The sequence below is a fragment of the Toxotes jaculatrix genome, chromosome 4 (assembly GCF_017976425.1).
Source record: "Toxotes jaculatrix isolate fToxJac2 chromosome 4, fToxJac2.pri, whole genome shotgun sequence".
NCBI classification, from domain to species: domain Eukaryota; kingdom Metazoa; phylum Chordata; class Actinopteri; family Toxotidae; genus Toxotes; species Toxotes jaculatrix.
Genome location: NC_054397.1, coordinates 15,797,310 through 15,858,257, shown reverse-complemented (window position 1 = coordinate 15,858,257; position 60,948 = coordinate 15,797,310). Strand labels below are relative to the sequence as shown.

The window sequence follows — 60,948 nt, the reverse complement described above, 5'->3', positions numbered from 1 at the left end:
TGAGCTGAAAAGTGGATGTGAACAAGGAAGGATGTGCGCACACTCACATACACAAATAAATGTGCATGTCTGCACATTTATACACACACACACGCACACTCCCTGTCTTTTTTCTTTGCACCTACATTAATACACACACAGCTAAGTAGTTCTCACCTTTGATGGCTAATATGATGTCAAACCACTTCTTATTTCAAGTCTCAGTTGTCCTTTGGGGTGTATAGATTTTCATCTCCATCTCTCATAATTTATGTGAGGCTACATGAAAGAGATTTAAGCTGCAAGTAATGTACTGTAGATATTTTGCATGATGCAATAAGTTACTGAAGTAATAATTCAAGTCAGCAGATTTGATTAACTCTGAGAGCAAATGTTGACTTGCAACACAGTTTATTTAGGTGGAATGAATGAGCAGCAAATTCCTTCAGTTTAGTAGTCTGTGATCTACTGTGAACTACATATCCCTTAAGGCTCCTCTGAAGGCATTCCCCTCTGCTCTCACCTCTCTTAACCCTGAGTATGGAACATCTGCTTTCTCCATTCAGTTGGAGCTTGCTGTTTTAATAGCTCTGGGCATCTTGCCTTGAAAAGAAGAAAAAAAAAACACTTTTGGCCGGGGCCCCTGTCTTTCTCATTAGGAGTCTCTACCAGTAACGTATAGCAACCCAGAGCTTTCCTGAGAGAGTTCTCACTGGTCAGTCTTCCCCTTTGTAGACCGCAGCCTTGACCTGTTCCCACCGCACAGTGTGTGAGTGTGTCTGTCTGTGCATGGAGCGGTCATTTCCATGAGAAAGGAGTGGAGAGAATGGACAGGGGCCGCATTTTCTTTCTCTGAGACGGCTGCAGACGCGGTTCAGGGCACAAGGGCGACCTCATCCATCATGTTGTGAATAGCCTGGAATTATCGCCCAGTGTTTCTGGACATCATGTGATCAAGAGATTCTTGACAAAGGTCATCTTGGGTAGAGAAACTTGGGGTGAGCCCTTTAAGAGACATTTGAGTCTGCTAAATAAAGTTCATGATGCAAGTTCCAAATTGCTTAGAGACTTTTATGAGTCTTCTCTATTTCTGCATCCTTTTGCACTATTTTGGTCATGAGTCACATGAAGCATGGTATTATATTTGTGTAATAGATTATGTAACAATTTCACTAAAATCGTGTGGAATTTACTAAAAGACAGTATTGAAAAGTTACTAAGAACATTTATTTGAGTACAGTTTGAGATACTTGTACTTTGAGATAATTGTATTTCCATTTTCAGCTATTTTAAACCTCTCCATTATTATTATATTTTCACTTTAAAGTGACTCAACAACATTTAAACAGATATACCCAACAAAATACCCAACGTCTAAAACTTTAAAATGCTGCTTACATCTTGATATGTCAGTAATGATAATAAAACAGTCTGAAAGTTGCACATGAGTTTTATTTGGTATTTACAAACTTTCTCTGTCATCTTCAAACATATTGATCTGCAACACTAAATTTAATTTTATGAGTGGTTCATATTTTGCTGTCTTATATCATCCCACCAACATCTATAACAGAGTCACATTTGTTTCTTTTTATAAGCGCACAGTCTTTGCTGCATGCTTCAGCAATTACCTTAGAAATATGAGCTGCCTGTCTTGTCCACCCTCAGTGGCCGTGGGGAGGTTTGGGCAGCGGGGGAGGGCCGCGGGCGGAGTTAGCGTCTGGTGTTTTGGTTGGTCGGGAGTGACGTATCTGGAGCCACTTCCTGGTCTGTCTGCTCTCTGGGAGGAGGAGAGGGAGACTGCGGTGTTGTTAGTTTGAACAAAATGGCTGCGAGACCACTGTCAACGAGAGCTCACTGAACGCCTACCATGACTGTCCGCTCCGCTGTCTGGATCCACACAGAATGTATTTCCCCGGAGTCGTTTCTCACTTTGCATTCGCGGTAGTCAGCCCGTCGCTAGTCGTTCAGCTGGCGACCTAAACGAAAAGAAAAGAAAAAAAAAACAAAACATTTCTTTTGCACTTTAAAACAAGTTGGCTGGCTGGCTGACGGCCGTCGGCTTGCTCTAAGACGCGAGAACTCATTGGCGATTTTTAACGAAAGCTGCCTGATTTCTCCGGTTTGCAAAACGCCGCAACGGTCGACGACTTACGACGCCAACCAGCTAACGTTAGCTTACACAATTTAGCTGCTTTTAAAAGTCATTTTATTCGTGTTCGTTTTTCATTTTCTTTTTTCTTTTTTTTTTTTTGTTTTTTGTTTTTGTTGTTAGTGGTGCTCCGTTCCCCTCCCCGCCCCCCTTTATATCGTGACGTTTTAACTAACTGTTTTTATGCGACTGTAATTTCACGGCATATTTTTCTTTTTCTCATTTTTCTTTTTTGCTCAAAGCATAAATTGCCGTACTTGATGTGTATAACGTTATATCTGGCTGAGTAGCCGTTGTTTACCTCGGTATCTTGTCACCAAGCTGCTTCAGCAGCAGTCGGCTTATCTGCAAAGTCTGACTTTAATTGCGACTGAATCTCTGCTCCATCTCTTTACGGGTAACTTTAGAAAAGACATCGAAGAATGCTTTTCTGCATTTTTTTTTCTGCCATGCACCGACTCTTCACTGAAAGCTGCCAAAGCTGTGGTTAACGCAAGGTAAGTTTCCAATGAATAGATTTTGAAAATCATGCGATTAATAGATGAATGTCATTGCTGATCAGTGTTTGGAGATATCAGAATCGCAGCGGTCAGAAGATGGCTTTAATGTCAAATAAATAAGTATAATAATTAACTATGTAGATTCATTATTTTCAAAACATTGACTCTCGTTCTTGTGATGCACCTCAATTCAGCCGTTACTTAACTACGGCGTTAATACTCCAGCAAGCAAGTGCCACATCATTAAAACACTGATTAACAATTATTTATGCCTTTCTGATGCGCCAGTTTAGCGATTTCTTCACATTTTACATGCTGTATATCCCCATAAATAAAACTGGATTATTATATTAGTATGAAACACATCAGGATTCTTAGCGTAGGTTTTTTGAAGGGGTCCCCTGCAACATTGAGAAGTGTTTTATGTGATCTTGGATTGATGAGAAAACCCTACAGGAACCATACACACAGAGGTATTTTACCCTGTTTTGCTTTTGGATGGTCATTATGAGGCCGACTAACTTTAGTATGTCTTTATTTACGGGGTGCTTGATGTAAAAATGTTGGAAACTTTTGTGTTATATCATAGCTCTTTCATGATTGGCTGAGTGGACTGGGACACACTATGTACATGTGAGCGTGTAATGTGATGATTTCTTTAAGTGACTGCAGGCACTGTCTTGCCTTTTTCAATGTCTGTGTAGTCATTAGTAGGTAATGGCGTGCTAATCGTATTTGTTTTTGATCGCACGGTGCTGTTTGTAGGTTGAAAGCCAACAGATTAGAACTATATGACAGCAGGGCGATATACTTTACTGAAATGTTTTTGTCTTGTGTCTGCGCATTTAAGTTGCAGATTTTCTTTGCCAGTGTGACAGAGGGACAGTCTCATCCTGTAGCTGTATCACATTATGTATCTTGCACACTATTATACATTCCACTACACTAAGTCCAAGTACATTATTAAACATAGCTGTCCTGTCTCTTTTCCCTCCTCTCTTCCATCCCCGGGGGATTCTGATTGAACTGTCGCCTTCCATTGCATCCCCCCTTCCTGCATCCTGTCCCCAGGCACTGGAGTATAGCTTTTAATATCTCGTCCACGTGTCTTAATTGAAGTACATAATTTCCCGTTCAATTTCAAACCCCCTTTTCCTTTCCCCCCTCTGACGTCTCTGTCACCACTGTCTTATCTCTATCGTCACACACCAGTGAGGTGATGAAATGAAAAATGCGCGTGAGCTGCAGTGGCACACACGTACATTTATTTGTGTGTATGGTCCGTACACATTTGCATCTATGTCTGTGCCATGTCTTGGAATGTAAATGTGTTACTGCAAATGTGGTGTGTTTGTGTCTTGAATTGGCCAGCAAAGACACACGTGGAATGTCTCTGCATTTTTGCCATGGAAGTGTGTGACCATTTCTGTCAAGCTCCAAGCCCTGGCAGCTGGTTAATGCCCTGCAGTTGTTAATCAGGTTGTGAGCTGCCTCCTGCGTACCCCAGACACCCAGCTGACTCACAGACACACACAGCCCTGTTTTTACCCAGGACCAAGGGTCCTCCCTTCTGTACACATGCTCATCTTTCCAAAAGGCTGACGAACACGCAGCAAGAGAGTGGCTGTGAAAAGATGTTGCAGGGGGCCTCTGGTATATATGTAAAACAAGTGAATAGGGAAAAAAGAAAGACCTAAAGCCTGGTAAGAGAAGGAGGGAGTGTGGTAGTTCTCTAAAATACTGCAGATACAACAGCTTTAGCACCATAGCTACCACTACAGCCACAGCAGGTGGCTCATTTGGGGGGCACAAGAACACATTTTGGGTATGAATGGGCATTAGGTCACCAGCACAGGGGTTACTCCAAGACAAGACATTTTAAGGTGCCATGAACATGTCAGCCATGCTTCTCCTTCTGAACCCTCTTAAAAATCTTTAGTCCACAGAGGTGTATGAAAGGCTAGACTTTGTTATTTTTGGTTCTAAGGGATTGCATAAATGATTCAATAGAACATGGACAGCGTTGATAGTTTCTGAAGAACCTGAATCGCTTATCAACCAATGTCAGCGTCTGAAAATGTAGACACAGAAAATGCAGAACACACCAAATTATATCAATCTGGAGCTGTATAACTGTTTTTTCCCAATGCAAAAAGACAGAAAATGAGAAATTCGATTTCTCACTGGGGTTGAGACTGAGCAAATTATATTACTACTTCTGCCATTTTGGCGGCACACTAGCAGGAAACCCATAACCCGTGTTGGCTCTGGATCCAACCAGGCTGTAGGCTGTTGGCATCTAGACATTGTTTTGATTAGAGTGTATTGTAAGAAAGCCATGAGGACAAGCCCTGGCAGTAATTCCATATGCAGCCCCTTATCACTGAAGGGGTAGGATCATTTGTTTAAAAGGAAACCCAAAGCTTGCTTCCCCTTGTCCGACTCTTTAAAGACAGAACATGAACACTAGCCCAGTCCTCAGGTTGCTGTCATTAGCCTGGTTTACACTAAAAGGCCTGATGTAACTGGAAAGGGCCTGCTTGTCCAATGCCACAGTGAGGCCCATACACCAATTTGGTTCTTCTGTTTTGAATCTTTGTTTCTACCCCTTGTCAGACATTTTGTGTTGACCGTGGTAAATCCCACTTAGTAGTGCTTTGGAAAAGTGGCTTGTGTTGTCTATCCCTTTTCCCCGTCATTGACCTTAGCCCAGGCCTGACTGTGGTAGTTACTGAGCCTGTGATTATGAGGCTTTTCAAACAACTGGCACAGCCCTGATAGATAACGCACTTAACACCACCACAGGGTGCTGCTCCAGTAAAGGGGGGGGGGGGGGGGGGTGGCTGACAGTAGAATCAGCTGGATTCAGTGGGACGCTGCCAAAAGCCATTACCCTCTTCCTCAGCTCTGTGGATGGCTATTTTCAAGTTGAAGGGGCAGGATAAAGACTTGCCTGGCAGTTGTGTTTGGTGTGGCCATTGTACTATATGAGGAGTGTTTGTTTATGTGTGTGCAAATCAGAGAGGGGGTGGGGTGTATGTTGACTGTGGCGTTGGCAATAGTAACGATAGGTAGCCAGGGACCCAGAAGTATCCTTAGTCGAAAACAAACATTATTAATCTGTCATTAATAATTTCCTAGTTCCCAGCATGACTTTGACATTGACTGGTTTTCTGCGTTTTTATTCTTATTTGCTCTATGTCACTGTTTGCTATGTATTAGATTGGTTCAGTCTCTCATTTTCTTTCCTGTGCAGTAATCTCTCTGGAAAAACCTGTGTTGCTGTTGATTTGACTGGCTCTGTGCGGTTTATCCAGCCTGGGTTTGTATGGTCTAGACAAGGGTTTGCCAAAGCTCTGCCACTGATCTGCTTTGGTATGAGACATGATCTCATGTTATGATATCTTCTAGTACTCAGATTCTTTTCTTTCAGTGCTCTCAGCCCTAAATTGGATACTTCCCGATTGTGTAAGTAAGAGTGTTAGCTACATTTGCTTTTTAAATGGTGAAATAATACATAGTTTATTAGAGGGGGTTTAAAGTATAGTTTCAGGATCATGTTAAGGGCAGCTATCAGATATTTGCTTCTGACCAGTAGTCTCCTGTATAAAGATAAACACAGGTTAAACTTTTCTGTTCATTGTTGTGTCACACACCGGGCTTTTGCATGAAAGAGGGAGAGGAGAGTTATAACTGAAGAGTCCTATGGGCATTGGAGAGGTTGGGTATCTGTGTAACCCCCCTCCTGCTTGTCCAACTTGTGTGCCAATGGAGGGGGCAGGGGCTTAGGGGCCCCACCAAGGGTAAACCAGGCCGTGATGGAAGCGGGGGGGATGGGGGAAGCGAAGCTGAATCCATCGAGCTGCTGCCTGTGAGTCTTGGCAGGGGTCCAGGGGAATGTTCAGTGTGCCGAGGTTTGGTGGGGGCCTTCTTCCCTCCCTCTGTTCCATGTCGGCTAATTGGAGAGACGTGGAGAGAAGGAGAGGGGCATCACATGGAAGCTGACAGAGAATTTGCAGGACGTCCAGCCTACAATGTTCCCTTTTTTCCTGCCCCAAACCAACATTAGACAGCCTTACTCATTATGTAACAGGACTTAGGCCCTACAGCACTTTCAGAGCCCTCAGTTAAGGCTGTGTAAATAGCACTAGCATACGCTGCCTGCCCCTATGTTGGGGCCATGGCTTAAACTAGCAAGCTCAGGTCATTTGTTTGCTGTCTGGACTGTTTTATCACTTTAATGTCAACTGGAGCACAGTCAATGAAGTTCAAGTATTTGCCTTTACTGTGTGTTCTGTTTGTCAGTGCATATTTGTAAGAACTTTGATTAAACAGAGCTGCTGGAAATAATCAGCAAAATTGTGATATTTGAACTGTGACTCAGTTAAATCACAAAACAGAATTTTGTCTTAGCAGATAAAGTTTTAACAACAGAGTTTGGTGTAACCTAATCCTAACATTAATTAAGGCACTGAGTATCTGATGACACTAAATAATTTGGGCAAGTTAGCTAGTAGTCCAACACATCATGTTGTGTCTTTTTTACACTGAAATAGTTGTTGAAATTTAGAGTAGTTGTACTATTCTCAGTGTCTTAAGAACTGTCATGATTTGTAATGCATGTCTGCAAGATGTAGCTGAAGTTATTAAGAGTGTAGAACTGAGGATAATAGATGCTCATTCTCAGTTGTCAATAGTCCAGTAAGACAAATAAAACTAGCCAGTTTTTTATTCCATGCAGAGGCTCGTCTACCTTTATGCTTTACTCTCACTCTTAAAGCTGAGCCGTTGTTAGTGTTTCTACATCTTCTCCATCATCCCTACAGCTTTACAGAGGGGACTGTCACTCACATTGCTCTCTCTGCTTTTCTTGTCTGTCTCTCTGTCCTCCTTACATCAGAGCAGGCTTTGTTCACACAATTAAGCACAGCACTCATTTTCTATCTCTCTTTCAGGGTCTGTATTATTGCTTACACTGTTGTCAGCCAGTGAATTGTTGACTGACACTTTGTGTGTATGTGTGTGTGTGTTTAGATACGGGGGAGGCTGTGTCAAAGTAACCTTCAGTGTAGTATAGCCCAGTCGATTAGCTCATTTGTCTAAGCGTGCTTTGTGTGTGTCCTTTGATTTAGTCTGGCTCTTCTGATTTTGACAGTTTGATGGTGCCACTGAAGGCAGGGTGTGCAGCATTTGAAACAGAAGTTAAAGACCACTCTCAGACCCTGCTTGTGTCTTGCTCCTAAACATCTGTTAAGGGATGCACAAAACACAGCAGTTGCACTCTGCTCTGATCCCCGTTTACCTGTTTCCTGAACTGTTTGCTTTACCCCTTTCCTGAATTTAAAATCTTTATCGGCAACTAACAAGATTCCAGCATTGCCGTTAACTAAGATGCTTCTAAGATTTAAAAGATTATGGTTTGAAACAATAGACACTGTTGTCAGGTGATTAGCCTGCAACCTAAGTAAAAATAGTGTTTGACTATTATTGCCTAATGAGACATGGGCAAAGAAATCTTGGGTCAAGTCCACTAGTTTCTACCACACAATAACTTTTTACATTGTCATACTGAGAACATGGCTACTTACCAAAGAAAATAGAAGACGAGAACTGAACTTTTCTTTTGGCTAATATGGCGTTGTTTATTTATTTATTTTTTTACCAATCAGTATAGTCATATTGTTACTATAGTAATTTGCAACCTAATATGTTATAACGTTGATTTATCAAAATGTGACTGGTTGCCTAGAACTATGGTTGACATGTCCCAAAAGAGGTTTAACTGCTGGCAGCCAGCCAATGGATTGCAGCGTACACTGAGAGGTACTCGGGTTTTGGTCTTTAGTGAAAAGATTGAGGAACTCCTTTGTAAGGTTAATCATGAGAGCTCAGCCATTGTGTGGTTGCTTTTAGCACTTAGGAACTATCCAGACCTTTTAGACAGACATTCACCTTAAAGCCTCTGAGCTGGCATTCAAGCATACAGATTGAAACAACTTTGCAAAATATTCACAACATCCACAACCACATATTCTCATTAACACAAAACAGTCATAAGCAACGACAAACACATACACCAGCACACTCTGCTTGACAGCTTCTTCTTGAATTCAATAAGCTTTAGCTATGGTGCTGGCAGGGAGCAGGCCTGCTTGGTCTCGTGCATTGTGCTGTTTTCCTTTTTAATGAGCTGCCACCGTGTTAAAGTTTCATATCGACTTGGCAGAGGAAGCAGCCAAGACACTGAGAGCTAATTTTCTGGAGGCAAACCTCAAAGCTGTTATTTATAGCACAGCTCTGACTTTCTCACTATCTGATTCTTTGACTTTTTTCTCCATCTTGCACCCCCCTCTTCATCGCCGCTCTCCACCCACCCGTTCGCGCCCTCAGCCAGTCCCTTGTCTACAGATTCCACGAACCAAGAATATTTCTGCCACAGTTCATTGAACAAGTCCAGTCTAGTAGCAATAAAGTGTCTTGTATATTTTCACAAGCCACTCTCTCCACCTGCTGAAAGCAAAGCTGGTATGCACAGAATGCTTACAAACCAAGCAGCCTGTGAGACTGTTAGTGTGACTGAGGGAAGGGAACACACACCAACAACAACATTGTTATTGCTGCTTCTCAACTGTGGAATTTACAGACTTGTTTTCCCCAAGCCATTCGGGTTGAGTAAACACAAATGCACACCCACACACGCTTGTGGAAAGTAGTTGAGGTCTGTAGCAGGTATTGAGGAATTATTCCCCAGGGTTGTCCTTGATAATGTTCCATGTAATAAGGCTCAGGAGAGTCCTGTGGCTTCTCTAATGCCACAGGAATGGGTGGCTGGCTGAATGGTAATAGTGGTGGGGAGTGGATTTGCCACACTCGGCAGCTACAACCCGACCATATTACTTCTTTTGCTGAGAGGGGGAAATCGCTTCTCTTTTTCTTCTTCCTGTTTTGTGATTGGTGTTGTGTCTGCAGTTGTTCCGACAGCCATTCAGAAGACGTGAAGCTACATGTTTTCCTTGCAGCTCTTTCCCTTTTCTAGTTCTCATTCAGTGCCTCTCCTCCTTTGTCTTGCTCAGTCTTCACACAAGTGAAGCAGCATCTTTTTACTCCCCTTTTTATTATCTTCTATCAACCTTGCATGGTTTTCCCCCTCTCCCCTTGTTCTTCTCCCTGCGTCTCTAGATACTAGCGATCAAGGTGCGTGGATATTTCAGTGCCTCCCACCCCCTTCCTCCACATCTCTCCTTGTCTGCCAGCCTCAATAGTGTTTCGTTCGTTTTTTTCCAAACTCCATATCTCCAGTGAGAATTCTTTCTGTCTTTTCAGCATAGACTTTCTCTCTGTGCCCTGTCTGGTTCTCCGGCGGCTGTCGTTCTTAATTGGTGTTGCTCTGCGTCTGCTTTCTACCCCCCCCCTACCCCCCACCCCCCATCTCTCCTCCTCCTCCTCCCGCCTTCCTCTCCGCTGCATCCCTGGCAGAAAAAGACAGGCTTCAGACAGGCTGCCTCCCGCCTGTGTACATCAAGCCTCCCTGTGTGTTTTTTATGCAACTGGGCTTGTGTGTGCTGTGAGTTTCTAGCCTCTTCATTCCTGTACAGTGTGTTCCAGTTGTCATGCCTCCTTCTCTGTAGCTTAGCCCTATAGTCCCATGGCATAGGGACATGGGGACCTTCTATTGCAGCACAGGAAGAGAGGATCCTGCCTCGCCATGTAATTTATTCACAATGTCCCAACGGCCCCAGTTTGCTGAGACCTGGTATTTTTTCTGTTCTAGTCTGTATTGTGAAGAAAAGCCATTTAGTCAATGCAAGAGCACTGGTTGGGTCAGGGTTTAAGATAGAGAAAGAAGGTAAAAGTCAGTCCTTTAAATGTAGTAATTCCTGTAGAGTTGCTTTGATAACATGATGAGATGGTAGTAATTTTGGCCTTGAAGACAGTTTGTGGGCCTATACTAGCATCAGATTGCTGCTAGAAATTTATGTTGTTGTTTCTTAAACTGAGAAAAAAATATAAAAACACATTTGACTCCCGGATGTATTGGTGAACAGCTTTCAAGATAACAAGATGCAACATGTAAATAAAATGTGAATATAATAATTTTGCACTTACTGGAGAGATTTTTTTTCTATTTATTGGTGCTAGCCTTTGCTCTTGGTTTCAGTCCCTGTGCTGAGCTTGGCTAAAGGGGTGTTTTTGCGATGATATTTATCTTCTCAGCTAACTTATGGTTAGACAGCAAATTATCACATTGTCCAGAATTGGTGTTTTTTTTTTTGTTTTTTAACTTGTGTTGTTTTTAAATTTGAATTATTTATTATTTATTATTTTTTAGCAGTAGGGTAATATGTGGTTGCAGAGGTAGCCATAGGCAAGAGTTAAGTAATTACAGCACTTACTAGTTAGTGGTACTTACTGGCTATGTTATGATCTAAGGCCCTGTAATGTGAGAGAAGATTGAATGACACACTGTGGCCTTGTAGATCACTAACCTCAAAACGTGACATATTTTGCCTAATTGCAGTGTCATATTGCCAGCAAGGGTAAACCTGATGCAAGAAGGCAGCATAGAGACACCCCGGGGTCACTACTGAAGAAGTGCTAGTGTCAGCAGTACTGAAGGAGTGAGAGAGAGAGGGAGAGAGATGGGGAGAGGCAGGTAAGGATATATGTGGGGGCAACAGAGGACGGGAGGGAAGCTAACTTTAGCATTGACTTCGTCAGCTCAAAAGACAACTGTCCACACTCTCACATTTCACATAGCAACTGTTTTTCTAACAGGCCAACATTATAGTAAATGACGATAAAAACCATTTAACAGTAAACCATCCACAGTGAACTGACATGTAGGAAATTACATAGATAATAAATACATATTGCCCCACAGGTGAGGCATTTGTTGTATTTGTACTCCCCAGCTCCATTTTCCCAACCCTTATTTCCTGTTTTTTCTGTGACAGCAGCAGTAGTTACCAGATATGGCAGCTCCACTATCGTTGAGGGGGTAAAAGGTGAGATTTCCAGGATGACACGGTCAGCTGCGGTGGAGAGGTGCTGTCGCTAGCAACTGATGGGGAAGGAAAATTCTAGCACACAGTTAAAAGACAGCTGTTACCCTTTCACATCCCATATCCTTTTCTCTGCTCATCTGTGTCATTGTTTCCGCATTGCAAATGCTTTTCATCATCTAGTTGATTGCAGCCTAGGAATTTGATAATAGGAAGTGTTTTATTGAAGGTATAAGTTCACAGCAGTTAAAGAAGATAATGACAGAGGAATAAACAACTGCCCATACTACACATACATACATGCAATTATCTGTACGCACACACCCCCATCCGCACATAATTTGAGGTCCTATATATTACCTGAGGGCTGCCTTCCCCTAGCTGCTGAGATAGCACAATGACACACAGAGACTCCTCAGTATGAAAAATAGGACTGTGTGTGTGTGTGTGTGTTTGTAAATGTAAGAGAGAAAGGGAGAGCACGGGGGAGCAATGAAAGGAGGAACTTGGAATGAGGAAGTCAAAATACAGACGGAGGAGAAAAAGATAATTTAGGGCTATCACCTTCCATTTTAACCAGCTGCCACAGCCACTAGTCTGGCAGTCATCCCCAGAATTTGGCTCTAAACTCACTACTCAATGTCTCTTTTCTTCCATCTGTCTCTCTGTCCACCTTTATGTTTCTCTAACTCTTGTCTGCTTACTCTCTTTCTTCCTTTCCCTTACTGCTATAGAGACATTACCCCACCATCAGACAGTCTCTGTGAGGCCTCTCCTGTCTGTTTGACTGACAGCTCCCTCCCCCTGCCAGTGGGCAGCACAGTGGGAGGCAGGCCTTTCATTAATCTTCCGTTATGAACGTTATGATTCATTCATACATTCAGATTCTAATTCATATCCAGGCCTTTTGCAGACACATTTTGTATTTGGTTTATTTCTCAGGGGCAGCATACATGATCAACATCAGGACTTGAACTAATGATTATTTTCATTATTGATTAATATGTCATTTATTTTCTTCTCAATTAATCAAATAAAAGTTTGTTGTTTGTCAGAAATGACTGAAAAGCATCATTCCTTTTCTCAAAACCCAAGGTGCTTCCTTTGTCTGATCAGTAGTGCAAAAATTCAACAGTATTTGATTGACAGTACTATAAAGCAGAAAAAAACAGCAAAGAGTCACTAGAACAGCAAATGTTTGATATTTTTGCTTGATAACCACAATTAATCAATTAATGACAATCAATTATCAGAATTGGTTTTGATTACATTTCTGTCAATTAACAGGATTAAAAGATAAAAATACCTTTAATACAAAGTATTGAAAACCTACAGAAGGCACATTGTTCACCTAGACCATCATTTAGCTATTAGGAAGCTAGAATTCAATCCAAGGAATTTGTCTCAAGTATAACTCACTCCAATGAATGGGTATGAGGTCTCTAGTATTTGCTGACGTGGCTGCAGTAGAAAATTGACTTAAAGTACTTTTTTGCACTATAATGATGATGATTTTTGTGAGAGGACATGCTGTCGAGTTGGCAGTGAATTCAACATGTCGCCTGAGCAGTCAGGGCAGTCTTTGAGAGAAAGTCGTGTCCCTCTAGTTCACGAGGATGAAGCACAATGGCTTATTGTACAAGGCAGGCGTGTGCGTGCTTGTGTGTGTATATAAATGCAGTCTTGGCAGAATTGCCAGCAAATAGAAATAGGCCATTTTTTTAGACTGACTTGAAGATGATTGATTTTATTTGCACATCTTAGAGAGTGGTATCATTGATTTGATATGACACAGTGCTGTATTTTAGATTAGTGTCGATTGCACTTAGTGAAGACTAAACACACACACACATTCAGTCCCTATGGCCCAGCTCATGCCTCTAATAGTTTCCAGGAGCTGTCACTGAGGCTGAGCCAAAGGAAATACAGGCTGAAATGAAGCACTTAGTTTCCCTGGGCCCCGGGCTAGATATCTAGCTAGTTTGACTCACACCCACTGAAAACAGATCTTTGTGAAAAGGCTTTGTGTCTTTTTCTATCAGTCTGTTGGCCTTTACGTTGTCTTCCTTTCAGTCCTTTTAATCCCTTGCCTTTTTATTTCCATGCCATTTCCTGCTGACTTTAAACCAGTCCCATTGACACTGGCCTTCACTCTTACTGTTCACTCTCTCTCTCTGTCTTTATCTGTCTCTCTAACTCACGTGTGCCTTTTTTTTCCTTTTTGTTTTTCTCTTTCATTTTTTGTACCCTTCTAGTTCCCTCTTTCCATCTTCTCCTTTTCAGTTTTTGACCATGAGGGAAAGTGTTCTTCTGAAGTGCCTGCCATGATTTTCACATGTAGTAATGATTGTGGATGGAAAAGTTTTTCCAGACACTGAGTGCACTTTGGCTCTGACTCATTCATGGATCAAAAGGAGGGGGTTGAAAGTGTATATGCACTCTGGTTGTGTGTTTACGAACATAATTCTGCATGTTTCTGTGGTATTTGAATATCTCATTGTGACTGTGCCTGAATGCCATAAATGTGTAAAGTGTGTGATGCACATGGGTCGACAACGTTCTAACAATGCAACTGTGAAGGATGCTACGCTCTTGAGCTGAATCCTAGCCCTTCTCCATGATGTTTCACTCATTACTCTTTCCCTTTTTTTGTTGGGCAGCTGAGAGAAGCTAGCAACAGAAGAAAGAGAACCATTTGATGGAAGAAAAGAAAAAGAAAAAACAAGAAGAAAAGACCAAGAAGGACGTTGCTCAGAAAAAGGTGAATGTGAAAATCACGCACGTTCAAAACACTCACTTAATAAAACTGCATGTAGCTTTTGAGTCAACTAGCAGGTACTGAAGTTGGAAATGCATGTACGTTGTTTATACAGTTCTTTTTTAAAACCTTCACTTTTTTCTAATCATCTTTTTTTAATAAAATCAGTAGCTTTGGCTGATTTGTTAAAACTTAGCCTGCAAGTTTCCAGTAAACAAACACCCACTGACTTCTTCTGTTCAGTGCTGGCTGCTATTCAAAAAAAAAAAAAAAAATCACGGATGGCTTGAAAAGATTGGATCGCTGTACTTGTTAACATTCCTGTTGAATAAGGCCCTAGGTTTTGTCCTAGCACTTTTAATTTATTTGCAATTTTGAATGAATTCCTAAGTGTATTTCTCTCTTTCACCCTCTGCAGGCTGCTGATCAGAAACCCAAAGGTGAGCGTCATGATTGAGCATCCTACACCCTCTCATCTACCTCATTTTCTAAAACTACATTTGAACCACTGATATACATTAGTCAGCTCTGATTAACACCCACTGACCTGTAAAGGTATACACACTCATGTTATTCATGCATTATACACACATAGCATTTAGCGTTCCTGTACACAGATGGACACATACACAGTTTGCACATGCATGCACAATTGTGCCGTTTGACTCTCTGTTTCTCAGGCACACACACAGAAGAGCAAATACAGTGGAGTCTAATGCAGAGTGATGCGGAGTGACGCCCAGTGCGCCCGCAGCACCAGGCAGTGAAGCGTGAGGGCACTCAGACAGCACACTGATTGTGGTGTTGTAGGGGGATGGGAGGTTGGAGGAGGGGGGGAGGAATGGGGGGGAGGAATTGGGGGGGGGGGGGGGGGTGGGGTAAAAGGAGGGCACGGAGCTGAAATGCAGAGAGTGGGGCTGAAAAAAGTGTGTCCTCACGTGCCCTTGATGCTCTATTAAGAGGCTAAAATAGATTTTCTGTGTGTATTGCTAGAAAGTTGGTTTTATTTTTATAGTGAAGTGTTCGTGAAATGCAGAGTTGTGCTTCCGTTGTCATCTGTGACAGACCTGTGCTTTAGATTTATTTGATTTGTGAACTGTTGAGTCAAGAGAGGTATAAACATCTGTTTGGTCATTTGATTTGTCTACTTTTGGTTTATGAACATATTTAGACCCTAGAGTTGCAGGATTTAATGGGTTAACATTTGCACCGAAAGTAATATATGCTCAGATCTACAGTAATACAGCTGTATTTGTGCATGGACTCACCAATTTCTGTCTGTGTTAAGGGTTTTTTCCTACTTCAAAATAAGGAGAAGACTGGATGCCAACTATTTTTTAACCCTTTTTTTTTTTTTTTTTAAATATAATTAAATGACAGTGTGGGCAAGTGGGCCATGTCCTACGCTCTGTCACTTTGCTTTTTCCTCTTTGTTCTGTTTCGTCTTCTTTCAGACCTGAATTTTCCTGGCCAGTGCTATTTATCGTGCAGAGCATCCCAGTTTGTTGTCTTTTCACTTAGCACCACTCTGAAGTGATTCCCTGCATTTACAGTTGGAGATGAAGCAGTTAATGTAAAATTATTGAAATTGGTCTTGTTGTTGCATGATCAGGCATGGGGGAAGATGGCACGGAATTCAAGCAGAGTGGCTGGCTTTAAATCTTCTTGGTTTGTCTGTTAGCACACGTGTCAATCCTCCCCCACTTTGAGCAGCAGCTTGGCCATCTGGGTGTAGCTGTTGGGCTTTAACAAAGGTTACCACAGCTTGCCTTGAACTCTGACCAGCCTATTTAATTACTCTCCCTGTGTTTCACTGCCCTGTCCTAGAGCTTGGCCCTATTAACCAGGTTTCAAAGCGAACTGAAGCCTGAAGCTTCTGATTTGAATAAACATCTAATGCCGCTTTCCTTGGACGTGGTGAAGAAATGGAAATACTTTTTTCCAGAGGAAACATTTCAGACTTTTCCATTTATTTATTATTTATTAGAATTAAATCCAAATGTGTTATGTTATAGTATCTGTATAGTATAAACAAAGGGTGCTTTAGCATTAGAGAACATTTGAAGAGAACAAACAGATTTTATAGTGTGCAGCGATGATACTGTTATATACACAGGGCAGATTTTGTTTTTCGGGGACATCCTGCTTCACACTCACATAATTTACATTCACACCTGGAAGCTGCTTTTTCTTTAACAACCTTAGTTGCATCTGTTAGCCTCTGAAGAGCTTTACTTTAGCACCTTTAAATTCCTTTCTTAATGGTATATTAGTGGTGATAATGAGGCAGAAATTATTGTTGTTCTTTATTTGTCTACCTAGATTTGTTGGCTGAGAAATGGGTGGTTAGTTTTTTGTTACATACAGAAGATTGGCATGATGGACTGGACCAGGAGCTAGGAAAGCTTTATGGTTGATGTCAGGTGGTGCCAATCCACACGGATTCTGCAGGCAACAATAAATGTCACATACTCTGAGCTGGGGCCTGTGTATGCAGCTCTGTTTCTTTCTGTGTGTCTTTGTATTTTTTTTTTTATCACTTTTTAACACTCACTACAGTGCGGCCTCAGTTTTAGGACTGTGACACTTTTTTGTTGTTTTGGCTCTGTACTGTAGCATGTTGGGTTCGAAATGAAACTATGAATTTAAAGCTGTGACCTTCAGCTTTAATCACAGCTTTTTATATTAATAAATGAACAATGTCACTGGACGAGTTACACACTTCAGCAGACACTTCACATCTTATTTTGGTAACACTCTGACAGGCGGGTGCTGCAGACATCTTCTCCATATGGGCCTGTTATTTGGATTTAGGTTGGGTGACTGACTTGACTTGTCAAGAACATTTGCTTATTATCTAAGCAAACACACATATAAAGCTATATATAAAGGTCAAATTCACATGCTCATTGTTTTATTTCAAATCCATTGTGTCACATTAGAGCCAAAACAATGGCACGCATATCACAGCCCTAATATTTTCTGACTGCACTGTGTGTACGTGGGCTGCACCAAGTGCTACTGGCAGGAGCAGCAAAGGAAATGCAAGGAGTCTGTGAGGGAATATTGTAAACTCTACATGGAAGAGAGGCCCATAGACAGGGTCACAGCTAAGAAGGAAAGGGAGGGAAGGAAACAAGAGGAAGAAAGAGGACGTGTAACAGTGCGTTCTGGGGCCAGATAAAAAATGAAGGAACGAAAGTGAGAAAAGAAAGTAATGAAGCATTGAACACTTTAGACGAGTGCCAAAAATGACCATCGGGAGTCAATGACAGTGCTAATATAGAAGAGGACTAATGACATGGACATTTATTTTATGGTATGTTTAATGAGAGATAGAGAGAGAAAGGGACATAGAATGAGGAACTGATTGTGTATATGTAGTGGGTACTCATGCAGACAGAAAGATAAAGAAAGTAGGGGGAAAGAGGGCTTGTTTGAAGCCTAATCGTTCTTCGAGCCACCAGGACTTCTGTGTGTTTGCTCATAGCCTCCCATCTGCAATATCTTTTATAAGGAAGGTGGCATGAACTGGAATGAGCTGAGTTTTCATGCGTGACACTAAATAATAGAGGTGTGAGTATATGCAGAAAGGGAGAAAATCAGTATGCGGTAGTGATTTGTGTCTTTCCATCCATATCAGTGAATTCTGCCTTCCTTATACACTCAGAAATTCATAGACACATACACACCACCTCCCCCCATCCTCGTCGTCTTTTTCTGCTTTCCTCTCTGCAGGCCTCCTTGGTCCCAGGCATTTCAATTTGTTTGCGGTAATCGATCTCGGCCTGGCGCGTTCATATGTATGAAAATGAGATAAAGCTTCGGCGCAGTGGAATTAACTTCTCTGCCCCCCATTAGGCATGGAGCTTCACCGAACGCAGGGTTCCAGGAGGCAGTGTCCCACTGCCCCAGCCCACCTCCCCCACACACACAGGCTGGACCTCTGATGCAGGGCCCTCCCCCCTGGTCCCCATTACCTCAGAGGGATGCTGATTATTCACCCCCAACACACATGCAGCTTCATCACAATCTCTGCCACCACTGCAATCATAATCAGTCAGTTTGACTGCTACACATAGATGCCATCCTTGGCAAAAACATGCACATGCCAAGACACACACACACGCACACACACACAAACAAAGAGGAGTGCATCTTGTTCCTAGATGCCTACAGTCATATTAAAAGATTCGTACACTCCTACTTACAGTGACCTGGAGCCTTTCAATCTGTTCTCAGTGACTGAATCAAATGCTTATACTGTGGAGTTGAGAAACAACCAAGCAATAATATGCTGGACATGGTGTCTCTTAGCAGGCATATATAACCACACATGCAAATATTATTGAAGTTATGAGAAAACATGGCCAAAGCAAGAAGTTACACAAATGTAAATCATTAAACAGGTGGCTACACGCAGGCACAGAAAGCAACAGTAATACCACAATGCATCATTCCCACACCCCGGTAATCAGAAAATCTGCAATTTCCATTTCTGCTGCACATGCAGTTTTCACTGCTGAAAGGTTAGAGAACAAATGTAACGCCTGTCACTGCCTTGTCCCTCACTTTGCTCCCTACACACACTGTTTCTTCCGCCTGTTTCATTTCACCCTCAATATGCTCAGCCCCAGCGACTGCGTCTGAGGAGAAATATATTTACACGGTGTCACCATGGTGATAACAGCATTATATTTTTCAAAGTGGCGAGATACGCACACAAGCACAAGTGTGTCGTATAATTTTGTATTGGATTAATTTGCAATTTCACATGTTATTAATTGCGTCAACACTTTTGAAAGGGAATTTCATGAATCGCAATCTAATTAGAGGCTAATTTACTGTAGTATCCGGGCTGCTTTTCTCTTCTGTTAACCACATTTACAAACACTCAATGAATTAATAGTGAATAGCTTGTGAGTTACGTCCTGTGGATTTATGACTGCCAAGCATAATTGTTTTTCCTCTACCCCCTGTGTGCTCACTCCGCATGCATGTCAAGTGCTGGAGGAGAGTGAGGGATGGAGGCAGAGACCGGGGGCAGAAAGAGAAAGGAAAGAAGGGGGGCGCACAAACTTAAACAATGCTTTTCTCCCTGTTATATGATCACTCACAAGCTGCTGACAAGAGAGGGTGTTTGGTGCCTCTTGTCCCTCCCCCATCATCTCCTCCTCCCCCGCCAGTCAGCTGCTTCATGTCAAATATGAGGCAAACCTTGAGGCACATTGGGGGACCAAACATGTGCATTCAGCTTATTTGATTTTTTTGATTCTCAATATATCGGCCAGTTTAAAGGCTAATTGTATGAAATTCGAGTCATCATAGGCCAAATGGGCTCTTATGTCTCTCTCTCGAGAGCCTCCTCTCTTCTGTTGGATGAGTGGTATAACATGTTTATGCAGGTGCATGTTTGAAGTCTGCGAGAATAGTTTGCAGTCTTGTCTGACTGGTCATAAGACAGCCATGAAGAGAAGCCTGAAACCAGAAGAGGTTCTTGCTGTAGTCTTGCAGTCCTCTAAGGAGAGTGAGCAATATGTTACTGAGGAGGATGTTACCAAGGAGGATGTTACCAGCAGTGAGGATTCATCTGAGAGCCAGGAGGGATCAGGAGAGGAATTCCTGCCAGGCACAGAGGGGCCCTGCAACTTGGAGGAGGAAGAGGAAGAGGTGATGGAGGATAACACCTCTCCATGGAGATCAAGAAATGGGGAAATCCTGTGGTCTCCCACACGTGAAGAGGCCCTGCCATTCTTTCCCCCTCCTATCTTGACCCTAAGGCAAGGCAAAACTTACTTCAATAAATGAATGGAAGGATTTGAGTGAGGAGAAGCTGCGGGCCTACCTGGGGCTGCTGATCTTGGCAGGCGCGTTCAGGTCACAGCACGAGTCAACCATGAGCCTGTGGGACAGTAAGATGGGGCGTGCTATGGTGTTCCAGAAGAGATTTTTGCAGACCAGTCTGGCCCTGTGGTTCGATGACAGACTGTCCCGGCCAAACCACCACAGGAGAGACAAGCTGGCCCCGATCAAGGACCTGTGGATCAGATGGATCCAGATGGTTCCTTTTAGGGGCCGCTGTTCATTCACACAGTATATGCCTTCCAAACCTGGAAAGTATGGGTTGAAGATTTGGGCTCTCTGTGATGTGCAGACCTCGTATGCATGGAGAAGTGTATACACGGAGGTCTGCCTCAACACCTAGAGAGCACAACCAAGGGATGCAGGTGGTACTTCAAGTCACTGATAGGCTTGAGGGCCACATGGTCACCACCAATTTTTGCTGTTTCTGTGGTCGGGTCTGAAGTTTTTTGACTAAACTCATTGCTCCAACAACAATAATAATGCATCAAAATCAGTGTTGTTATCAATTATTGACCTAGTCAAGGCTGTAATAACCTCATCCCAAATATTCCACTTTGCACCTCATTTTTGGAAAATATTGCATGTTTTGTATTTTTCCCATTGAAAAAAAAATCCTGTTCTTATGACAAAAAGGGCATAAAATATATATAAAAAAGTTATATCTATGGCTAGGTCTGAAGTTGATGAAGATTTGATGCGGTGAAAGTGAAAAAAATTATTTTTAACATTTTTATTGCACTTTTATTAGAGGGACAATTTTGGGACCTAAGGGTAAAAAGAGTAACTTCATTTTTAAGGGGCTCAACTGATCGGAATGACAGTTCAGAGGGCAAGGTGCATATATATGTTTATGTGTAAGGTTCAAATACTGCCTGTATGATTGCATAAGGGACTTCTCTTGCTCTTCCCTCAGGCCATTGTCAAACGGCAGTTAGACCACAGAGAAAAGAAGAGAAAATAAATGCTCTAGACACCATATAATTCTACCAGCAACTTAATGAAATTGTTTCTAGTAATTGTATATAGTGTAAGGTGATAATAACTTAGAATATTAGTCATATAAAACCCCCACATGAGTGGAACTCCTATTGCGACTGGGTTCCCTATGCTCTAATGACCCTGGGGCTCTGGGAGACAGTGTTTCTTATTTGGTTGTCAGCCTTCAGCCATACCTTGCATCATGCTACACATCTTATCAAGTTCAAAAGGCATGAATCCTCAGGCAGTTGTTGCCCTCAGGCTCTGACCTCGGATGGAAGCATAGTGTGATCCTCTTAAAGCACTTTACCCAGAGAGTAAGTTAGCTACTATTAGGGCTAAAAATCAAAATGGGTTTCTTGGGACAACTCATAATCCAGACAAACAGGTGTGGCATAGCTGAGATGAACAACCGAGAGTTGAGATAGATAGAAAACAGGAGCCTGGCATGAAGAAGGGGTGGGTGCACTAATTAGAGAGAGAGGCTGGAAGAGGGGTGGTATGGGAAGAGGTCACAGGAGGCACAGGGGGTCACAAGAGGCAAATGGAGGTGCGTTAAGCAACTGTCAGTCTCTATAGCAACGTCCCGTTATAGGAAGGGTGAGGGGTGAGAAATTTTGCCTTGTATTTTGTGTGTGAGTGAGGGAGTTTGTGTTTTTCTCTACCAATACTGACAGATGGGACCTCATCGAGATACACCCACTTGACCCACGCTTGTGTGCATAAACTTGCATTTGCATTTACATGCATGTAGGTCCTTTTGGTTGCTGTGCCAAAAACAACCAAGTCTCTTTTCTATGTACGCCTGTAATACAACAGCGGTCACTTTAAATATTTATTACAGTCACCAAAGCCACCAACTGCCCTCTTTATTTAACCTGTTTACTAGTAATGTTTCAGAGCAACATGCTACATAATGTTATCAAATTTTAGTAGAAAATGTATCAGTGTCTCTGCCTTGATAAATTTAGAGTTTCTTTCTTTTTTTTTTTTTTTAACTAGGATTTGTGTGACTTTTTCAGGTAAGAGAATATAGTCACCAGTTGTGATGATTGGAGACAAAAAAAAAAAAAAATCACTGAGTAGTTTAACGAGTGTGAAAGAGGAAGTGGCTACATTGATGTTGAAATGAGTAAGGAGTCCAAATCAGCTTCAACAGAGAATCTGCAGGCAGGAAGGAAGGAAACGATAAGTGTGATATAGAAAAGGTCATGACCTCTGTTTGTGCACCAAGTTAACCCGTCTATACAGTATGTGCCTCTGCTTCCAAATTGTTTTAATCCTACTTCTTGGAAAAAACTGGGTGGATCTCCACTAGTTTCAAGTATAAGCTACACACATGCTTCTTAAAAAATATTGATGCACACAGTTGTGCACCTATATAAAACCACTCAAAAAACAGAATGTTTAAAATTGTTGTAGGCAGATGTAAACCCACTGTTTACCTTTCCTAAATGCACCATTGTGTAGGGCATATAGGCCTCAGCATTGTGTCCATCCCTCCCCCCTCTGTAAACATGGCTGCATAATAAAGTGGCTCAGCAGACAATAGACAGAAGAGATGTGGGAACCTGCACTGCCTGGCACTCGGCTCAGGGAACCAATCACAGTTGTTCTTTACAGTAACAGATATCATGCCTCCTTGCCAGTGATACCTTGTTCATGAATTTTCAGCTCTACATCTTTTTTGCTTAATGTATTTCCTCCTGCTTCTTGTGCTTCTTTTCTTCATCTGTGCTCACTTGCTCTCTATTCTAAAGCTATTGCTCTTTCTTCCACTTGCTCTCATTGTGTGTAATTAACCATTTAGTGTGAGGAAGGGCTGTAATTAAAAGTTCGGTGCAAGGTTGCAGAGAGTGCCTCAGCTGGAAGGTTTAATAGAATTTACTGTGCACTTGATTCAAATGCTTATTTAATTGGCTCTCCTTTTCAAGTTCAATTAGAGATACTAAGGTCACTACCACATAAAAGTCTACATTTGGTTTTCACAACACAACTGCACTTGGACTGCCGTAACCTAAATATTGCTATATTTACCTCTGCCAAGCCAAGAAGGATCTTTTTCAGCATTCAGCATTCATCTCGTTGTGCCATATCTTTGTCTCTTGCACCAGGTACTGGTCTCTTATCAACATATATAAAAGTTATTAATGTCTGTTATTATTGTACAGGTAGAGCATAGTCAAAGAAACAGAATATTACATTTGCCTTGTAGAACGTTTGCTCAGCTTGTGTTACGATGGTGAAGTCAGTGCACTAGGCACTTCATTACATGGGGAGACACAAAGGATGAAATAATTTGGTTAACCTGCTGATTTTTGTCATTTCCCCTTTATTTTCAGTGTAACATCATTAAGAAACATTCAGTAAATATGTAAGAGAAAAGCTTCCTGAAAATAGATTTTTAGAAAATATTTTATCAGAAGATTTCAATTCAGAAGCCATTAAAACTAACTAAACCTACAGTAAGGGCATGGTAAGCAGAGAAACCCTGTTTCTGCAAAGCTGTTAGTCATCCAGTTGAGTTCAAATGCAATAACTCGCAACTCCACTAATTTACTGGTCTGGATTTTATTGCCTTTCATTGGCAGTGAGTGTAATAGGTATACTCCTCACTTTCCTCATTTAATCTTTTACAGACAAACTCTCATCTGAGGGATTTCCCCACTTTTCTGCAATTTTCCCTTCTTCGTCATTTTCTTTAATACCCCACCCCCAGGTCTTTAGAAGCTCTTACCCATCTATCATGGATTAAGAAAAGATCTCTCTCTCAAAGTGAAAGATACATGAACTAATGCCTCAGTTCATGTGCTGTGTTTATGTTTGTTCAGAGCAGAGAGGGGCTGTTTCTCTCTCATGTACTATTTTTCTCACCTCTATTCACGTAGAGTTTTGCTGTCTCATTTCCAGGCACGTGCTTACACAAATACACTCACTCCCTTCCTAACTAGTGAACATGAATTCTCACTGATACGCTTGTTAAATACAGATTACACCAATGGTGGCTTCATATTACCCAGCTTGAAAAACGAGAGATCATTGTAGTTTTTATGTTATTTAACAGGTTTGTGACAATATGGTTTTAAACCCATCGTGCTTGTGAAGAGGAAATTAGATATGCGTGTCTACGACATAAGGGATTTGTGATGTGAGTCAATTCTTTACACAAATTTTCCAGTCACCAGGCTTCTGTTTGAGCAGTGAGCAGCATCCGTTGCTGCAGACAGCATCCTGTAGTTCCTTGGCTCTTGGAAAATACTACATTGAGTCCAGGCCCTTTTTGATGGCAGAAACTAGAGTTCAGGAACAAAAACTAGAAATAAGTTTAAACTTTCTGCACTCTTTAAAAGGTTAACAGTCTATGTTAACACCCAGCAGCGGGGGAGAGGGAGAGAGAGAGATACGGACAGGACCAAAAAATGTGCCCTAGGTAGAAAAATTGGTTGGAGTTGGAAGAGATGAAAGGAATAGAAAAGAATGTAGAGAGAGGGAGGTTGGGTTGAGATTTGGAGTTGGGAGATGGAGGATTTGAAACAAGGAGATGGAAAGGTAAGGAGACAGGAACAAGATGGGGGAGAAACAAAAGACATGAGGGATCAACATGGATAAAGGCCCAGAGGGAAAATAACAGCGAGCAGAGAGCACCGGGCTGAAACACAGGTAGACACTGAAAAAAGAAAGGGGGGTAGGGGGGATCTGTGATTAGAAACGGACTGAGGAGGACAGAAAGGAAAGGGGGCAGGGCAGCGTGTATTGACCTTCCTGTTGTCTGATTGGCTGAGACAGCGTCAGGCGGGCTGAGCTGAATTTAATCAGAGATGTGCGTCACCAGCTGCAGTTCCAAGCCAACAGCCAGTCAGATACTGCTGGAGGGGGGCAGGCTCGTTCCTCTCTTTTCCTCCCTCCCTCCTGTTTGACTGAATCTCATTGGTGGAAGGGGGTGCAAACCACTGTGAAAGTGTCTTTCTTTTTTTTTTTAAGAAAGATGCAAAACGCATGTATGTCTGTGAAGGTCGCCAACAGAAGGGGGGGGGGGGCGTTCTGCATCCAAATGCATATATATATATGTAACCTCTGGAGAGGTGTTGTGTTTTGAATGCAAGTGTTAATGCAATTCAAGTTTCCTACATATCAGTGCTGTTTCTGTGTGTCAGCAGGTAGGCAGCCATCTGGATTAGTGTTGTGCTCACTGAGAGGGCCTCTTGTTTTTAGCCGTGCTTTCAGACAGGCTCTTGGCAGGCAAAATGAATACCTCTGCACTCTGAGTTTACTTTAACCTCCAGTGTGGCGGCATTTGCCTGTGTGTGCGTGTCACTTTGTGGTTAATTGCCATCACTGCAGCACAGGACTGCTACAGACATAGTTCAGACTCTCACACCGAACAGACTGACGCTTTAATCAGCAAATTATTTCTATCCCGTTTATCTTTTAAAAAACATCACCCCATACCAGTACAAACATAGGGTTGCTTCCTTCCCCTGAGTGAAAGCACTCAGGTGTTGTGTAGAATAGTTTAGTTCCCAGCTTCTTCAGTGGGAATTATCATGTATAGGTCAGACAGTTTTTTTTCTTCAGTCTTGCAGCACCCTGGAGAGGAAACTTTAGCCAGGCCAATCTGTTTGGTTGCTAGCTATCCAGGTCCTGCTAATAATAACACCTTTCAGGCTAACGCTCAATTAGACGGCTGGCTGGTCACTGCAGCCACAGGGAAAGGGTCAGGCTGAGGCCAAAACAGCAAAGAAAGGGGTGTGTGTGTGTGTGTGTGTGTGTGTGTGTGTGTGTGTGTGTGTGTGTGTGTGTGTGTGTGTATGAAGAAAGAGCAGGAGAAAAGAGCGTAATGAAGAGGAAAGGAGGTGTCTTCATGTGTTTATGTGTGTCTGTGTTCAGTCAGCAGAAAAAATATGACCTTTTCATAGAGTGCGTCTGGGCCAGTAACATATGTTCAACAACAGGCTGCATGAAGCAGTTTATTTAAAGGGATAGTCCACACCAAAATGCAGTGCAGAGATAAACAGATTCATTTTTTAATAGACACCCACTGAGCACTATACAGCAAATACAGTATACAAAAAATGTTTACATAAACCGCATGAACGTGTTGAAAATAAAATGTCTGCAGCTCAGTCTTTAAAGATCTTCCCCATAAATAGGATTTTGAATATCCTTTATTGTACTGCTGTTCCATCACAGACTGCTGTAATATAAGTTGATAGGATGGTTGTTCTCTGTGCTATCACCACACGTGCAGCTCACGTAAAATCATGACTTGCTTCAAAATAAATAAATAAATAAATAAATCATCTATTGTCTTTTTGTTACCAGTTGTCCAATGCCAGCACTACCCAGCCAAATAATTTCTGTTATATAGATTATTAATAGTGAGTTAACCCAGACATTAATACCTTGCTACCTGGATGTGTCTTTTTGTGTGTGTATGCTTGTGTGCCTGTATATTGTATCCATCCAGTGCCAGAGTCTGCTCCCACTAAGCCCAGTCCCGGCCCACCCCACCACCTCCACCCTGCCAGCCCCACGCTGCCCCTCTCCTCCTCCTCTTCTTCTGGCAATGGCAAGCGCGCCTGCTCCAGTAGCCAGCTCCCGACTCAGACTCCCCCTCAGCAGCAGTGCCAGTTGTCCTCTGCCAGTGCTCGCTACCCGCCCAGAGAGGTGCCCCCGCGCTTCCGCCAGCAGGAGCACAAGCAGCTACTGAAGAGAGGCCAGCCACTGCCTGCAGGAGCCCTCAGCGCTCTCACCCTCTCCTCCTCCTCTTCCTCATCCTCATCTTACTCTTCTTCTTCTTCTTCTACGAGTACCAGCAGCACTACCCCAAACTCTGCCACGTCCACTGCGGGCAAACACCACCCAGGTTTGTGTCACAATAGTTTAAAAAAAATTCCCTGAAATAGATTTCTGGTCTTTTGACATTAGACCTTTTGGGTGGTGGCTGTGTGCAAATAATTTCATCTTAAAACTTTATTCAGTTTGATTTTCTTTTACATTTTTAGTGCATGTTGGCTGTATTTTGGCTGCATTTCTAGTGAATTATCATTACTAAAACCTAAGACTTAAATTTCAGCTTTTCAGTTGGCTGCTGCTTTTCCTTTTTTTCCTTTCTTAAGCATTCTGAAAGAATCCTGATAGATGTATGTGTGTTTCCAAAGTAGGTGTGTGCTATTAATGTTATTATTGTGCAAGTTTGGATACTGGGGCTTGTAACACTGACAATAATAATGCCAAGTTCTTTCAAAGTCTAGGAAAACCCTCTTTAAATGTTTGAATCTAAGTGAGAAAAAACATGGTTCAGTTATTTCAGCCTATTTAGCTCTTTTTCTGGACTCACGGGCTACACGCACGCACACACACACACTGACTATGACCTCTGTAGCCAGTGGTAGTATTTTAATGAACTCACCAGTGGCCCATAAGATCATTAATACTGAACTTGCCTTAAGGTGCGTATTGTGAGTTGGCTTGTGTGTTTGTATGCAAGTAATGTGCTGATAAAGGATGGCCATGAGTTATTTATATCATTACTACAACTGTATTTGTCTCAGTTTTTGGGCATTTTCTTTTCACATGCATGCTCAAGATTGTTGTCATTGTTTCCTAAACACATCCTTACATTCTTCTGAAGGGTTTTTATGGGGGTTTTTCTGTCTGTAAAGCAGTCATAACTATCTGTTTAATGATGTACACATCCACAAAGACGGCGTCACCTCGCATCCTCTAACATGACACACTGTAACTTTGAAGACATAGATGCGAGGATATCTCTGTAGCACACCACACAGTGTTTTCATGTTTAGGTTGAGTAGAAGCTAGCATGAGCATCTGCTCGCATCTTTGTGTCTTCTCTGTCTCTTTATTCTCTTTCTTTTCATCAATGCTCCTTGGCTGCTCTGTGCTGCCTTTCATTACTGACTCAACATTTGCTGGGAGAACACCAGGCACTCGGTAAACAAATCTGCAGCAGCTGTCGTGCATGGCTAGCTAGTCGGCAAACTACAGCCCTCTGCATCACAGAGGTAACTGGTTCTTGCACGCTTTGTCTAGTCAGTATCAAGCTTAAAGCCCATGTAGCCTGTGAGTGAATACCTGTTTTGTTTTTTTGCAAGTTGTGTCTCATCTACTTTAGCTTTTTAAAAATGTGTTTCTGTGCAGTTAATTGTTCATTGAATAATTTATCATTTTTAGCATTCAGAATAAATTAGCATTTTCTTTCAGCATTTCACCAACTATATTTAAATGTTGCCAGTTGAGGTCATTTCGTTTATATGTGTATCCTGCAATCTTCTTTCATAATTAGCTCAGAAACTGAAACTTCCAGTTTCTATTATGATATTTCCTTTCTATGCTCAGTCATGTTCTCCTCCTCATCTGTGGGCCAGGATCTAAATTTAGCTTCAGGCTTAACTCACTTAAGAGAAGTAATATATCTAAGCCTTTAGATTTAAAATAACATGTTTTTCCTTTGGCCCTAGACAAGTTAAGATTCCCTGGTTGAGTATATTAACCTATAATGTCCTTATTAATGTCCTAGTCCAGCAGTTGTTGTCCTGTTTAGCTTTAACTTTGCCCTGATTTTCCCAAGGGCTTCTCAGTACAACACAGCCTGTGGCAGAGTAGCCATTGCCGGGGTTTGCATCTTACCCTCCTTAACCTCTCGTTTTGTCCTGAGGGCCTCCCATCTACAACCCGTTCTTTCCTGTCTGCTCAGCTAATACCCTCAAGCTAGTGAGCATGTTGTTGTAATGTTTTTGGCATATGTAATTTTAGAGAGTGGGCATTGTAGTTAAACTTACTGCTCCACAGTTGAAGATTTAAAACTAAGCCCCACTGCTTTATTTATTCTTTATATTTCAACATTTGTTGTAAAACGCCTTGAGAAATATATATATTTTTTAAATTTGTTAGTTGCATCTTGTAAGTGCCCGCTCCAGCAGCAGTAGTTGTGCTTGTAGCAAAATGAAGGATCTAAAATGGACATGAACTAGAAACAAACTTATTTATGCACAACTTCTATTTTCACTAGACTGCACATTTAAAAGTCAGTGTTTTGAGCTTATTCAACCATATAAACAAAACACATGGAATTGAGTTAATCATCAAGTTAAGAACTATGTACATCACTGTGATAGGTGAGAGAATCATTTATGGCGTTTTCTAAATCCAAATTTGTCCAATTTTTATCAAAGTCACCATAACATGCTATGTTCACATATCATGTTACGTTCACCGCCTCCAAGTACAGAGAAAGAGTTTCTTTCTCAATGTAACTGTAAGTAAGGGATGAACTCTGTTCTGAGGACACATTTCTGACCTTTGATGAGGTTACTGTGGCCCCAAGGGATGTGATGATGTGATAGTTCCTTCCCTCAGATACTGAAACACTTTTGCACTTCTGCACATGCAAACACAAACACATGTATAAAGATGTAGTCGCTGTGCAGCAGTTAGAACACTGACCTAGTTGTGTCCTCTCAGATCTGTGTCTGCCTTGCAGGCCAGCTGGCTCAGTTTGAAGGGGAATATATGTGCACACACACAAACACACACAAGAAGTACATACATGTTAGCCAGTAGTACTGCAGTATTATTGGATAAATGTCGTAAAGCAATTAAATGCATTTCTTTTGCCCCATTTTTTGGTTACCTTGCACACATTTAGCTTAGAGAATTTGATTGATTTCATTTAGAGGCCATATTAGATTTGTGCAAAGTGTGTTTGATGTATAGCATTCCAACAGGCTTACCACACACACCACTCCATCCCTAAAGTCTGAGAGGCAACCCCCTCTAGGTTCAAGGGCATTCACACCACTCCCACGTAACCTCCGCTCTACCAACCCTATTTAATTGTCCCAACCACCAGACAGAGACCCCCTGTCTCCTCTCCCTCCCTTTGTTGCACCCACCATCCTCGTCTCTCCAGCTGACTGGGGACCATTAAGTAGTCCGGAGCAGCAAGCAGCCGTCCAGACAGGCTCCCCAGTAGCAGGTGGTGGAGTGGGGGTCTCTTAAGACTGTGGGAAATGCAGCCCAACAGCTGTTTGCTGGTCACTGAGACAGCGCATGTAGCCAGAAGGCACTCTGCTGGGTGCTGTTAAAACACTTGGCCCTTTCATTTGAGCCCTCTTGATGTGCAGGTAAAGCAGCTGGGTTTTTTGAGCATATCTTACTTAAGTTAAATGCTTAGTGTGGAGGTGGAACATTTGCTTTCAGTAAGAAATTGTTCCTCTGAGTGAGGCAGAAAGTATTATGTTTATAATATGGGGTTGTTTTTTTAAAAAGTGTTCTTAAAGTAACATATCATGAAAATGCAGGTCTATATCTCCAAACAGTAAGATGTAAAAACAGCTACTGCTTACATCTTGTCTGTTTGTATGTTTTAAAATCATCAAATAATCACAAGACTACTTGGCTGTAATGAAGCCATGGAGGTATAGATTGCCCCATATGCTCAGGCCATGACACATACACATACACACACAAGTGAGAGAACCCCCTAGTGGCTTCATTAATCCAGACTCTGTCAGGGAAACTAGAGAAGTCACCATGGTCTCGCTCTCCTATTTTCTCTCTTCCCTCGGCAGAGGTAAACAGACATGAGTGATGAGCTTTGTAAACCCTCCTGTGACCATTTCCTCAGTCTTTCTTGTTCTCCCTGCTTCCGGGAAAAACAAGTACATGCCGTCTTTGATGCAAGTGGGCGTAAAGCTCCCCTCAAAGAGAGATGGAGAGGGTCTATTTGGGGACAAAAGACTACTAAATATCCCCTCCTGCTCTGGTTCTGGTATTATGTCACCCCACAGTTTGCTCTGAGAAAACTAAGATTAGTCTGTGGCTCACTGTCAAACTGAAGAATCCATTTATTGCCACACCATCTCTCTTAGTCTGTTCATGTTTCTTTCTCACCGTCTCCCTTTCTTTTCGCTTGTCACTGCAAGTGCCAGCCCCTCCCCCCAGACTTTCCTCCGTCTCTCCCTACCACCCTCTCTTTCTCTTTTTCTGTCACCCTGCCTTTCATTTCATTCAAAGGGGAGGGGACGTATTTAATTCTTGGCTACCTGCCCATTTCTATGATGGCAGCTCGCCTCATTATCAGCTCATCTCTTGCTTATTTCTGCTTCAACTCGGGCAAGCAGGCTTCACACAGCTTCACGCAGCTTCAGAGTGTTGTTGCTGTTGTTTAATTTAACTTTTTTTTTTTCAGCTCATGCACTGCTGGTACTCTTGTCATTAGGAAATTTTCAGTATTATTTAGTTCACTTCCAGTTTCTGTGCAAAAAACAGGCCTGTATGAACTCACACAGTGGCATGCACCTACACGCACACAAAAAGGCTGCCCTGCTCCCTGTTGGAAGCATGAGGAGCCATCGAGCGCCCCATTGTTTTTATTTTTGACCCTTTTCATTCACAAAGCACAATCAGTGACTGCCCTCCTAATTGCGACCAGAATGAAAGAAGCAATGCATTACTGACACATGACTGCAAATGGTGGATGGAAATAATTGTTCCCTTTTCTTTGTTTTTCGTATTCAGCCTGCTTTCGGCCCCCCCTCGCCCCCCTGCCAAATCACTGCTTTGCCAAGAATCAGCAAGACCTTTCTGATGGAATGTCTGTAGAGGGAGTTGAAAGGGAAACAATCGAGGCATGTTGAGGTGAAAGAGGCTGTTCTGCATTAGTCCTCACGTGCACACATCTACATATTTGCAAGGGTAGACGCAATAGGATTAACACCTGTACAGTAAAATGTAATCCAATACAAAAGTTCTGCTTTTGTGGACCTTATAATGTTTGATTTTTGTCAAGGCAGATACCTATATTTTCTCTTTACATTGCACACAACTGCCTGCTCACATTTCACATGGTGTAGGTCCGAAATAGAGCTCAGTCACCCAGTGGCAGCAGTGTTACTGGTGTTGTGAAGATTTTTTGGTTTGACTGGATAGCTTCCACAGATATACTAAGAGGATGTGTGCTGTTTCCCATCCTTGCATAGATCTATGTAAGTGGCGCTGGTGCACATCTCCCAAGGTATTTTTCCACTCTCTCTCTCTCTCTCTCTCTCTCTCTCTCTCTCTCTCTCTCTCTCTCTCTCTCTCTCTCTCTCTCTCTCTCTCTCTCTCTCCTGACCGACCCCTTTTTTCTAACACAGGCAACACGCTCGTTTTTTTTCCCTTTTGTTTTAAGTGGATTTTTTTGTTTGAAATTTGGTTTGTTCATAATATCTGCAATAGATGTGATAAAAACGATGGATGCTTTCCAGATTTGAATAACTTATCATGTAACCTATTATTATGCTTTTCAGGGAACAAAATGTCCAAATGACACTAGGACAAAGAGAGAGAGAGAGACAAAGATACAGTGGGTGAGGGGGCTGATAGAACAAAATTTTACTGGGGCTGCAGCCTTTGAGTTTCTTGGCTATGTTTCAGGTCTGATGAAATGGATCTTTGCTCAGAAAGCTAGCATTGACAGAGCTAGAATAAAGCAGAAAGGGACATCAGTGGCTTCTAATGATGCTGTCATGTTTTTCTTCCTGTGTTTAAAAACATAACACCTACAAGCCACTGAGAGGTCGCACTGGTAACCAAAAAGATCAGCTCTTTGGGTTTTGTTTCATTCTCTTATTTAAATTCTGACTGTGTGGCAAGCAGGCATATACTAAATCAAGAGATCTGAAAAGGTGCCAAATCAGCATTTTGTGCTACTCAGACACTTCACACATCCAGCTGTGGTGGAACTCAAACCTCATTCATTGTTGCAGGCAGGGATATTTGAGACTAAAACTAAATGCCTAAATTTAGATGCATTCAAATGGTTTTGTACTAAGGTAAATGTAAAGACAGGACATTTTACTTTCACAGCAAAACTACACCCCCACAAAAGAGGAAGGAATCAAGCTGGAACCTCTTTGAACCATTTGTTCAACAAACACAGTTGAGTGGTTGTGATAGTGACATCTCTCGTTCACTGCTTTCTTATATACAATCTCACTCTTCCAGATGTTCAATGTCTCCTGGTTCTTCCAGAATTATTCCTTGATGTCCAGTGAAGGGCTTTCCACTTGTAGGCTCACATCTGTCTTTGTTTTTTTTAGTTTGAACAACTTCTGACTTTCGTCAAAAAGAGTTGGCAATGGCACAGCAGTTGTGAGGGATCATTTTTTCTGTGGTGTTTCAGTATTTTTTTTAATGTGTGCAACTGATTGCAAACTGACTGCCGACTAGTGTTGGTGTTTATGTGTGTGTGCCATTGGTCTGACAACCCTGTGTGATAAGGTTGCCTGGGGAGTGGAGATAACTGTGTTGAGGCGAAAATTGCATTCACAGCCACTCTGTGGCATGTTACGCAGTATCTTAAAACCACGTATCTGCCAGTATTTGCGTGTGTGTCCACACAGCTCAAACAAATGGAGTTTTCCCTCATCTGACTGGATTGTTTTGGCCACTGGGTCTTTATCTCATGGTAGATAACTTCTAGCTATTATTGAAATCCCTGAAATAACCTGATGGAAGCTAATGACAGAGTAAAAGAAGGTACGGCAGCTTAATTACCAAACAAGGCAAATATTTTACAAACACAGCCTGGGTCTTTATAATTAAAGGTTAGTGAGCCACGCTTGCTGCAGCTGCTCAGGAGGGTAGCCAAAAATGTATTATTGTCTATTAGGCTTCTAATGCTTGTTGAAAATGAATGTTTGTGATGTGTATGGTCTGGAATGTCACTTTGTTCATATTTAATGCATTGTAGTCACCTTGAAAATTTATGTTTGCAGTAGAATACATAATACATAGTAGCAGAATACATAGACAAATATCTAGCTTGTACACATTTTGACTGTTTCATAATACACTTTAATTTTCCTTTCTTCTCAAGAGGTAACTGGATGAATTTCCTCCTTCATATGCTTGGTGTGTTGGTGATATTCATAGCAGTAGTTCTCATTGGGTTTTTTTTTAGCCCATTACATTAGGCTGGCCTAGTGGTTAGGATGTTTGCATGCTGGATCGATAGCCTCCCTGCTCTCACCCACTACCATTAATAAGATCATTGATTAGCTGCCTCCAACTGATTGATTACCCCTTTACAGCATCGACTCAGTCTATTATTAGTTCCCCTTCTGATAGGATGCTCTTGTGCCTAATGAAATTGCTTCTGTGTGATACAATGTTGATTCAAGAAGTATTGGAAAACTCCTGTTTTTGGTACCATGGTACTGAATTTGTAGATCATACTTAAAGTATGTAAGTAGTAGAACAAGACTTGCATACAGTCCTTAGTTCCCAGATTGTGATAAAGGCTGATCTAGAAGTATGCACAGTCAAATGCACACACACTGTGAGTGTGTGTGCATAGAGAGAAGCCAGTAGACACACATATTCACACAAGGTTGGAGGAAATGTTTTGTGGTTTCTTAGTGCAGTGCAGTTGAAGGAGGAGTAGGCCCGGCGGAGCGTAGGGAGTGATGGATGAGAAGCCGTCCTGGTTTCATTCCAATAAATGAGCGGCGTTCCACTTGGGCTTCCCTTCACAGCCCCAGCCAGCAAAGCCACGATGGAGACGGATGGGCCTCTCACTGCTGGGTGTTAGAGGAGAGCAGAGGGGAGAGAGAGGGAGAAATTAAAGGCTGAGGAAAGAGGTGGGTGCAGAAAGGGAGAGAGGAGACATGAACAGAGAGAGAGATGGGGAAAGAAGTGGAAGGTAGTTATAATTTTATATAAGGGCAGCTAGAGAGCTACGAGGAAGTAAGGGGGCAAAATAAGACAGCGAGTGAAGATGAAACAAGTTGGAAAGAGAAGTGGAAGAGGAAGTTAAGTGAATAGTAAAGGCAAAAGAGATGAGGAAAGAGGGATGGTTAAAGAAAAGAACGCGATGGCTCCCACTCCGTTTCTGTTTGGCTGACTGCACCAGGGCAAGGATATATGGATATGCCATAGCTGATATGACATGTAGCACGCTTGGCTGTGCATTCTGATTACGTGTTGAATTGTGGAATGTGCAAGTGTGACCATCTCATCCTGCCAAGTCTGATAGGTAGCATTAACCAACCAAGAAGATAAAATTGGTCTACCGGGCTAAAGGGGGCTGTATTACATTATGTTGTCAAGTCTAACCTGAAGTATTTTTTTCTTTTTTCTCCCCATTACCCCTTTGCTACCCTGTTTTTGTTTTTGCTTTTTTCACCCATTGTCTCGACTACTGATGTTTTTTTTATTTCTTGCATTTCTGCTTTTCTGTCTCCCAATCCTCTTACCTTTCTCACTCACTCATCATCTGCTCATACCTTATGTGTTGTATTCCTCTGTTATCCTTTGTCTCAACCTCTCTTCCCTCTCCCCTCCCCTTTTTTCTTTAGACATATCCCTCCAGAGTGGCCCTGGTGCCCAGTATGAGACCTCTCACTGGGGAGCCTCTTTGCCAGTTGACAGCCCCTCCAGTGCCAACAGCTGGGACAAAGTGATTATTGACGGAAGTGACACAGAAGCTTGGCCCTCCATCAGCCGCAGTAGTGACCCCAGCCACCCTGCAGCACCAGAATGCCCCTTGGGCTCAGCTAGCTCTAACCCAGACACCAGTGCTGTCACTACCACAAGTAGTAGTAGTTTTCTGAGTATGGCCACAGGTGCCGCAGGCCAGCAGGCCCACTACCCCTCTCTCAAAGCTAACCCCATGATGACAGGACCCGGGTCAGCCAACACACTAGCTGGTAATAGAGGCTGGGGCTCAGATGGGAAACAAGATGTTATAAATGGTGGTCGAGTAGGAGCACCCAATAGCTGGGGCTCTCCCAATTTTAACTTGAACCTCAACCCCAATGCCAACCCATCAGCCTGGCCTGTTCTGGGCCACGAGGGTGGCCCCAATGGAGTGTCCAGCTCCTCATCTCTCCCACCAGGTATTAATGGCAATGGAAATATGGGAAATGGGAGCCGAGGAAGTGCAGATAGTGGGGGAGGTTGGGTTGGCATGATAAGTGCTAACGAAAATGAAAAACAACACCCTTCAACCAACACAAGCTTGTCTTTCAATATGGAACCTACTAACCTTAACACTGATGGACCAAACCACACTAAGCAACAGCAGCAAGCTCAGGAGCCTATGAGCCCTATCCATGGGTTAACTGGCTGGGGAGGCCAATCACCCACCGAATCATCCCAGCTCAATGGGGACACAACAGGCAGCTCTGTATGGGGTGGTGGAGAAACAAAGGCAGCTGACTCCCCCAAGGACTCAGGCTGGGACTCAACTCCTTCTGGAGGCCTTTCTGCCTGGGGTCGCCAAGGCAGTGGAGGAGGAAGTAGTGGAAGTGGTGGCTGGGGTGACTGGGGAAAGTCCTCCGGGGGTGGAGATGCATCTAAAGGCTGGGACTCAGTAGATGCTGGTAGTTCGAGTTCAGGCCAAGAGCAGCAACTTAGCTCATGGGGCCAGCAGCCTGGAACAGCCCCAGCAAGTGAGGGTAGTGGGGACAGCAGCGAAGGTCGATCCCACCACAGAGACAGGTCCTCCAGCATGGATTTTACCCCTTTGCTACCCCGGCAGGACCTGGACCCTAGGGTGCTGAGCAATTCGGGTTGGGGACAGACACCCATCCGACAGCACACTGTATGGGAGATGGAAGAAGCCAACTCTGATGATGGGAAGAGCAACAGCAGCTCAGACACAATAGGAGGCTCGAGCTCTAGTGGTGCATCCTCATCCACCAATGGAGGTAATATCAACCCCAACATTGGCTCCAGTCAAAGGCCTGGGTCTGGAGGAAAAAGTGACAGCGAAGGATCATCATCCTCTGGCTGGGGAGCCCCTCCACCCCAGCCAATCCAGACTGGATCAGGATGGGGAGAACCCCAACAGTCACTCAACAAAGCCCCAAATGGCACTACCAGTGGCTGGGGAGACCCTTTACCTACCAATGGTCCTAAAAATGGGGGCACGCCATCCTGGGGTTCTGAGGACAAATCACCCAGCTGGGATGATGGCCTAACGAAAAGCCAGTCTACTAGCTGGGGAGAAGGCCCCAAAAGCTCCCATGGTTGGGGCAATGGTAATGGAGCCTCCAATGGCTCCAGCACAGGGGACTGGGGAGAAGCAGAGGTCAAGAACAATGGGTCGTCCAGCAGCATGTGGGAAGGAGAAGGAGGGAATGTAGGAAGTGGTGGATGGAAGGAAAGCCCCAGAGGAGGAAACAGAGGAGGAGGCTGGGGTAAGCCTGCCCCTGCTGTGAATAATAGCAGCTGGGGGGAGACCTCACGTTCCAATGGCCCAGTGCAAGGAGGCTGGGGCTCTTCCAAGCCCCAGGAAAGCAGCAGCAGCAGCACTGGTAGTGGAGGAGGTGGCAGCATTGGTTCTTGGGGTGGTCCTGGTTCTGTGAAGCAGAACACCTCTGGCTGGGGCAATGCCAGCAAACAGGACCAGGGCGTGGAGCCCACAGGCTGGGAAGAACCCTCTCCTCCCTCCATCCGCAGGAAGATGGAGATTGACGATGGAACATCCACCTGGGGTGATCCTAGCGCCTACAACAAGACTGTCAACATGTGGGATCGCAACAATCCCAATAATAACCCAGGCAACAGCGGCCCACCTCCCAATAAGAATGGTGGAATGATTATTCCCAACAATAACAACAACAATCACTCTGTCAGCCCTGGGAACAACAATCACCATCATGCTCACCACATGCACCACCATGCCCATCATGGCCAGCCCCCAGCTCACCTGCAGCACCATGGAAACAACAATGGGTCGCCCAACAATGCCGCCTCACATTCAGGTGCAGGCCCCCAGGGTAGACCCCCCCTCGCCAACCCAGGTAACATACTATGTCTGTGCTGTTCTGTTAAAATATCAAATTTCTGTGCTCTTAAAATAATATTTGACATTCTGCAAATACAAACAGACTATGGAATATTTAGAAATGCAGAATGTGTGTGTTAAGCAGATTTTCAAGGAAAAAAACCTGATGAGATCCAAAGATCTGTCTGACAGCGTGTTTTATTTAATGATATAAATGGCTCTAGAACCAAATTGAATTAAATATGCAGATAGACAAAACATAAATAGAGTTGTTTTCATTCATTGACACATAAAGTGACTAAATTACTAACAATAACCATTGTTGGCAACAATGTGCATTTGTAATTAAGATTTTGTACAGGAAAGTTAGCAATGCAGCCAGTTTAGATTTGTCTTTGTGAAGCCATCCATATAGACATGGCAAAGCTTTAATATCCAGACTTTCTCCTTTTGATTGTGAATGAGACCATTGCCCTCTGCTGCTTGCCATTTGCACTACACCTACCAAAGAGCATCATAACTACCTTAAGACACACTTTTGCTGAGCAAAGTTATACCTAAACAGCCATCTCTACCAAAGTCAGTCTAGATAAAGAGAGAGGAGATGGAGTGAAAGAACTTGCACTGGCTGGCCTGAGCTGCTGCTTTCATCCTTCTCCTACACATTCATATGCACACACCAACTGACAAGACAGACTGAGCTGGTCAAGGACCTGCTGCTGACAGGAGGAGGCTGGTATGAACGGCCTCTATATATAGACAACACAGCACTGTCTCAACTGACAAGCTTACTGTTAGTCTCTCTTATTAATATGTCACTACAGCTCATCATAATGGCCTGAAGAGACAGAACGAGGGGAAAAAAAGAAAGAATATTTCAGTAGTTTTCAGCACTGCAGTGGTTTTTACTTGCTTCAATTATCATACCATAATTTGGGGTAAAAGAGACTTAAAGATCTGACTTGTACATGGATATGAGGCACATTTCAATGCCTCACTGAAGCGTTTTAAGACAGATCTTAAATTCCAACACTACTTCGGAACATCCTTCCATTGTTTAGTACTCAAATAATAACTTAAGGGGAGTAATGTGTAACTGCAAAATAAAAGTTGCAAGTGGATTTCACTGTAGTGAGTCATTTCATTATATTTTTTTCTAATTTGCCATCTTCCTTCCAGGCTGGGGAGAGCTTCCCAGTGTTCAGCCCAAGTCAGAGCCTGCTTGGGGAGAGCCAGCAGCTCCAACTTCAACTGTGGACAATGGTACATCTGCCTGGGGCAAGCCCCCAGGTGGAGTAGGAGGGTGGGGAGACGGCGGGCACGAGCCCTCTGGACCCTTTGGCAGGGCTAACGGACCTCCAGGTTCTGCACCCTGCAAGCCAGGTAAGGCCCACAGAAAAAGGAAATTGCTGACACAGCGATGCCTGATGTCAAGTGTAGGAAAACAGCATGGCCCCATGTTGCCACATTTTTGCAAAATGCAGGAACATGCCAGTTCCTTGCCATCGGTTGTTGATCACACTTCTGGGTAAACCCCTTTTTCTGGCTGCTGTTCTAAGATAGCATAGCCATACAGAGCATTATAACATTATTGTATTGTACTATTATATGTGCTGTGCACAAGATAATTCCATAGAATCTATACAGTACCACACACCGGAAGCTGCATTGTTGTCTCATAATTGAACAGACCATGTGCAATTTGGAAGATTAGTGCAGTGTAAAGTAGCTTTTCTGCTTCAGCTTGTCAGCATGATTGTTATTGTAGGCATCTGTGGTTCAGATTGTGTCCAGTGGTACCACATTTTCTGTAATAGAGCAACTGATGATGACTCCCAGTGTGTGCGCGCTAACAAACTGCAATTAAGGGAACAAAAACAGGAAGTTTTTACAGACCTGTGCCGTTTGTGCCAATTCTGAAGGTCTTCGATATTGCTAGTGTGTTGCTGGAATTAAAGCAGTTGCACACCCCAGTAGGTTGTGGTTATTTGTGATGTTGGTTTGAAATGTTGGAAATGGTAGCAGGAGTGTTGGGGAAAAAATGCAGTGGCGAATGGCAACAGTGGCACCAAGTGGTCAGGCTGAAAATTACTGGCTTTTCATCCTCTGAAATGGCTTGTGTATTTTCAGTGTGCATTTAGGATATACCACACATACAAAAACACTGACAGGCAGATAATCAACTACATTTATTATTATTGTTTTTTCACATTTTCATTCTGTGTTTGATGTCCCTGTCTCAGGCCCCAAACCTATGCAAGATGGCTGGGGAAGTGGGGAAGGAGGGGAGATAGGCATGTCTGCCAGTCAGTGGGACACAGAGGATGGGGACATGTGGAGCAGCCCGACCTCCCAGGAGAGCAGTTCCTCATGCAACTCTTGGGGAAATGGACCCAAGAAGGGCCCAAGCAAGGTCAGAGAGCACACTTGACTTTAGTTGTAATTATACTGGCAGATGTGTGTGATGAGTGAATTAAAAATATTTTGCTTGTGTGTTGTCAGGGAAAGATGGGCAACAAGCCAGATGAGGCCTGGATCATGAACCGTCTCATCAAACAGCTGACTGACATGGGCTTTCCGGTATATTTAGAAAATATTTCAAAAGAAGTTTATACACATAGCACTGACAGGCTTTCATTCAAGAGGGCTTTCATTCTTTCACATTTTTTACCCACATAGGCTACAAATATGCAAAATTTCACAAATTTTGAGCTTTTAATTTGATACAGAATTCTCTGCTGTACAACATACAAATATATGAAGATATATACAATCAATTAAGGGGGAAATAAACCATCACATAATAAATACAGCCATCTTAACTTGAGAAAACTGTTCAGCTGTGGCAAAAACATGAACTGTAAAAGTTCCTCCAATTAAACCATGATCGCTGACAAGCACATGTGATCCATGTGTTACAGAGAGACCCCGCTGAGGAGGCTTTGAAGAGCAACAACATGAACCTTGACCAGGCCATGAGTAAGTTCACTGACATATTCATATAGTGTGTGTGTTCATCCTTTCATATTGCAAAACGCTAACATGAATTTGTTGTAATTAATGTATTAATTATTAGAGCTGTGTCGATAAAATCGATTCTCCTATTCTCATTTTACTTTGTAAAGATCGATTCGTACGCGCTCGTGTACGAACTCGCGTCATCGAATTCACGCATGCGCGCGTGGTGTGAAGCTACCAAACAGTGAACATGGCGTCAGACAGTACGCAGTGCTTACTGTCCGACGTAATTTAGTAATGCCCAAGTTTGCACTTTTTTATTTTTAACGTTAACTAAGCATTGCTTACTGTCCGACGATGTTCATTGTTTGGTAGCTTCACACCACGCGCGCATGCGTGAATTCGATGACACGAATTCGTACGTGAGCACGTACGAATCAATCCTTACAAAATAAAATGAGAATAGGAGAATCGATCTTATCGACACAGCTCTATTAATTATTATTATATTGTTTGTTTTTTTGTTTTTTTTTTGATTATTTCAATTGAAGGGCTTCATGATTTAACACTGTGGCTACGTTTCTGCTTTGATTGAGCAGGGAATGATGCCAAACCATACATTTCTCATTAAAGATAGTATTAATTAATGTAATATAGACATTTCTAGAAGTAAAAATGCATTTATGCACTTATTAGATGAAATACGTAAAAAAAATGTTATGATTTGGTTTTGTCATGCGCTATATTTCCATGTCTAGATTACATAATAACTTTTACTGTCCTCCTTTTTGCTCCCAGGCGCCCTGTTGGAGAAGAAGACGGACCTGGACAAGCGGGGCATGGGCATGTCCGATTACAGCAACGGCATGAACAAGCCCCTGGTGTGTCGGCCCGCTCTCTCCAAAGACCCCTCTGATCGCACCACCTTTCTCGACAAGGTAAAAGAAAACAAAAAGCAGTTGATCGTTTTGTGAGCATTTGCTGTTTTTTATATTTTTATACTGTAACTATTTTGATATGTGTCACAAAAAAAGGTTAAGAGGACTTGTTATGAATATCACTATCTGATAACTCCTGTGGTCTGTCCGAAGTTTAGCATGAATCCTTCCTCACATACTTAATCATTTATTTTTGCTGTCTGTAATGATTCATGATTTTTTTCTTATTGTTTTATTCTTCCATTAATTCATTCATTTCATTTATTTTGCTCTGCTCCAGGATGGTGTTCTGTCAGACGATGCCCCCCCATCACCGTTTCTGCCTTCCCCCAGCCTGAAGCTCCCCCTGGCCAACAGTAGCCTTCCTGGGCAGGGTCTGGGACAGGGCAACCCGGGGCTGGCCATGCAAAACTTGAACAGACAGGTAACAGTGAGCACACACAATTGTGCAATTGTGGCTTGAGCTGAAAAATATAACAGAAATACCTGATAATGTTACACAATCCAAGTAGTAAACCTGCTGGAAAAAAACTACCTTTGTAAAGCTTGTAAAGCTCTGTTAATGTTGAGTTAACATTGTTCAGACTGTAGGAGTGTTTTGATAAAATATAGAATAGCAATAATTTGTACAGCTGTCATTTTCCTGTTTTAATATATAGCGAAAAAAAGAGCACTTGGGTACATTTGAACAGCTGCACAACAGAACATACTGACAGCAAAACCTTATTCAGTGCAAAACATGATTTTATCAAGAGTCTATCACGCTGCAACTTAATAACCATCGTTTTAAAATTTAATGGATTTGTGTAGGCTTTAAGTGTATATCATGCAGTGATGGCGATAACACATAAATTGGATTTGTTTTACACACACCTCTCTGCCCGCATGCGTTCCCAAATCTCTACTTTTCTATTGCTCACTTATGTGTGTATGACCTTGCCTGAAGTGCCCATTGAAATCAGATAGTTATGCTCTATCAAATATCACCCCCAGAGACAGCCATGGCCCAGAAAAAACTGCAGTATGTCCTTGAAGCCCAAACAAAGGCACTGTAAGCAGGCTCTTCTGTTTTGTTTGCACTGAATCCTGGCAACACGGAATCCAAAATGTGGATGAAACTACTTCAGCTAATTGTTTTGGGCCATTTGAAAAATCAAAATAGTCACAGTTTCATGATCTAAACAACTGGCTGCTCTCACTTGGTGTTCCGTATATGCTTTGGTGCACAAGGTGTAATGTGAAGCTACACCTTGAGGTTAAATGCTTTGATTTTTTTTTTTTTTTTTTTTTTGGACATTGCTATGTGGGCTGGGAGTATCATTGAGCCTTTATAGGCTCAATGATATAGAATAGGCTTTTGCACTTTAAGTTCTCTTTTTCATTCAATTCAAGCTCACTCGACTCACTTTTGAATGAACCTATTCAATTCATAAAGGCTTAACAGTTTGAGGCTTAACTCTTGACCTTACTCCTGAAGTATGATGTATTTATTTGCTGGACTGGTTAAAAAAAACATGCATTTCTTCCCAGTTTGGTAGCTTATCTCTTTGGTTATGAAAGGGTGAAAAATGGCTTGAGTAATTTGAACAGACACAGAGGTTTTGAAGAAGATTCATTGTGCTTTTTTTTTTGACTCCTACTTATAGATACCCAGTGGAATGTTTGGCAGTAGTGGAGCAGCACAAACCCGGGCCATGCAGCAGCAGCCTCCTCAGCCACCTGTGCCACCTCTCAGCTCCTCCCAGCCTAGTCTACGTGCTCAAGTGCCTCAGTTTCTCTCCCCTCAGGTAAATGTTGGCCGACAGATGGTACCTGTTGTTTTATGACCAAGGAACAGAATTTGACACCCAAATTTCGAAGTATTAATTCTCTACAAATTGATCTTTCTTCTGCATTTTTTCTCATACCATGTCTTACTCTTGTAAAACTGTCCCATGACTTAGTAAATGTGGCTGTAATTTGTGCTGTCACAAGGCTGTCGGCATATCGATTGCTAACGATAATTATTTTCAACTTCTTTTTTTTTCTTGCATAATGCATGCGTAATCAGAGTGATATGCTTGAAGACAACATTGGTAGTGTCATTTCAGCCTATACTCTTTTCCAAATTCCAAATTTTAGAAGAAAATCTGCAAGGAATATGTTTTGAAGATAAAAAATATCATCACAGTTTATTGTCTGGGAACAAGACTGTGATTGTTAAAACCTCTTTGCTGTGCAAGAACCCTTTTTGCACACATATAGTAGTGACCGGTTTTACCTTGCCAGAAGCTGCTCATGTGTAGTTGCTATGATTTGCAATGACTAACTTGTCATCTCCCGTTTCTGCCTCTCCATTCTTCCTTTCCCTCCAGGTCCAAGCACAGCTCTTGCAGTTTGCAGCAAAAAACATAGGTCTGAACCCTGCACTTTTAACCTCACCAATAAACCCTCAACAAATGACCCTGTTGTACCAACTTCAGCAACTGCAAATGGTGAGTCAGCATCCCTCTTTACCACTCTATTCGTAGCCCCTCTTGTGCTTGGAGTCTTCTGGCAGAGATTGTGTGTTGTAGCCTTTTTAAAGAGGTCAGGGTTCTAATATAACAAGCTCACAACAGAAGAATTAAGTCTGTCCATGTGAAAACATAAGAAGGTAGTGCTAAATGGGTTAAAATAGCACAGGGTTTATCAGATGGAAACAGCTGACCCCTCTCTCCTTCACTGTTTTATTTTGTTCCTTCTGTTAATGTGTTTTTTATTAATCTGTTGTATTTTGGGTTCCCCTCATTCAGGCGTACCAGCGTTTACAAATCCAGCAGCAGATGATGCAGGCGCAGCGCAATGTTTCCGGGCCCATTAGACAACAAGAGCAGCAAGTGAGTCAACAAAAGCATCATTACAGTCACAAAACATATGATTCTTAAGGTCATTCATTTTATACATGGGTGACAGCATGTGAGCATTGACTCACAACACGGTGATACAACTTCCTTTTTTCAAATATCTTGAGTTTCACATGATATTGTTTTTTTTTTTAAAACAGGAGTTGCTCAGACTTAAAGATATTGGCAAAACCTCTCATTCAACATTAGCTAACAGCTTGTTCTCCTTTTGTGAAAACGAGAAAGAGTTTGTTCTCCTTTTTTTGAAAAGGAGGGGATGATTATTTCTCCCACCACTTTTCTCAGCTTTGTCTTATAATAATCTTTCTTTGCATATCATCTTCCACCTTGATTTTCTGTTTTTGCTTCTTCTTTTCTCTGCCTGTCTTCATTTGTGTATCATCTTTTCACCCCTTTATTTTCTCATCCTTTCCCTTCTAACCTCAGCTGTTTTTCCTACCTCCCCTGTATCTCTTAATTATTTTTCCATCTAGTTTGCTTGTGCCGCCATTTTCATTACTGTATAATAAATTAAACTAACCTCCTGCTTTCCTCGCCTTAATTACCTGACACTTGTTTTATGATTCATTGTTCTGACCCTCCCTCTCTTTTTTCCCAGGTTGCACGTACAATCACCAACATGCAGCAGCAGATCCAGCAGCACCAGCGTCAGCTGTACCAGGCGCTGCTGATGAAGCAGCAGCAACTTCCCTCTCATTCCTCCTCCTCTTCCTCCTCCACTGGTCTGCATCCCCCTGGTGGCCCCGCCGGAGGCCCTGGCTCCGGCAAATCAACCCTGGACCCCTTCACAGGCCCACACCAGGCTCCGGGCCTCGCCGACACACTGCACACCAAAGAGCCGCCGTCTTCGCCCAACGCCTACAGCACCTACCCTCTCTGTGAGTCTTGGATAGAGACAGCACTAAGTTGAAAATAATCTTTTGATGGTCACTTTTGCTCAAACAATGCAAATTTGACAAAATGAAGTTTGCTTGTTGAGAGTAACAGTTTCCCTCTGCTTTCTTTGAAGTAGCAACCCTGTCATGCATACATCTGTAATCATATCATACAATGTAAAATATACATAAAATGTGTGAATCACTTATGATTGTGTCCAAAAAAATAACTGTTAAATCAGTGCATAGCCGTTTTTTGTGGGAATTGCAGATTCACATTGAGGTTCTTTTGCCTAAACAAGGATCGATGAACACTTTCTTCATTTTCCTCGTTTCCCTTTTTTCTATTGAACTGTTTTTGCTAGATTATTTGTTAATGGACACAAATATAAAAATCTTCCATTCGCGGTTTACCTGTTATGAATGAAATGAAAATACTTTGTTTTGTGTGTGTACAGCTGGACTGAATCCAAACATGAATGTAAACTGCATGGAGGTTGGGGGTCTGTCCCTGAAGGAGCCCCCTCAGCCCCAATCCCGCCTGTCCCAGTGGACACACTCCAACTCCATGGACTCTGGCAATTCCTCAAACATGGAGAACAACCTCAATAAGCACGGTGAGTTGCAGAAAAACCCAGACAAGCATGCACACACTCATGCAATATATACATTGATCGACATTTCACATATATGCAGACATATAAAATAAGTTCCATGCCATCTTAAATAAATGTACACATTATAAAGGTTTTATACAGCACATTTGTTGTATTGTAAACCTCTAAGTAGCTAATAAATTGTATAATAGCAGCTATAATTAGCTACAATAGGAGTGATTTAAAATCATAATCGATGTCAGCCATCGTCCCTCACACATTTCAGCCTCTCTGACCTTTTCACAGATGAGAAATTCAACAGTTCACACTAGCTTGTTGTCATTCAGAAATCTTTTCTCTGTAATCCTGCCTCACTAAAAACTAAAGTTTTATTCTCCTTGTTTATTCTGCACCATAATGCATAGATTACAGGTATTGTCACCTCTGAGTATGTTTATAAAAATGATATAACCAAAAAAAAAAGTATTTGCACCTTTTTCAGTTTTTGGACTACAAAAACCACAGAGATAAATGACATTTTGTTACAGCATAGTCTTGGCTTAAAGGATGAGTCTTAAAGTAACAGGCTTACTTTGTAATGCAGTCACATGCTCACTTGTACGTGAAAATATTAAATCCATGAACATATGACCTATAATATACATTTTTCACATAGAATTTTCAGAAAAAGTGGCAGTTTTTTATATTTGGACTAATGTGGACTTTCCTGCTGAAATGTGTGTGGACTGTGTATTGTCTTTGGATGAGTAAATTGCTGACACCAAGTTGTAGACTCCTACACTTTCCATTTTAACATTTAACATTTTAGCATTTAAGATATCATCAGGTTTTTATCTGCATCCTTTCCATGTACTATGGAAATATGTATTGATGGCCTTATGAGGCACTCAGAGCATCAGTAATCTTACTGTAGATATCACACCTGTGACATTTAAATCTGTATTTGTAGTGTTGATGTACTGCTTATCTAAGAACTTCTTAAAGCTCATTTTATGAACAAAAGTGAGTTAAAGGCTGTGACATAGAACATAGTTCCTATAACCTGTGCAAAAAAGCGAAACTATATTGTTTTCCCACTTGATGGGATTAACAGTGTACTTAGTCAGGCTTAATTTAGTCTCTTATTTATCTTTGTATATGCTAGGTGCCATATCTGCTGCCTCTACCCTGGGCCCCCCTGGGAAGCCCCACCAGCTGGAAGACTCATACAGCCCTTACAATCTTATATCCAGCTCTGAGTCCCCCACCAGCCCCCTGGTGCCCCCGGACAGCTGGGGCCAGGGCAAGAGCCCCAATGAAAAGATCTCCAATGGGACCAACATTAACTGGCCCCCAGGTGAGGAGAATATACAAATTAGAAAAAAAAATGTTGTACGTTTTTAGTAGTCATATTTACACAGGTGACAGTCAGTTCTACTTTCTTCTTAGTCTTCATTCATTTCCTGGTTTTGGTTTTTGTAGTTCTTCCCACAGTCTCAGAATTATTTTTGAGACAGTCAAACTGAGAAGGCTTGGGTTTGGGAAGTTGCGATCAGCACTGATGACTAAAAGTTATAGTAACTGATGCAATTGTTGTTGACAAGTAACTGCTAAAAAGAAGCTGTAGGGAAGTCATGTAATGGCAGTTTTTAAGTTCCTCAAGATGTGATCTTGATGTAAAAAAAAAAAAAAGAAAAAAAACTTCGAGTGCTGTATTTTTCGCCCTTAGAATTCTGCCCAGGTGTGCCGTGGAAGGGTCTTCAGAACATCGACCCCGAGAATGACCCCAACATGACTCCTGGCAGCGTCCCTAGTGGTCCTACCATCAACACCAACATCCACGATGTCAACCGATACCTGCTGCGGGACAGGAATGGAGGTATAAGTACAAGCAAGGCCATAAATATCAACTCACTAAAAACATGCTCTGTGAAATAAATCAAATATAAATTAATACTCACTTAGACAAGCTTACCCATGTTACCATATGTACTCCTCCACAGACCCCAGTATCATGTTCTTATACTGGTGTTAACATTAAGTTACTTGTTTTTCTTTTCTCTATCTCTGCTCACAACACTGTCACTCTACGATTATATAGTCTCTTCCCCAGCTCCTCCACTTCAGAATGGCTCTCTGCCTCCAACCAGCAGTGATTGGCCAGTCAGTGGCTTCTCTAGCTCTTTCAGTCTGTCGTCCTCTGATGGAGACAGCTCAGGTATACATCCGGAGTATCTTTCCTCTATCTGTGGACCTGCTAAACCCTAAACCTAAGACAGTCATACAGCACTGTCTTAGGCTCCTAACTTATCCTAAACCTTACCGAAATCCTGACCTCTTCTATGACCCTTCTTCCTCCAGGTCACACCTAAAACCTGTTCCCTCATTGCCTTTAGTCAACAACTTTACCAATACTAAGATAGCAACCTCACCTAAATGTGACCCTGAACCACCTGTGTCTCTTTGACCAAACCCACAAATAAACAAGCCTAAACCCAGCTGGTCTTGACATCACTACACTCTGTGTGTGTGCGTGTGTGTGTGTGTGCTTTAAAGGAGAAGTAGAGGAATTCATGAAAAAAATTAGTTCTCTCACTTGTGATGTACTTTATTTAGATGCTATTTTTTTCTAAGCATCTTTTTTTCTGCCTTTGCTAAAATTTTCCAGAGAAGACAGAGATTACACAAAACTCCAGATCAGCTTGTTTAGCACAGCTACTTAAAACTTCTTTGACTAAAAGTTACTGATGTGTCTTCCAGGCTTTCCTAATGGAATAGGAAACATTGGGAACAACAGATTTTAGAATTTTGACTAGTTGCTGTTTTGGGGTAATTTAAATATGGAAAATAAGGAATCAGTGGCTTGTGTTGCTGTTTGCATCAGGAACTTTTCTGAAGTTACCCTTAGTGGAGTGCACATTTTCCAGTTCTACACAAAAATGCTGTCACATCTTAGTTCTATCTCTACATCTTCCTTTGTAACTTATTTCTCTCAACGGTTCTCTATCCCTCTCTATGCATGTAAAGGTAAACTGTCTGACATGAAGTCCACCTGGTCCCCAGGGCCCATTTCCCAGAGCCAAGCCTCTCTGTCCCATGAACTGTGGAAAGTCCCCCAGGGGCCACGCAGCACCACGGCTCCTTCTCGACCCCCTCCAGGCCTCACCAACACCAAGCCCGCCTCCACCTGGGGTGGCAACTCACTGGGCCTGGCCCAAGGTTGGAGCGGCTCCTACTCCTCTGGTGAGCACTCATTTTTATTAGAAGCACCCAGTGGAACGGACTGGACACTATCTCAGTCACAATCTTATGCAATCTTATCCATTCCTTCAGGCTTTTCAACCAACCTTCAAGTTTAACTTCAGTTCAAAGTATAATATTGAAAGAAAGAAAAAAATATATAAATAGAAATAGATAAATTTGCTTGTGCTTATGTACATTGTCCACAAACAGTTTTGAGTCTCAGGTTTCATTTTGGGGTGTGTCTCTTTATAGGATTTTAAGCACTGATATAAGTTTTACTATCACGTATTTCACACCTATCAAACACAGAGGCGACTGTCAGTGCATAGGTGTGGTGTAATTCGCAGCTGCAGCGTTGTGCTCTCACTACTGGATTTATAAATGCTGGCTGAACACACCCTGCTAAACTGACATCTTGAGGTTTACTGGCTCTGTGAAAAGCCACATTTAAACATCATACATGTGACCCTTTTTTGACATGACACGTCTACATTCAGGCAGATCAAAGCAGAAAGAGTACTTTTAGTTGTGCTGTCAAGAATCGTGCGGAAATAGATGTCAGTTGAACGTGCCGTGTTTTCCTCCTTTTGTTAAACTTTCTGACCTCAAGCCATGAGCTCTCAGGCCCTCTTGAAAAAGTGTGACAATAGCTTAAAAAACAAACACACATACTTTGACAGGAAATAACACTTTAAATAAAACATTTCCTATACAAAAAAAAAACATACACTGAAATCTGTCACATACTCACTTCTTACTATCTCATTGTTTTTGAAAAAAGGAGGCATCCAGGCCTCTTATCATGCATTTGCCTATTGGTCCAACTTGTTTTGAATTTTAACATTGACCCAAACAAATGATTGTAATGTAAAGGCAATAGCTTGCATCTTATTACATCTTATTTTTTCCCCAAATAAAACTCTTAATACTTTACATTATATGTAACTGTGTCTTCATTTCTCTTACAGAAGGAACCACCTGGAGTACTGACAGCTCCACCAGGACCAGCAGCTGGCTGGTGCTGAGGAATCTCACGCCACAAGTACGTACTCTGTGCTGCTAATTCTTGTTAGATTAAAGCCACCCCGTATTTTGAGTAGAACCAGTATGTAAGTATGAGGAATTCAAATATAGATCCACTTATGAATCCATGTCATATCTCAAAAAAAAAAAAAAAAAAAGCAGTCATCAATGATTCATTTGATGACTTTAGAGTAGGATAGTCAATTTTCAGCTTTCAGTTTTCCACTGAGTAAGTGTGATATAAAATGCTTTTCTTCTGTGCTGCAGATTGATGGTTCAACTCTGCGGACCCTGTGCATGCAGCACGGCCCCCTGATCACATTCCACCTCAACCTGACCCAGGGGAATGCTGTTGTGCGCTACAGCTCCAAGGACGAGGCCGCCAAGGCCCAGAAGTCTCTGCACATGTAAGCCTCAGCAAAGTGTCTTTCATCAGCCAAAGTGGAGCTTAGGGATCAGAAATTAAATTCATTTTTGCATTTTCTGTATTTTAACTTCCGCTTCCTCTTTTACATTAAAAGAAGGAGCCTTAACAGATGAAGATAATGGTGGGAAACCCAATGATTCTGGCTTCTTTTTGGTGTTTTCCCATGTTAAGAACAGTTCAGCTTTTTGGATGAATGCAGAGAATGTGGTTTTTGTACCTGGTCAGTCACATGGAACAGTAGTTGGGGAGTCATACTGTGCCCAGCTTTGTAGTAATATTACAGTGATCACTGTAATTATGAAAGTGAAATTTGAGCCAGTCTGGGGGCACACTGTCTGTTCTTTATCTGTCAGTGTCTAAGATTTGCCTCTAATTTTGGTTTGCTAATGGTGGCAGCTGGTTGTCATGGAAAGAAAATAGAATACAATCAACCTACTTTTCTTTACCAGTTGCACGAAATGTGGTTAGAGCAATATGTCAGCATGATCACACCCTATACCAGTGCTTCTCAACTATTTTCTGTTACCTCCCCCAGAAAGAAGAAAATATGTCACGCCCCCCCACCGCAACTAGAAATGTATAATAAACACACACCGGTCTTTGCTCGTCTCCTACCGTAGTCACAGTGAAGCCAAGCACTACATACGCTTCGTCATATTTCCTCGTCTTAGCTTTCATTTCTCTCATTATCTCCGTCTCAGAGGTGCGATGCTGGGGTCACACGCGCCCCCCCCCCCCTGGAATCTGGGGGGGCGCACCCCACTATTTGAGAAGGACTGCCCTATATAAACTGTATTTTTTGCTTAGAACGTATGTCAGGTGTATCCTGGTCTATGCTGGTTTATTTTTAAAGAGCACATTTTAAAAACATGAAAACTATTATTATTATTTCTGACTTTTCACTGTAAGACCATTGATTTCCTTTTTTGTCCTCTGTAAGGTGTGTGCTTGGAAACACCACCATCCTGGCGGAGTTTGCTGGCGAGGAGGAGGTGAACCGCTTCTTTGCACAAGGTCAGTCTCTAGGGGCAAACACCACTAGCTGGCAGGCCAACCCAGGAACCAATCAAAACCGGATGGGTGGGGCAGCACAGTCCCACTCGATTGGCCAGTGGAGCAGCAGTGGCAGTGGAGGCAAGGCCAGCGGAGGCGACCTGCTGTGGGGCGCAGTGCCCCAGTACTCCAGTCTGTGGGGACCGCCGAGCGGAGAGGACGCCCGCGTGATTGGTAGCCCCACCCCCATTAACACCCTGCTGCCTGGAGATCTGCTTAGTGGTGAGTCCATGTAGGATGATGCCACGATACACTAACCAACCAGCCCACCACCACCGTGTCATGTAAGCCATCGGTGGAGGGTGGGATGGAAGAAAATACAAAACAAACAAAAAGAAAAAAAAATTCAATACAAACAGGAGCAAAACCCAAGCAAATCATGTGGCGATAATCAGTATCAAATTGAACTGTTTTGAACTGTGAATTGTGATTCAGAAGGAGGGAGTCCCAACCACAGACTGCAGACTCCAGTCCTTCTGTTTTACCTTTGTCCTGTTTTTTGGTTTGGCTTACCTTTTTTGGAAAAAAAAGCAAGTTTTTTTTTTTCCCTTTTGGTATTTTTGAAATGCATCATATATAACAAACTGAAATGAGACACAACACAAAGAAACCTTTCAAGTGTTTTTTAGTTTGTCCATAAGTATACATGACATTCTGTGTGAAGTGTTTTTAGGAGAAGCAATCAAAGCTGCCATCTGAGACTTTCCTTTTCCCTCCAAAAAAAAAAAAAAAAAAAAAAATCATCCCAAAATAAGACTTAAAATGACCATTCCCAGCATGTCCATGGCCAATGAAGTGGTTCAAAGACCTTTACTAGTTATGTTAACATTTGTTTCTCAGCACTAATATTAGCCTTAAGTGCTCTCTGGCCCAGGTCCTTCCCAAGCCGCCTTTTTTTTAGTTTGTTTTGTAACTGAAGTAATAGCTGAAATCTTGCACAGTTTCACCTCTGAGCCAGCAAGTGGTACAGGACACGACTGGTGACCAATGCTGTCACTGGGCAGTAAGAAGGCCTGGCCACGTGACTGGCCCTACCATCAATTTTAATTTTAATTTGTCTTCTCAAAGGGATTGACTCAGCTATTAAATATCCTTTCTTTTTATGTAGGTTTAGTTCCAAGCGCAATTTTGATATCTATCACAACATATAAGCTGAGAGAGGATTATTGGTCAACCTCGTTGCGTGTCTCCGTTTCCATACATGACTATGTATGTCCGGTGGCACCCAATCATTGACGTCTGCAAGCCCAGATCCCTCTGGTCACCTTCAACTTGGAACCCAGTTGCTTATTTGTGCTTTGTTGAATTTTCTATTGTCCAATTTGTTATGAAGCCCAGTGGTCTGTATGGTCAGCCAGTTTTGGGGGGGGGCAGAACACAATTTCACCTTCATGTGACAGTTCATTGTGCAATATACACCATAGACCTTTCTTCCGTCCACACTCGATGTCCACCGGAGCTGGTTTCTCTTTTGCTTTTGTGTTTTTTTGTTTTTTGTTTGTTTTTTTGATTGTTGCTGATTGCAGCAAAAGACTTTGGAACTTCAAAAACCTTACCCCTTTTCAAAACTTGGATTTCCCCCCAGGCCGCCAGTCCCCCTGAAACTGTTGGGAAAACTCTGCAAAGAGGAAGAAGCAGCTGTTGAACTGTGCATGCAGCAAACTGTACTAAAGAGTGAAACTGGGCACACAACAATGCACACTTCCTCTCTGCGTGCCACAGCCACACCCAACAGAGACTGAATGCACAGTGGGATTGGATGGTTCTGGGTATCTGGCACAATACCAAATAAGAGGGGTTTCTCCTAATGCAGTAGACCTACGAGTGTTCCTTGCGTTTGGTACTGTACAAACAGAAGAGACTAAGACTTTTATAAATTCAAAGGGTTTTATCATAGCACTTATGAAGAGCAAATCGCTTCAACTGCAATCCAATAAATCAAAAAAGGAGCAGCATAAACAGTGAAAACAACAAAAAAAAAAAACCCTGCTCTTTTATGTACTGTATCTATTTCTTGGAAATGTGTCTGGCGTTCCTCTGGTAGCAGGATGAAGGGAAACAAAACTGAAATGTACCATTGGACTTTTGGGAAAAAATTGCAGTCTATGATATTTTTTTCCTTCTTTGAACTTATCAAAGTGAATATCACTGTTACTCCAAATGTTTAGCCTTGTTCTGTTTGGAGGCACTAGACTTGTAACGTCAGTTGTCTCTGACACCTGCTGGCCAGTCAGCCAGTCAGTCAGTCAGTCGGTCAGTCGGTGAGTCAGTCGGTGGGTGAGTCAGAGTGGGGTGGGGAGGTGGAGTGTCCACTGAGTGCCTCTCTTTTGTGGTCCTCTGGGTGTCAAGCGGCAGCCCCACTTCCTCCTGGGCTCCACTTGACCCTCCCTCACTCTGACAAGAAAGCGGCTCCTCCAAGACTGGCCAGTCACGGCTCTCTGCCACACACGGCATCTCCAACGGGGGCCCGCCACCACACGACCCTGCTGTCGTCCTGCATTCTCCCCCATCTCTCAGTTCTTTGACACAGATCACTTTAGCTGGAAGATGTAATAGTCATATTTCTGGAATTTTTGCCAGTGTACTCTTTTTTTTTTTTAAAGATCATTTGATTTTATTTTTTTCCAATGTGTTTTATTGTTATTTTTGTCTACATGCAGTGGTCTACAAAATACTGGCTGCTGAACTAGCCCTTCACTGTTCATATGCAGAAACACTTTGGTCAGAGGTGCCTCTGTATGTTCATCCTGTGTATTGAATGCAAAACGAGGATCAATACTACAGACCGTTATTGATTGTCTATTTGTTTTTAAACTGATCATGCTTTTGTGTTTGACAGTATTCTGTAGTACTTCCAGGTAGTATCTTGAGATGTGTAAAAAAAATAGGGTGTGGGTGTTTGTCGCTCCAAGCTGCTCCGCCTGCCCGCAGGCTGTCCCCCCTTGCCCTTTGCCTAGCTGCTACGCTATAACCTCCTCTCCTCCTCCACCTCAACCAGACCCAGTAGCCCTCCCCTGACCAGGCACCAACAGGCCCTCGTATCTGTTTCTATGCAAAAGACTAGAGGCTGGGGCCATTTACAGCACGCCAAACCTGACTTGGGAATGAGCACTCCTCCCAGAGCTTGGCAAACTCTAACACTTGTCCCCCGTGCGCTCCTGTCAGCACTTCAGAATGGCCACCATTTCTTTATAGTCAGGCTAAGCCACCAGAACACTGTCATATACTCAAGTCCGAACACTTTATCAAAGGTCGGCCTTTCTCTCTGCGCTGAAGACACTTCTGTCCAGCTTGATCTCAGGGTAGGGGAGTTGATGATACCAAGTATGAGATGCAGCTCTCCGTATCTGTCCTTTCTACTGTGAGAGCGAAGTCTTAAATTACAAAAAAAAAAAAAAAAGGCCATCTGCGCAACAATATGTACAGACCTCACGCCTCGAACTTAATCCTAATTGGATGGGAAAAGGCTTATATTTAATCCTTTTCTCAATAGGTGGCCTATAGTTACTGTTTGGGGGCCTATTATTGCATTTAAAAGATGCCAATGTAATGTGCCAATATAAATTTGCTGTGTCATACTGTGTCATTGTAGACAGCACTTCTGTTTCCTGTTTGGAGGAGCTTTGATAACCTTTGCAGAGGGTGTAGCGGGGGACAGGAGGGATCAAACAAATGGGCGGCAGCATCACACCCTTAAATGACTGAGATTTTTTTTTTAATGCTTTTGTGGGGAATGCCCCAAGGAGAAAATCTACTCAGTTGGGGGTTCCAGTTTGCTACAGTGCACAGTTGCTGATGGGTAATCCCGGGTACATATTTTTTTAAAACCAAAAATGAAATCGCATTTTAACGTCATTTTTATGAAGTTTGACATAAAAATCTTAAAAATGCTAAAAAATCTAAATGAAAAAAAAAAGGATCTATATGTTAAAGCTCTGCACTTCTAGCTGAAACGTCTCCGGTCATCAGCTTCTACTACCACCATCTAAAGGAGTAGACTGGTGGCCGGGGTGCCTTTTTTGTGGATGCTGTATTTATCTCGTTTTTATGTTTGTGTCCTGCTCAAAGCAGGCCCACTGAACTGTACATTTCCACAGACCCAGATGGCTTGGGCCCACTGTATCAGCCTCACTCCCCTCACTCTGCATCAGCAAGAGGGGAGGGGCGCATTTCAAGAGGTACAAAGTCTTAAGAACATTTAAAAAAAAAAAAAGTTTAAAAATTAAAAAAAAAAATAAACAAGAAAACGGGAAAAGGCTACCTTTCAGGACTTGCAGTCCTGCAGCACACAAGCAAAAATCACTATTGCCTGTTTCTGTAACTGCCTTGATCCAAGCTCAGACAGACCCAATAGCCGAGGACCTCCCAGCATCCTGTACTAACTGGAGAACCCTGACAGTGAAGGGGGTTTCCCATGCTGCACCAGCACCGAGAGGCTCTCCTCTCTACAGCTCTGTTCTAGATAACAGTATATACTGTATGTATACACTACATATATATATATACTGTGAGTACGGTGTGTGGTAACACCTCTTCAGACTTCTTGGATCGTAACCTCTGAAACTCATTTTTGTTTGAAAGGTCTTGGTTTAATACAACTGAAAATGAGCAATATGTATTTTCCCCGCAAATAAGTGATACGAAGGAAAGAATTCGGGTCGGGTTTAAACTGATACTTGATTGATTGAAAGCTGCGTCTTTCTTATATGGAGTTGGATATGCACGTTCTGGTTTTGATGACATATTACAGTACTTTGAAGTTCTTGTACTGTATATATGCGTATTTGTTTGTTAATTAGCCTGTCTAAAAGCCCAACCTGAATCACCTGGTTTGATGCATATTTTACCCAGTTGATTAAAAAAAAACAAAATCACAAACATATCAAAACAAAACAAAATATTGAACACAAATACTTGAATCATGGAGCGCCAATAACATAATGTGAAGTCAGTAATTCTTTTTTTGTTCTCGCCATCTGACAGGTACACTTAGGGGCTTTTAGAGAATTTCAAAAATGCATTGCATTAAGTTACAAATATAAAATCTCTGAAAAAAATGCAAAAGTCATCTTAGATGTGTGCTTGAAAGTCAGATATTTGTATGAATGTGTGCGCAAGAAACTGTGTGTGTACAGGGCACATGGCCTGCTGTTATGTTCCACTCAGTATGTTATATTTTGTGTCTATTTTATCTTTTTTTGTTGTTTTTCTGTCAAAAACTATTCTGATAGACATTGTTATTATCTTCTACCGTTGCACTGAGTGTCTTCTACCCCTCACTCAGCTAATCGTAGATAAACGAGTCTAAGTACAGAGGGGAGATGGTGACAATTCATGTGTACATGTTTACTCAAGGACTTAATGGATTTTTTTCATTCTATCTGTAAAAAGTTTATCTACCTTATAGTGGCTTTTATTGTGGAATAATCCAGTACAAGGATTATCATTGAGTATTGCACCATTTTGTTCCAATTCTACAAAAAAATGGAGAAAAAAAATTAAAAAAGGAAAAAAGTACAAAAAAAAAACACAAAAGTTAAAAAAAGGGGAAAAACAAAGAACTGTGGCCATAGATAGCTGTAGAAGGACTAGTAATCCCTATGTTAACTTCATGTGGAAATGGAAAGGGATAAAGTGTGGGAGGTGAGTTTGTTACAAGACTCATTTAAGAGGTGCCTATCTTTTCTGTTCTTGTTTTGCAAAAGCCACTTGTCGTTTACAAGCATTTCATTTGTCTGAAGTTCAAGGAAATAGGAATTTATAACAGGAATGTTGTAAAAAAAATTTAAAAATGAAAATGAAAAAAGGAAAAAAAGACAAATTTCATCTTCCATCAAATATGGACATGAAAATCTTGCAAAATGAAGATTTATGCTACTTTCAGAACTCTGGGATTGATCAGTGTTGTGTCATATTCAATTTTTATGTTCTCTTTCAGTGTGGACAGACTATCTCTGTATGTGTTAAGTTTTGATTTTGTGTTTTCTGTAAGCGACGCAGTTTGCTCACTATCTTGCACACTCGAGAAAAAAAAAAAAAAAGATGTGGATTTTGTCTCAGGAAGGCCAGGGTTCCAGATACCAACTCCATCATTTATAGGTTTAATGTTTGTGTGAAAAAGAAAAGGCAACTGAAAACAATTAATCTACAAGAAAGCACTGAAGGTTATGAGTTTAACAGAATTTAGAATACCATTGTTTCTTTAAAACAACACAAAAAAAATGTTCGTAGCAAATTACATATTTACCAAATAAGACTGAGAATCAACTATGAAAAAAGTGGAGTGCTTTACATGTGAAATCTTACATAGAAATTGCTTTACATTTAAATAATGATCAATGGTTTTATTGTCAAAAAGACAAGATGCATTTGTATGTTTCAACTCTGTACTTTTAAGTTTCTATCCTGTAGTTCAGGAGCATCGTGCAAGAAATTTTTTGTTTTTTGTTTTGTCTTGGTTTTATTTTTAATCATCTCTCCTGTCTGTTAACATGTCTGGTCCTGTGACAGGTATTCAGTAGTTGAGAGATTTCTTCATGTAACAGATGGTTTTCAGAGGCAGGTTGAAGTGGAGGAATAAAGCTGGTTTTTAAAGGATCATGATCTATGCACAAGTGGGAGGGAAGAGTCCAAACGCCAGCAGCTGCACTGCAGCCGTTTGTCGACTCAGACTCTGGGGTTCAGGGTTTGATGTAGGGTTGTCCTTGTTTTTGTCTCTTGCTCAAATTTCCTCCACTCTGTTTTCTCCCCCACCTCCTTATCATCGTCATTCTAATGTTTTAGCAAAACTTTTTACATTGCGTCGCCATGCTGTGTAATCCTTAACCAATGAGCGCTTATCCTTCTGCTAAAGCACTGTGGGTTGTACTGAAAAAAAAGCCCATGACTTTTAAGGCTGTCTGTTTTTTAAAGGGGGAGGAGGGTTAATGGGTGGGTGGGGGAATTGGGAGGGTACTTTGTACTTTGCCTTTGCCTTTCTCTTTACTTTGAAAAAAAAAAAACATTAAGGAAAAATGTCTGTAACTGAAATACAAAGTTGTGGCTTTTAATGTTGTTCTTTTTCTCCTCATAGAATGTGATTGTTAAGGACATGCACCGGAAAAAATGTTTCCATGGATTATGGAGCTTCTTTCGGACTATATTAATAAATGACAAATTTTCTTGGCTGTTACTGGGTGTCATGTTTGGGTTTTTTTTTTTTTGTTTTTTTTTTGTTTTTTTTAACAGATTACTAGTTTTCTTCACTCATGACTTAGATAATGATTCAATGACTCAATGATTTTAAAGTAATTTTATTATGTTAGAGCAGAATATAAATGCAGTAGAAGCAAAAGTGACTATACATGCGGCATATGCGGGGTGGGCAATATGGTAGCATATACTGACAGAATAGAATACAGAATAATAAAAAAAAAGCCATACTTCAGTATGGCCTCAAAATATGCCAAAAAACGTAGTATAGTACGGCTTCAAAATTGGCCAAAAAAAGTCATATTTTAGTATGACCTCAAAATATGCCAAAGAAAAGTCATAGTATAGTAAGGCTTCAAAATAGGCAAAAAAAAAAGAAAAAAAAATCATGTGATTAGCTGATTAGCCTTAGGCTAGCTCGGTTGCTCTGAGCTAAGTGGCTGGGTTCGCGGCCGGCTGACCGCGGCTGACCCGTAGAGTAACCGTCTCTTCGCCAAATATGGAAAGTACAGTCCCACTAAAATAGACCAAAAAAGGTCATATTTTATTATGGCTTCAAAGTGTCATAAATAATGTCATAGTATAGTAAGCTTCAGAGTCTTGCTTTAGCATGGCCTCAAAATGTCATAAAAAAAGTCATACGACAGGCTTCAAAATAGGCCAAAAAACTCATACTTTAAAATGGCCTCAAAATATGTCAAAATACATCGCGTCAAAATATACCAAAAAAGACATATTTTAGTAAGACGTCAAAATGTCATACAAAACATCAGTAAGGCGTCAAAATCGGCCAAAAAAAGTCAACATTTTTTTTTACCTCAAAATGTCATAAAAAATGCCATACGGCCGTAAGGCGTCAAAATCGGCCAAAAAAAGTCAAAATTTTTTTGGACCTCAAAATGTCATAAAAAACGTCATAGTATAGTAAGGCGTTTTTTTCGGCCAAAAAAAGTCAAAATTTTTTTGGACCTCAAAATGTCATAAAAAACGTCATAGTATAGTAAGGCGTCAAAATCGGCCAAAAAAAGTCAAAATTTTTTTGGACCTCAAAATGTCATAAAAAACGTCATAGTATAGTAAGGCGTCAAAATCGGCCAAAAAAAGTCTACATTTTTTTGGACCTCAAAATGTCATAAAAAACGTCATAATATAGTAAGGCGATTTTTTCGACCAAAAAAAGTCAAAATTTTTTTGACCTCAAAATGTCATAAAAACACGTCATAGTATAGTAAGGCGTCAAAATCAGCCAAAAAAAGTCAAAATTTTTTTGGACCTCAAACTGTCATAAAAAACGTCATAGTATAGTAAGGCGTTTTTTTTCGGCCAAAAAAAGTCAAAATTTTTTTGGACCTCAAAATGTCATAAAAAACGTCATAGTATAGTAAGGCGTCAAAAAATGCCAAAAAAAGTCAACATTTTTTTGGACCTCAAAATGTCATAAAAAACGTCATAGTATGGTAAGGCGTCAAAAAATGCCAAAAAAAGTCAAAATTTTTTTGGACCTCAAAATGTCATAAAAAACGTCATAGTATAGTAAGGCGATTTTTTCGGCCAAAAAAAGTCAAAATTTTTTGGACCTCAAAATGTCATAAAAAACGTCATAGTATGGTAAGGCGTCAAAAAATGCCAAAAAAAGTCTAAATTTTTTTGGACCTCAAAATGTCATAAAAAACGTCATAGTATAGTAAGGCGTCAAAATCGGCCAAAAAAAAGTCTAAATTTTTTTG

At 41.8% G+C, this 60,948-nt stretch overlaps 1 protein-coding gene across 5 annotated transcripts; it reads left to right on the top strand.

Moving 5' to 3' along the window:
- Positions 1 to 1,777: 1,777 nt before the first annotated feature.
- Positions 1,778 to 56,286, top strand: tnrc6c2 (trinucleotide repeat containing adaptor 6C2). 5 transcript variants are annotated; one of them, XM_041037154.1, is made up of 24 exons: positions 1,778 to 2,628; positions 14,294 to 14,394; positions 14,810 to 14,831; positions 26,702 to 27,100; positions 35,598 to 38,048; positions 39,212 to 39,415; positions 40,276 to 40,445; positions 40,535 to 40,612; positions 40,954 to 41,011; positions 41,789 to 41,928; positions 42,209 to 42,352; positions 43,575 to 43,715; positions 44,283 to 44,402; positions 44,703 to 44,786; positions 45,412 to 45,691; positions 46,147 to 46,305; positions 47,450 to 47,641; positions 48,014 to 48,163; positions 48,386 to 48,502; positions 49,312 to 49,527; positions 50,496 to 50,569; positions 50,818 to 50,957; positions 51,918 to 52,252; positions 53,616 to 56,286. In XM_041037154.1, the coding sequence occupies exons 2-24, from the start codon at positions 14,332 to 14,334 to the stop codon at positions 53,630 to 53,632; spliced, it is 5,754 nt and encodes a 1,917-aa protein (XP_040893088.1). In that variant the 5' UTR covers positions 1,778 to 2,628; positions 14,294 to 14,331; the 3' UTR covers positions 53,633 to 56,286. The 5 variants fall into 5 exon arrangements, with proteins under 5 accessions (XP_040893088.1, XP_040893091.1, XP_040893089.1 ...); XM_041037157.1 differs by lacking the exon at positions 26,702 to 27,100; XM_041037155.1 differs by lacking the exon at positions 48,386 to 48,502.
- Positions 56,287 to 60,948: the final 4,662 nt, after the last annotated feature.

What these genes read in the sequence shown, in the direction of transcription:
- tnrc6c2 (XM_041037154.1), top strand. Translation starts at nt 14,332, where the DNA reads ATGGAAGAAAAGAAAAAGAAAAAACAAGAAGAAAAGACCAAGAAGGAC. An exon ending in TGCTGATCAGAAACCCAAAG is followed by an intron (nt 14,832 to 26,701) that starts GTGAGCGTCATG and finishes GTATCCATCCAG; the next exon opens with TGCCAGAGTCTGCTCCCACT. An exon ending in TGCGGGCAAACACCACCCAG is followed by an intron (nt 27,101 to 35,597) that starts GTTTGTGTCACA and finishes TTTTTTCTTTAG; the next exon opens with ACATATCCCTCCAGAGTGGC.